The following is a 72,089-nucleotide window of genomic DNA, read 5'->3' on the forward strand; positions in this document are numbered from 1 at the left end:
CAGTATTGGTATTCTTTTAAGATTTACCCTAAATTAAATAAAATATTAGATTTCTTATTATAACTTTAACTCTCAGCAGTTAAATGATGAGGAGACACCGGTTTAGATAAAGTGTTTTGTGTCTATATCCATGCTTCTAAGTCATCATTACTGCGTCCAATAACACTGAGAATGGGGAGTTGAAAATATTGTTTTTTTAACTTAGATTTCTTGATTTGCAACTTCAATTTGAATGCATCTGAGATTTCACAAGTAAGGTCTGAAGAACAGTTGGTTCTAATAAATGCTAATATGTGATCTGTGAAAAGATTCTTTAGTAAAAAATTTAGATAACACTGTATATTATATGTATATGTAGAATTATATATAACATATCTATGTATATGTAATTATAGGTAATAAAAGCTGTATACAATATATAATAATGTTACCTTGGGCAGTATGGCCATTTTCACAATATTGATTCTTCCAACCCATGAGCATGGAATGTTCTTCCATTTGTTTGTATCCTCTTTTATTTCATTGAGCAGTGGTTTGTAGTTCTCCTTGAAGAGGTCCTTCACATCCTTTGTAAGTTGGATTCCTAGGTATTTTATTCTCTCTGAAGCAATTGTGAATGGGAGTTCACTCACGATTTGGCTCTCTGTTTGTCTGTTATTGGTGTATAAGAATGCTTGTGATTTTTGTACATTGATTTTGTATCCTGAGACTTTGCTGAACTTGCTAATCAGCTTAAAGAGATTTTGGGCTCAGACAACGGGGTTTTCTAGATATACAATCATGTCATCTGCCAACAGGGACAATTTGACTTCCTCTTTTCCTAATTGAATACCCTTTATTTCCTTCTCCTGCCTGATTGCCCTGGCCAGAACTTCCAGCACTATGTTGAATAGGAGTGGTGAGAGAGGGCATCCCTGTGTTGTGCCAGTTTTCAAAGGGAATGCTTCCAGTTTTTGCCCATTCAGTATGATATTGGCTGTGGGTTTGTCATAGATAGCTCTTATTATTTTGAGATACGTCCCATCAATGGTAATTTACAGATTCAATGCCATCCCCATCAAGCTACAAATGACTTTCTTCACAGAATTGGAAAAAACTACTTTAAAGTTCATATGGAACCAAAAAAGAGCCCTTATAGCCAAGTCAATCCTAAGCCAAAAGAACAAAGCTGGAGGCATCACACTACCTGACTTCAAACTATACTACAAGGCTACAGTAACCAAAACAGCATGGTACTGGTACCACAACAGAGACATAGATCAATGGAACAGAACAGAGCCCTCAGAAATAATGCCGCATATCTACAACTATCTGATCTTTGACAAACCTGACAAAAACAAGAAATGGGGATAGGATTCCCTATTTAATAAATGGTGCTGGGAAAACTGGCTAGCCATATGTAGAAAGCTGAAACTGGATCCCTTCCTTACACCTTATACAAAAATTAATTCAAGATGGATTAAAGACTTACATGTTAGACCTAAAACCATAAAAACCCTAGAAGAAAACCTAGGCAATACCATTCAGGACATAGGCTTGGGCAAGGACTTCATGTCTAAAACACCAAAAGCAATGGCAACAAAAGCCAAAATTGACAAATGGGATCTGATTAAACTAAAGAGCTTCTGCACAGCAAAAGAAACTACCATCAAAGTGAACAGGTAACCTACAGAATGGGAGAAAATTTTTGCAACCTACTCATCTGACAAAGGGCTAATATCCAGAATCTACAATGAACTCAAACAAATTTACAAGAAAAAAACAAACAACCCCATCAAAAAGTGGGCAGAGGACATGAACAGACACTTCTCAAAAGAAGACATTTATGCAGCCAAAAAACACACGGAAAAATGCTCATCATCACTGGCCATCAGAGAAATGCAACTCAAAACCACAATGAGATACCATCTCACACCAGTTAGAATGGCCATCATTAAAAAGTCAGGAAACAACAGGTGCTGGAGAGGATGTGGAGAAATAGGAACACTTTTACACTGTTGGTGGGACTGTAAACTAGTTCAACCATTGTGGAAGTCAGTGTGGCGATTCCTCAGGGATCTAGAACTAGAAATACCATTTGACCCAGCCATCCCATTACTGGGTATAGACCCAAAGGACTATAAATCATGCTGCTATAAAGACACATGCACACGTATGTTTGTTGCGGCACTATTCACAATAGCAAAGACTTGGAACCAACCCAAATGTCCAACAACAATAGACTGGATTAAGAAAATGTGGCACATATACACCATGGAATACTATGCAGCCATAAAAAATGATGAGTTCATGTCCTTTGTAGGGACATGGATGAAACTGGAAAACATCTTTCTCAGTAAACTATCGCAAGGACAAAAAACCAAACACCGCATGTTCTCACTCATAGGTGGGAATTGAACAATGAGAACACATGGACACAGGAAAGGGAACATCACACTCCAGGGACTGTTGTAGGGTGGGGGTAGTGGGGAGGGACAGCATTAGGAGATATACCTAATGCTAAATGACGAGTTAATGGGTGCAGCAAACCAACATGGCACACGGATACATATGTAACAAACCTGCACATTGTGCACATGTACCCTAAAACCTAAAGTATAATAATAAAAACAAATACATAATAATGTTAAAGGCTCAGAAATATGATATTCATTTAATTTTGATTATCCCAGTTTATATCAAACTCAGTTAACCTGGGAACATTATTTCTACATAAGAATTTTAAGCATTTCATATGTTACAAGAATTCCCAAGAACACAGTTAAAAATTACTATAATAATCTATACTTGATAAAACCACCCTGATAAATCCAAAATGTCCTATGTCTGAAAAATATTTTGAAAATTCAAAATACACTTCAGAGTATAATCCATAATGACTATGTAACAGGCAGTTTGAACAACTTTGCATTTACTATACGTATATACCATTTTGAGTGAAGACTAAATACTAACTTTCACCTGACCTTATGAGTCAGACTGAATAGAACATGATTTTATGACATAAGCATCCTTGAGAGCATGTCCTGACTTTTGTATTTCTAGAAATGAAAGTGAAGACGACATGCAATAAAGTGTTGTTAGGATGTGCCAAAGTAAAGCTTTTATGACTTCAAGCTCTTAAAAGTAAAATGTGCACTTTTAAAAGTTGCATATTTCTCAAGGACTAAACTAAACATTTTCTTAAGTTAATGCATTTATCTCTTCTTTGGTTTCAGTTACCCTCTCAAACATTTTAGGAAAGCTATTCACATACTGTGGTTTATTGTCCATAAGAACACCATTTAAGTCATGGGAAATAAACAGTCTCCAATGAACAGACTGACTCTTCAGAAAGTTCAATTTAAGTTTGTTATTTCAGACTCTGAATTGTAGTTTCCTTTAGAAGAATGTTGGCACTAGCTAGGCTACACAATACATCAAATAGTTAACCAGGACACCTCATCACCTTTTATAAAATGGTTTTCTGTGTTATAAGTTAAGCAACCATGAGACTAAAAATCGCTTTCTTACTTTCTAGCGTGAATTGCTGTGCAAGCATGAAGTTAAATATTTTGAGCAGGCATTTTACTTACTGTGGGGCAAAGTCATATCTCTTGAATTAATCTGAAATAAATTCCTATTTATCCAACTCCAAACTATGTGCAGATAACTAGACAATAAAAATGTACTGGTCTGAGTATGAAGATTGTACCAATATGCTTTTAATTAGTTTTCCAAATGTATTTAAGTAGGATGAACATTATCTTTACTAGCATTCTTTAATGTTTTGTAGTCTGTATAACCTCCAATAATTCATCAAAGTCTGTGGATCATTTTACCAGAAAAATAAATATTATATTTTAGGAGGCTCATAGGTACTGAAAGACATCTAGTGTTATTGTGGTTTTTACTAAAATTAGGGACCATTATCTTAAAACATCAAGAATTATACATTATTCTCTGCATTGTTATAAGTTTCTGCCTGAATATCACTTTCTAATACATGTATATAACTACAATTACTAGCACCCATATAATTTTTTATAATTTGAAAAACATTTAATACATGACAGAGAGGGAGGAAAAATTTTCTAAAATATCTAATAAAATCTTATAGAGATTACAGACTAGTGGTTATAAGATACAAAAGATATCCAGGAGGTTATAAGAAGGAACTTCCTTGGAAAATTGTGTGTGTTTCAATGCCAAGTAGATTTATCCTCTAACTTTCTATTATTCCTTCCTTTCAAACTCCATCCATACAATATGGGTAGTTTAATTTCAGGTGGGACTGAAAGCAGACGAAGATTAAATTATGGAGTGTGGCAGGAAATATCGTCTCGTAGCCTGCAAAAGTCTTCATTGGAAATAGACCCCTTTGAGTCAGAATTAAATACTGACTATGCTGGTTTCCCATTTGACACTTTGATCTAATGAGGAAAATAAAACACCCCAGTTTATTCAAATCAGATTGATCTTTGTTTTCTTTTAAATTATAAACTCAAAGTCTTCAAATACTATATTAAAAAAAGTGTCAAGACCCTGACAACAATGAAGTTAAATTTTATTAAATAAGTATTTTAGACTTTGAGAAATATTCATAATCCCTGGCAGAGATTTGATTAGTGAATTGGGAATCTTCTTCTACCCAAATGAATTGATAAGGTATTATTCTGTCAGTTGATGAAGGAATACAGAGAACAGAAAAGTTGATTCACTCTCCTTTGCACACAAGTTCTATTTCCATAGAATTCCTTCCATTCTAACCTTCAGCTATATGGTTATCTGCCTAAGTATTGTTTACTATTTTTTTGTGTGTAAGAGGAAACAAAAATCAAAACATATAGCTTTTTTCTAATTATTTTTACAGATGCAAACGATAATCTCTTAATTTAGGAAGATCAATTTTGATTTTTAGTTTTTTAATTTTTAATTTTTATGGGTACATAGGAAGATTAATTTTAAAATATCTGTTTATAGTCAGTTTACTAGGTTAACTAATAGTGTCAGATTTTAAAAAATGATTTAATTATGAAATTTTTCATGATGAAAAATGTTCAGTATTCTGCTTTGAATTAATTTGGAATCCATATCACACACATAGATGAATTTATTTATAGACCACCTGACACTACTAAATTGTTCTCTTTTGCAGGTCTTTGCCTATTTATTTATAAGGTATGTAAAAATAAATGCAACTTTAGCACATAAATATTCATAGATTCTACGTATCTGAATATTTATATAGCACCTGCCAACGACTTTGACAGACATGAAAGCTTAGAATGCATTTTACAAGGTTGAGAACGGGGTGAGGGAGGATGTTTATTTGGCATTAGGCTTCAGGTTACTTCTAGTACTAATGTGCTGTGAGTTTATACAGCAGACACAGCAAAAGACAATATTAGTTAGAAATGAAAAAATTTTGGTCAATTTAGAAGCTATAATATTTACCCTTGTATTAGGCTAAAATCTTTATATGATGAAATTTTGGGGTCTTATTCTAATCCTGACAATTTTGCAAATATAAATTATTTTCCTGAGGAAAATTCTGGTTGGGGTCATAAACATCCTGGTATCCCCCATCTATGTATAGAGATGAGATTCTCCTTTCAGTAAGAAAGTAGTTATGAGACTTAGTTTTCACAATAAAATTCCAATGTAGCCACCTTTTTTATTTGTTTCTAAAACTCAGAACTGCCTTAATGAGCAGGCTTGTACTAAAGTTCAGCAGAGCTTTAATTAGGGAAATAGAAGCAAGCAGTTAACAACTGTTGATTATCAACCAATAATGAAATCTTCCTGCTTTATCCACAACTCACATGAAAAATGTCACATAGAGAATAATCTAGAAAAGATAACATGGGAAACATCATTTATCTAATACTTTACTAACCTAAGAGTTTAGATCAAGACATCCTTAGTTAAATTAGATTATTAGAGGGCTATGTGGTTTGAGCATATGATACTTCCCTTTGCATTTGCATAAAGTGGTTATGGTGCTATGGCTTCAACATATATCAAGACTCGCTATATGTCCTTTCCCTTTCCAATCCTTAAATATCAGTGTTCTGCAGACTTCTGCTCAGAGTTATTTTCTGGAATATGGGGGTAGAAATATGTGCTGTATTTCCAGACTGGCTTAATTTGACTGAGTTCTGACATTTATAAGCAATGTTAGCTTGTGAAATTGACCAACGTTCTTTGAAAAATAGACTTCATAATATTACCCATCTCATTGGGTTATTGTAAGTATCAAAGGGATTCAATATGAAGCATTTAAGCCTGTGGCTCAAACGGTAAACTCCAGAACTCCAGAAGAAATGTTAGAATCACATTGTGAGCTCTCCTCGTCTCATTCTGAAACTTCTCCCTGAGTAATCACGATCACTTTTGTGGCTGAAATTAGCATCTATTGGTTGATGATCAACAATTGTAAACCACTTACTTCTATTTTCCTAATTAGAGATCGTTACCTAAGTGCTGTTTAAAAAAGAACTCTATGCAACTTTAAGTGAGTGCATCTTAAAATAATTTGAATCTTGGTTCCCTCCAGTATAGTTACTACGTTCTACTCTGTGATATTTTGTTTCCCGTTATGTATTAGGTACAGACACTAACTCTGATCTAGCAACAACTAAAATTCTACCTTTTTTGATCACCATCTTTAAGAACATAGCCTAGGGTGCATTTTCGTTTTCTTTTTACACTCATCTACCATGCCCTCGAGTTCTCATTTTCTCCTTCATAGCTCTCTACTTTGTCTTTTAAGATCTAAGCCTCTCTGAGAAGGAAAAGTCTCACTTTCTCTAGCTAATGAGCTTTTATATTTAATCCTGAAGCAGTTTTTTTTCCTAAAGAAGATTTAGCTCCTTTTTGATTTTCTGAGTAAATGTAATCCCCCAAAGACAGAGTATTCAAGGCATAGAGCTTTTTAATGTCCCTTGCCTTTGGATTTGCAAGGATTTTAGAAATTACATTGTGTTATTTTATTTTTAAATAATATATGCCTTTATTTCTTCTTTTAAAATTAGCCACCTTTCTGTAAATGAAACTCTGATATAAAACTCATATTCATGACCTCTAAAATCAACAAACTCAGAGCCAACATTTTACCACATGGTTAAGGTTACATTAGTCTACTCAAATGAAGCATAAAATATTAACAGGAATGAAATTGTACTGCTAATCTAGCAAAACTTGTTTATATTTTGAGCTGTTTTAATGTTAGAATATTCTTATTTTTCAATAGTTCATGTGGAACTCAGCTGTTTTTGCAGTTTAAAGATGTAGCTTGCAGAACTACCTGAGCCTCATGGTAAAAACAGGAAATATTGTTTCCAAAACACTTTCCATTTCTTGGTGTGGTTTCACTAGGTGGAAAAGTTTCCCTTATGTTTTCTTTTTTCCCTGTTTCTGTCTCATCTGAAATTTGAATAAAAAGCATAAGGTTTAAGGTCTTCTGTTATAACCCACGCAGTGAGGCTCCTGTGACCATATTTACCAAGGTTTCCATGGCAGCCATTTGCCTGTTCCCCCAAGCCTGTTATTTGCTGATTTCTCTGTAGCCAGCAATTGCTAAAGCTAACATAAGGCAAAATGACATGCCAAAATTAAAATCCCACATGAGTAATATTTACTAAAACTTAAGGCCTACAATCACTGCCCCAGTGACATTAGTTTAAACATAACCACCTAGGTATGGAACCATTAACTCTCTTGCCACATCTTCTGTATCCCCAAGATCTCTGATCATACTAGATTTTTTCTTAGTGCCGAGGGCACAGCCAATTGCTGTTCTCATAATCTTGTCTGGCCAACCTCTACTCATCCTTAGGATCCAGCTCATCACTTCCTTCTGAATATTTTCCTTGACCTTCCTCACTAAATTAGTTGCCTGGACTTATGTGTATTGTATTTCTTCCAGCATGACACAGCATATTTTTGTTGTTTCTTTTCTAATTATATTAAAATTATACAAAATTTTGGAAGGAAAACAAAGGAGTTCCATCTGATGAAGTAAAAAGTCCAGACTAAAAATAGAGATTAGCTAAATACAAATTTCTGCTACATGAAAGCACTGTCCTGCTCATCTTACGTTCTGGTTGCATAGCAGAATTCTTGGGTAACATTTTAAATATGTTGCCCAAGACGTATTTCCCACAATAATTATTTCCAGATTTGATTTGAGGAATATATTGAATTCCCTTCAGGAATTAGTAGCGTATTGATTCTATGTTTTAATTGTGTTAGCCAGAAATTTTAGGATCAGGTTGTATTCTCAATTATTCTGGATTTTTGCTTTAATGTCATGGTGGTAGTTTACAAAAAAAATGGTTGTGAGTTCTTCACTGACTGTGTCAATGCTACTTAGCAATAGTTTTGTACAGGTCCTCCATTCAAAGGAAGACTCTATTTCCCCTTTTCTTAAATCTGAGATAGCCTTGTGACTTGCTTAGACCAATGGAATACAATGGAAATGGCTATGTATCAGTTGAAGTCTATGTTTCAAGAGACCTCACAGGCATTTGCTGATGTCTTTGAAACTTTTTTTTTTTTTTAAACAGGGTTTCATTCTATCCCCAAGGCTGAAGTTTAGTGGCACAATCACAGTTCACCACAGCCTCAACCTCTTAGGCTCAAGCAATCTTGCTACCACAGCCTCCCAAGTAACTTGGCATGACTCTGCCAATGTGCCAAGTGAACATTCTTGGGTTAGCCTTGAGGGGACAATGTATACACGATCCAGTCATTTTTGTCACCCAAGTCAATAGCCTGAAACCTGCTGGATATGTGAGGGAGGCTATCTTAGGTCATCTAGCCAAACCAACCTGCCACGTGACTGTAGATGTATGAGTGTCTAGTCAAGATCTACTGAGTGTGGCTCAGACTTGCAGAATTATGTGGCTGGCCCGAACTTCTGTAACTAATAAATGTTTGTTGTTTTAAGCCACTAAATTTTGAGGTGGTGTATTGAGCAGAAATTGCTTCTTAATAAGATCTTCCCAAATGATCTTAGATTTAAAAGCAACTCCTCCTCAAAAAACTTTTTCCTCAGTACCATCTTTCTTCTTCAGAGATTTATATGTACATGTTTGGCAATATTTATACATGACATATCTATGCTAAATTTCTTTATTATTGTTTTTGCCCACTCCTAAATTAGAATGGAACTTCGATACAGACAAGTATTTTTTTTTCTATTGTATCTCCAACACTTAAAAAAATAACTTTGCATAGACTGGGAATGCAATAAATGTTTCATCAATTAATCTTAGCAATTTAATTTATTCTTAAATATGAAATATGTACCTCTTTTTTGTAACTAAATTCCTCCTCATCTTCCCCATGATTTGATTAAAAGTTTCGCAGTTCTCAGCTTTATTGTTACCAAATATTAGTTATATTAAAACAGATAAAAGAAATTAATGCATGATCACTGACATGGATCACTATAAAACTGCATGAAACTCTGTTCTAATAAAAAAAGTATAACTGATCCTAGTGAAAGTCAGGCATAACACCTGGCATGGAATAAAATACAAAACTTAATTAGAAAAATAAAATCTCTGACTTCTCTCAACTTTTTCTTTACAGAAACCAATAAACATTATCACAGTCTTACACAGAGTAGGTAGTTGATTACTTGGTTTCAAAAATGTCTACCTCTTAATTTATGATTTAATAATCTAAAAAAGGGAAGAATGGATTGTTGTTTCTAGCAAAGCAAAAATAGTTACTTCAACCCTGTATCTTCTTTAAGTAAGGAAGCATGCAGGGCATATGTGTTCGCTGACAGACATAAAACCAGCCATCTGGTGAATGAATTCTGGAAATCAGTTGGTGGTGTGTTCCAGGTTGTTCACTTTCACATTGTATTAGCTATGCCGTTAAGAGTCAAGAATTGGAAATTATTTTCTAAAATAAATTGGCTCTATAGCAACCTAAAAACACGCAAATTTATACTAAAAAACCATTTTAATAAATGAGAAAAGTTTAATCCACACAACAATGTTGAAAAGATGAAAGATACTGTAAAAAATCTAATTGTGTTACTTTATTGCTCTATATAGATTAATATTCTAATATTAAAAGAGCATTTTCAAAAGGAAAATGTTATTACATCTTATTTTCTAAAAAGTTAAACAGATAACATTGTGTTTAACAACCTTAGATGAGTTGTAAAAAATTGAGAACATCTCAGAGTTCATGATTGTAAAACAAGGCATAATTCTTCAAGTCATAGTAATTATGCTAGTTATCACCCCATTACTGATATAATGTGAAGCTAATAAGCCAAGTAATTAGGATGTTCTAGGTCAGAATTTTCACCTCAGTAGCTGAAGGGTAAATGAAGACAAAGCAGTGTAATATTAAACATACAGGCAAAAGCTCAGTAATTCCTTATAATGAAAAACTAAAAGATTATTAAAGAAATAGTGTATTTATATTTGCTCCTTGAAGAAAAAATATGAGAAACTAGTTTAGTTTTTAAGCTTAGTGAAGGGTAAGACATATTCAACTGTGCTGCTAATTGATATTATTAAATATATAACACACTGAAATGTAACACATGTTGTACATATGTATAAATCATGCATAGATTGGTTATGCTCCTCTCAATTGATTCCTGTAATCTCTTACTTGCAAGTGAAGTATTTTTTTGTTTTTTTTTGCTGTCATAGGGAAAAGAGATAAAACTTAAACTTGCATCAGACAGCTGGTGCCATCAGAAGGAAAAAGATAAAAGAAATCAAATGGAACCAGATGTTCAGAGGAGTTTTCCTATTGTCCCGTAATGGGGGCTAACTACAAGCTGAGGACTAAAGGAGCTAACTACTCCTCAGTTCTATGTTTAGGGAGATACTACAGATGGGAAACAAGTGCTGCTCCGTAAAGTTTCTTAAGAGAAACAGAGCAGGCACTGAATTCACTAATGCCTACTCCACTCGGATCCCAAAATGGGACTGTGTCTTTGTGGGAGTTCAGTGTTCTGGAGAGAGGATATTCTTTCCCCTTGAGAGTGGAGATGTCCTTGCCCTATTAGGGAGTGTTCTTGAAATAAACACGTGGAAAAGAGGGCAAGAAATTAAGAACGGGCAGAAAGAAAAGTTGAGCTGTGGTGCAATACAGTTAAAACAAAGAGCTCAGTCAACTACATGGGGAGCAATGGAGCTTGGATAGCCAGGTTGAAGGGCTAAGTTGAAGGGCCAGTTTTTTACATCCTCACACTGTGAAATTATTGGATGTAGGCTGCACCTGGAAGAAGGCACAACTTTGGACTAGACACTTGTCTACTTGTCTCTAACCAGGAAATCCCCATGAAGGCTGACAACTAGGGGCCATTTGCCAGCAACATCCCCAACAGCTGGGAAAATTAAGCCCTTCCTTACTGAGGGTGATCTGGGTAGCCAAAAAACAGCATCCATTTTGCTAAACTTGTTCAAATTTGACAAGGAATATGGCTGGGAACTTCCAAACAGAGAAGGAACAGAATGACACCATTGGTCCCCAGCCCTTCTGAAGGCCCAGAGTGACACAAATAATGGGTTCTAGAGTCCAAAATTTGACGAAAGAGCACAGATGATATTGAGGACTTCCATCTTATTCAAACAGCATCAGTATGGGTGTTGGAGCTGTACAAAGTTGTTGTGTGCGTGCTAATAGGTATGAGTCAGCTGAAAGAGGTTATCAGATACCACAGGGAAAATCAAACCTAGAGGGTTTATACAGGAATAAGCCATTTTCTGCCTACATCTAGCCCATAGAAATGGGCCATAGTCAACCAAGATGAAGATTGCAAAATTATTTAATTAAATAAGTAGATACAACCTTTTTTAATGTTTTCTCCCTGTCCTATAGCCACAGAAGATTAAGAATGAAGGAGGGGAGTATGTGCAAAGAACCATCATACTTAATTCCCACCTCTTCAAACCACTAGAGCTACAGACAATCCTGGAATACCCCAAAAGAGAGGAGGTATATGCAAACCAGAAGTATTTATGATTTATGGTCTTTGGGACCACAGTTGATCTTTGAGGATTGAAGCCAACGGATAAAAAGCCTCTACCTTTTGCCCTCTAGGGTAGAAAATTCTAAGATGCATTATAATACTTTTCATAATGCCTTAAGAAAATCGGCATCCATTGCCCTCAGTTTGTGTAACTTAATACTACTTTCTTGTATTATCAATTTCTTCATTGTTTTCCTCCCCCTTAATCCTGTGTCCTGCTGTTATATTTCTAAGACTTTGTATCAGGCTTTGCTTTCCAGGGATCCCAAGCTAATATACACAAAAACTGTAATTTTTTTTGTATTTATGTTTAATAGGAATCTTTTTAATCCTAGTTTTGCAGAAACAAGACATTCTATTAGGAATGCAAATTATAGCAGTGACACATTTGATAGAAAATAGTGTTCTTCTTCATCGCTTTCTTGTATTGAAGAAATTAGGATATTTACTCTGAGGGGTCTTTGTACTAGGAATATAGTTTTGTTCTTCCCTGAGTCTGATCTAGGATATCTGGTAGTCCCAATGTTTTCTCTCTGTATCATAGATCTTTGTAAGCTTTATATAGTGGTTTTAGAAATTTGATAGGCTTATAAATATCTTTTTCACCTAAACTCCCTAGCACGAGAAAACTATAAAAATAATGTATTGTAACCTTGGGTTGGACTTGCATTTAAATAATCACTGAGACTAATCTATCTTCTTGTTTTTGTTTGTTTTTCTGAGAAACTAGAGTTGTAGGACTATCAAAGTCACTCTGAAATATTCATGTTATAACATATATAATATTAGACATTCCAATAACACACACTTTCCCTTGCACTGTGTAGTTTCTGTATTTTTTTCTCTCAGTAAAATGAATATACCTTGAACATTTATATAAATCATCAGTAGAGAAATGTTTGTACCTGTCAAACTGAACAAATATTCTACACCCCATTCATTGCCATGAATCTACCAACTGACTGCTTATTTATTCATTGTGTTTGCATGTTTGATTTATAAAGGAACAAAACTACATGATTGGGTACTCTAAGTAGTATACCGAATTTTTATCATGAATAAGTGAGAAGCATTGTTACATTTGAGGAAACTTTTTATTATGACTAGGTGCTGAGAATCTTAACTAAATTCTTAAAAATCTGACTCATCATAAACACCTGATGTTTATTTGAAAGAAGTCAAGATACATACTGGAAGCATGTATAACCACTGTGGTTACTCAAAGCTCTTCTATATTATGAATGCTATAGTGTAATGTATATGTTATCATAATATGTTAGGAAATCGTATGAAGCCTATTATTTGTCATAGTCTAAAAATAACTTTCTGCTTTTTTTGTACAAGAAATTTTCTTTATCAGAAATAATAATTACATTTGATTAGTAATTACTATATAATACTCCTTTTTTAAACACTATACCTTAAAAACAAGAGTAAAATTTCGATATCCTGTTCCAAACATTTGCAACCTTAATTAAATTAGTAGATATAACCTTTCTCTTATGCTTTCTCCCTGTCCCATGACCACAGAAGATTAATAAAGAAGGATGGGATTATGTACAAAGAAATACTACCACCACTGTAGTATGGACTACTTCTCCCTTCTTTGCCTTGTGTTTGATTGTACATCAGAACTAGTAAAGCAGACCCAATTAAGTGCTCTCCATTTTAATTTCTCAGCCCAACCTGGAGGGAAAAAATTCAGAAATGGCTAACCCTTAATCTCCAAGTCAAGTGTTTCAGTCATGTGTGGAGAAAAGCTCATTTTGCCAAATTGTAGTTTAAAATGGAGAACCTGCTACCCATATCTCAGAAATCAATTTCATTAGCCCAGTCTGTCAGGAGCATAAGCCAAGGCAATTGACACACCAGTTCAAATTCCAAGCAGTCCACTCCAAAAGCTGTTTGATTCAGGGGACTGTAATTAAAAAATGAAGCCGTATCCCAGAGAAAAGGCATGTGCAGTGTGAAGCACAACCAGATAGGTAAGTAAAGTACAGACTAGTAGTATTTCTGAATTGACCATTTGGTTGTCTTGCACGTCTATTCAGTCCATGGGGAAAGAGGTATGATGAGTCATCAGTGTAGGGCAAAGAAATAAGCAAATAACAAATACTTGAAATAAAGCCCGGATGGTCTCTAACCTCAGTCATAGTTGTTTCTTTCCTTCCCTATTGCTCGTTTATAGTTCCAACAACATTTTATTGAACATCTGTTCCATGCCACTTACTATTTTATTTGTTAATTATTACAGTAAATCAATGAAGTAAAAAAACCCCTAATTTTTAAGAAAGAACAAACTGGGGCTTGAAGATGCTGCAAGGTCTACAGCTGGTAAGTATCACAGTTGGGATTCAATCCTTTGTCTTTTTTGTTTCAGGATTGCATGCTGCTGCTCTGCCGTGCTTCACACCAATCAATAACAAGTGTTTCCAGCTGTATCTATGAAATGTCTCTCCAGAATCACTGACAATTTGGTTCACATTATATGGCAATTAGATAATTTTCTGATGACTTTTAACTTACCTCCTCTCTTTTGACTTCTCCCTATACCATTTCAATGTCCAAAGTGTTGCCAAAACCACTTTGAAAATGCAAATGTTTCTGTCTCTCCCTTATATTATGCCTTCAAATCATGACTTCTTAAAATGATATAAGGAATTTTTACAGTTGGGTTACAAAGTAAGTTGGAGCCTCCTTTATAATTGTTCCTGTACATTTGCCATCCCTCCAGACTTGAAGAATAAATTGAAGAAGTTTGTACAGAATATTGACTTTCCTGTTGATGTGCCATCATTTAGTACTGGAGAAACAACTCAGTGTATACCTATCTGCAAATTTTTCTAATGATAATTTGTGCCTGTAGTCCTATACCGATGTGAAGTGTGAGAATATATATACCAGGGGAAACTTAAAGGAGAATGGCACCGTATAATTGGTAGATTTTCATCCCATAGTTTATTTTCGTATTTGCCTGCAAGGTCTTTTTTCATACACTAAATCAAGCACTGCCTGCTTTGAAATCATCATGGACACCCCTTCAAAGCACAGTTAAGTACACCTTCTCTGGTTTCACATGACAATCTGATTGCGCTGGATTACAGTCAAAACTTTTATATCTGTCTGTGCAATTTCTGATGTCCTTAAGGGCAGGGACAATGTTTTTTCCAATTTTGTACTGCCAGTGCCTAGCACAATCCCTGACTTTTTGTAGATAGAACTTTTTTCCACCAATTGTATAATTTAATGAATTACACATATAGACTCTAGCGACTAAAGGAATATTATTAATTGATACTCTTAATGTTTGCGGTCTAATACTATTTTTCTTGAAATAAATTAAAATATATTTATATAATAAAATTAAAACTACAAAATAAAACAAATGTTTATAACTTGAATTTAACATGTCATGGATTTTTGCAGTAGTAGTAATGCATATTGAAAAAACACATATCTTGCTATAACAAAATATAAAAATGAAAAAAAACCAAAAACTGCTTAGTATATTCACATACCATATTAAATTGTACTCCATGAATAATACATACTAATGTTTATGAATTTAGTAAGTTTGCAATACATAGAATTATTTATTTATGTCATTTTATGCTGAAAAAAGGCATAGTATTTACATTGTTTTACATTATAGGTGACAGGTGATGTAAATTATGTTCTGAAATTATATTTTTGCAGAAGTTTTGGATCAACATCATTAAGTTTTATTAACTTATTTTTGTGGTCTATAAAAATTGGCAAGTGGATCATGAGGTCAGGAATTCAAAACCAGCCTGGGCAAGATGGTGAAACCCTGTCTCTACTAAAAATACAAAAAAAAAAATTAGCTGAGCATGGTGGTGGGCACCTGTAATCCCAGCTACTTGGGAGGCTGAGGCAGAGAATTGCTTGAACCTGGGAGGCAGAGGTTGCAATGAGCCAAGATCATGCTACTGCACTCCAGCCTGGGTGACAGAGAGAGAGAGACTCCATCCCCTCCCCCCACCCTCACCCCCCCACAAAAAATAGAGGTCTTTTAATTTTTCATCTATGCGTTACTGTCCAAAACAATGAACCAACAGAATTATCCCTAAGTAAATTACCCATAATTTCTCCACTTTTAAGTTGTATTTTTTTCTGAAGATAATGGAAATTAGAAGCTAAAGCATGCAAACTATTAATGTTAGCGTAGGACAGTTTAAGGTGAACATGGAAGGCCTGTTAAGGTGTGCTCACTTCTTAAGGTTAAGAAATAAAGAGAAAACTTCTTACTACATTAGAATATAGGAAGACACATCTATTCTGTATCTTATGTGAAGAATAGAGTTAAGATGCTGCTATAATAAAACATAACATTTTTACTTAATATTTATAAACAATCACATAGAAAATATAATTCTCCAGGAAACATAAAGTTTATTTGATAAACTCTTCAATTAAAAAAGTGGTTGGGTCATTTTAATGGATGGTCCCATTGAACCATGATATCTGAATCATCCATCATTATTATAGGTATATGAGTATTAATGGACCAGATAACCCCAGTGTGGTATTCAGGACATCTTTATCGTAAGTATTGTTGAAAATACTTTAACATTTTTTTTAAAAAACCTATTCAAAGTATCTTCTGTTTCTCTATGAAGAATATCCTTTAATTTTTTTTCTGTGAAAATAGCCTTTATTTCAGAAAGGCACAATGCAAATTAATGAAGCCCTAGGCTCACACATATCAAGAGTGTTTTATTTTGTTGAAGTTACTCCTTGGCTTTCATTGCTAGTAATAAAATTCCTCTGTAAGAGAGTCACACCTGTTTGTGGTGAGCAGTCTTGGAATATAATGATGAATGCTGGAGAAATGTGAGCAATGAGACAACAGTGTCTGTTAAAATGTGCTTTTTCATGGTTTATTTTTATCCATTGTGTTGAGCATTCATTTGACTCTCTAAAACTCATGTCCTTTAGTACTTTTAGAATTCTTTTGATTTTTAAAATAAGGTAATTTCTCCACTATCTTTCAAAGCTTTACCTTTCAAAGAGCAAGAGTTTTAATTTGGGAAATTCTATTTATTATTTTTCTTTCATAGTATACATACCTTGTTTTGTTTCAAATATTTTTGCCCAACCTAGTGTCATGAAGATTTTCTACAATATTTTATTCTACAAGTTTTGTCACTTTATCTGTTAGGTTTTAATCTATAATCTATTTTGAGTTAATTTTTATACTTAAATATCAAATTATTTTTGGACTCCCTATTTCATTCCGTTAATCTATATATCTTTTTTTTTTTTTTTTTTGAGACGGAGTCTTGCTCTGTCGCCCAGGCTGGAGTGCAGTGGCGCAATCTCGGCTCACTGCAAGCTCCGCCTCCCGGGTTCCCGCCATTCTCCTGCCTCAGCCTCCGGAGTAGCTGGGACTACAGGCGCCCGCCACCGCGCCGGCTAATTTTTTTTTTTTTTTTTTTTTTTTTGTATTTTTAGTAGAGACGGGGTTTCACCGTGGTCTCCATCTCCTGACCTCGTGATCCGCCCGCCTCAGCTTCCCAAAGTGCTGGGATTACAGGCGTAAGCCACGAGCCCGGCCCCGTTAATCTACATATCTATCTATATGCCAAAAAACGTACAGAGCTGATTACTGTTGCTTTTCAGTAACTTTTAAAATCAGATACTGTAAGTCCTCTAACTTTGCACCTTTTTAAAAACATTTAGCTATTGTTGTCTTTGCCTTTCCACCTAAGTTTTTAAATCATGTGGTCAATTTCTTCAAAAAAAAAGGCTTGTTACCATTTTTATTAGGATTTCATTGGATCTATAGACCAATTTATTAAGAATTGTCAGACTAACAGTAAAATTTTAAAATTAGGTGTTGTAAATCCTCCAACTTTGTACTTTTTCAAAAGTGTTTAGCTATTGTTGTCTTTGCCATCCGTACGGATTTTTAATTGATATTGGCAATTTCTTCAGAAAATGCTTGTTACAACTTTAATTGTGATTTCTTTGTACTGACAGGACAAATTTTGAGAATTGTTAGACTAACAATGTTGACTCTTCAAATGTATGAACAAGGTACATTCACTAGCTAATTAAGTCTTCCTTTATTTCCTTTGCAATGATTTGTATCTTTCAGTGTACACAAAAAAACAAAATACCCAAATGTTTAGTTTTGCTGTTAAGGTATGCTCTTTGATAAAGAGTATTATATGAAAAACACTAATCTAACATGGTCATCTCTGATAAAAAATTTCTTATGAATAACAATGTATGATTTAAATTGTGATAAAAATAATGGGTTCCATAGGAATCATAGCATATTGTGTTCAAGTTATATAAAATTACACCACAGAATTTATATTTTCAGAAGAGTTTTGAATGATCATTGTGGTGATACATGCTTTTTTTTTTCTTCTCCTATGCCATGTTTTGTAGTCATTTTATTCAAAATATATACATTTTCACTTTTGAAGAGTGTTTATCTTGACTTCGTTAAATAACCAGTGTATATTTCATTTTAGGTAAGATTTGTTTGAGTTGTAATTAAGCCTCTAATTCTAGTTGAATTTTTCCCATCAATTCTTCTCATTTATTCACTACAAAGAAATTGCTATAGTACTTAAAGTATCTAGTTATACAGTTTTGCTCCCTTATAAATAAAATGAGAACATAATGAATACATTAGTAATAAGCAGGTGGATTCACAACAATGTAAGAGGTATAAAATATTTGTACAGCTTGACAGGTAGAAACATTTCTTTACTAATGGTTTATGTAAATTCATTACATACTTTTGATGGGGTTCTATATTATTTTCTTATTTTATGATTTTTTATTGTTAATATGTAGAAATTCAGTTGTCTTTTCTGCATTGACCTTGCATCTTGCAATCCTAAACATTATCTTCTTTGTTAGCTAGTAGCTTTTTTATATATTTCTTAGAGTTTATTACATATGCAATCATGTCATCTGTTAATAAAGAAGATTTTACTTCTTACTTTTTAAACAGTATGATTTTTTTTCCCCTACTGCACTGGCTAAAACATCCAGTATAATTTTAAAAAACAAGAGATAAGAGTAAATATCCCTTTTTTCCTTTTTATTGGTAAAAAGCATTGGGCCTTGCCCGTGGATATTATATTAGCTATAAGTTTTTTAATAGATACCCCAAATCAAATGGAGAAAATCTATTCTCACTTTTCTGAGAGTGGTTTCCCATGAATGAGTGCTGAATTTTGTCAAATATTTTTTGTCCACCTATTAAAGTGAACACGATTTATCTCTTTTGTAATTTTAAAATGGTAAATTAAAATTACTGATTTTCTGACAAACCTTACATTCTCAGGGTAAATTCCACTGGGTGCATGCTTTTTGATTTGGTTTCCTAATTTTTAAAAAATAATTGTGTGTCTACATTCATGAAGGTCATCAATCTGTCATTCTTTCTTTTAATATCTTGTCTGATTTTGGTATTCAGGCATTACTGAACTCATAAAATGAATTATGAACTGTCCTTTTCTTTATTTTCTGAAAAATTTTGTGTGAATTGTGATAATTTTGGTTTGCCTCAATGTTTGATAGTGTTCAGATGTGAAGACAAGCTATGCACTTCCAGTTGAATAAATTTTGGTATTGTCTATCTTTCAAGAATTTTTTTTATTCCATCTAAGTTGCCACACATATTAGAATAAAGTTGCTTATAATATTATTTTATTACTCTTTAATGAATATTGGAACTTATAAAAAGCCACATCTCTCATCCCTGGGATTGGTCGTGTGTATTTTGTGTCTCTTTTGAACATTATGGAGTTTTATCAAATGTATTAGTCATTTCAAAGAACTAGCCGATGGTTTTATTGGGCCTTTTGTTGTGTGTGCTTTTTTGTTATTGATTTCTATTCCTATCTTTATTATATCTCTTCTACTTGATTTGTTTTTAATTTTTCTTTTTTCTAATGTCAACATGGGAACAATAATTGCTCATTTTAATTATCTACTCTTTTTTTATTTAAGCAATAAATTATACATTTCCCTGTAAACTCTCCATTAGAAGCATCCAACATATTTTGGAATAATTGCCAAATCTCTTTATGCTCCTACATTTATTTTATCTAGTCTGATTTTCTTTGCATATTAATAGATGGTCCTCTTTAGAGTTCAAACGCTATACTGAGCTACCACAACATATATTACAACTATAATTTTATTCACAGATAGAATAATATTCTGTCTGAAGCACAGTTGTACTGGGAGATATAGCCACAGATAATGGTTTCTATTTGCTCATGGATTCTCACAATTCCACAAGTTCATTGATATAATTTAAAGAGAACATTAATGAATAAAATGAATTATTTGGTGGAGGATATGTTTCATACTCATAAATGTCTCTGTGATAAAGAAATCCCTGTGTTTTAAGCGAGCAGGAAAGTTAATCTTGACCTAAAGATGGATACACAGAAGTGACTACTTGAAAAGTGTTGAAACCTCTATTTTTTCAAGCTTTTAATTATACATATGGACCTCTTTTTTTGGAAAATTTGCTGACTAGCTTGCTTATGACTGCTTTATGTTAAAGCTTCTCAAAAACACTGAGGGAAAATGTCATAAATAAAACCATTTAATTCTTAAGACATGGAAATTGCTTATTAAAATCATATTGTCTCTGAAACACATTCATCTTGTGATATTTAGAAAATATAGCAAAATCATGTCTTATTTCATGATGATATGCACCTTAAAATTACTATTTCTAATTTTCTGTTTTTTGTTTACTTACTTTTGTCTGTGTTTTGAAAATCTGCAGCTAAATCAAAGCACAAACCTCGAAACATGGTAAACAAAAAGAGGTAATGTAGAAATTTTTCCAGATGTCTTTTGTATTTAATATAGTTGGAAAAAAAGTAAAAATGGGTAAGTAATTAGACAAAAACATCCAACAGGCATTTTTCTACCATAGCTTTTCTGGAAAAAATAATTCACTTTAAAAGATAAAAGAAATAGTATATAGAAACAATAATTTAAAAACCATCAAACATTTAAAATACCTCTACTTTTAATTAATGAGTTTCAAAATCAGAAACACTTAAAAGCTTGATAATGCTCAGGACTTGTGAGAGTTTGGAGACTGAAATCCTCAGAATGCTATAGATCTTGATGAAATGTTTTCTAGTATAATTTGATAATTTTACTGCTAGTGATTTACTCTGTGTGTAGAATTCTATTTGTACTTGTAAACATATGCACAATGTCTACATCTTTGTTTCTGGTAGTAAAAAAATGTCAAAATAATTAGCAGAGGAGTGGACATTAGTGATAGCTCCTTCCTACAATGAAAAACAATGCAGTTTTCAAAAAATAGAGCCATATATATGTATATATATATGTGTATATATATAGCTGATATTGAAAAATCTCTAAGATTTATTTTTAATTAAATGGGGGGGCAAATAAACCTACAGTGGTAACATTTGTATAATAAAAAATTGTGTGTATGTGTGTGTGTAGCAAGAGAGTGCATGTGCATTAATTAGGTTGTGACAGAGCTCTTTTCCAACCCTTAAAATACTCATTTCTTTTTAATTTCTCAAAAGTTTTCATGCTGAGAAGAATGAAATCTGACAGAGTAACTGAGGGAATAACAGGGAGTATACTTCTCATTTAAATCATTAAAAAGCATTAATATCAGAGAATAGAAAAAAATTAACAACCTTGAAGATAAATTTTAAGAATAGTCAACTGGGAAATAGAAATAAATTTTTAGCCCTGAAATCATTTATTAAGATGTCAGAAACACTAAAAAAATTAGACCTTCCACTATAAAAGCTGAAAAAAAAACCCAACCTGTCTCTCTCCTAAAATAGATGAAAGGTAATAACAGCATTAAGAGCTGATAATAATTAAATAAAAACAAAGAAAGGAACCACAAAATCTAGCATTTGAAAAAGATGAATAAATATGATAATCTTTTCATGGCCAATATGAGAGAGAGAAAGAGAGCAAGCAAGCATATACAACTGATAATATTATAAACAATAACAAAGAAGCCACAGATGAAAATTAAAACAGAAATATAAGAAAACATAAAAATAATTAAATATCACTCAATGAATATATCAGCTTTAAGTCAAAACTTTGTATCTTGAAATTGCATCAGCAGCACTAGTCTTATTTACTTCCTTTGTTGTATATAGTTCTATTGTCCATAAAATTTTAAACATCAGGATTACATAGACAGTGATTGGGTCATATTGGTTCTAGCCAGTGTATCTGAATAATAACTTACTCATTAGTAAATTTTTGTTAAGTGTTAGGTGATAGAATATATGAATGCATTAATGGAATTATGCTAAGCCTGAAAGTTAATAAAACAAAAATCATATGTATCTATCCAGTAGGCATAAGAACATCAGATCAAACTTTGATGTAAATATTTGGCCCGGAAATATGGATGGTGGAATTAATATACACTGAAAGAGTCTTGTGGATGATTGCTTTTTGCTAATAGTTCATGCTGTTTGTCTTATATGTGCAATATCAAAATGATTTGAGTGAGCATTTAGAGATTATCTGCTTATTCAAATTATATTTTGCAAAACTGGCCATCATATCCATAACACTGATGATGTGTCTAGTGCTTCTTACCCAGCACAAAACTAACAAGGGTAACACTGGTGATATGGAACACTACAGTTATTTATATAGTTCTATTCATATCTGATTATGATGTGAATAAAATCATAAATGACAAATGTTTAAACGGAAAGCATTCCAATTATCATACCACTCTTTCCTACAGTTATAGCCCCACCTTAAAAAAGGACTAGGGAATATATGTCCTGTAGTAACTTCATGAAAAATAATTTCTAAATCTCTGAAGTTTGTGAAATGAATGTGCATCCATTGAAACTGACTGCAGGAGAAACACTGCAAAAATGCATCTCTGGATAAGAAACAACATGATAATAGGAAGAAAAATGAAAATGTAAGATAAAGAAGTAACACATCTCTGTCTACCAATATTCTGTATGGAAAAAAACTGATAAGGCAAGAAAAGGGAGGCAAATAAACCTACAATGCAAAAATGAGATAGTTACTATCTCATTTACGTGAATGATGTGAATCACGTATCAGTCACGTATCAGAGAATGAGCTAATTTTTACTATACTATAATAAAGCAGGATCGAGTTTAATGCTATATAATATAGAAATATAGTAATATATGATAATGTACAATAGTGTGTCATTAGAACACTTACATTTTCCTTATTGACATTTAATATTATTATATTAAAGGCATAAAATATAATGTCTTAGTATATACACTCTCTGATGATTATCTCTGAGTCATCCAAATGTAATCATTTTCTCTTGCAAAATCTATTTCTTACACGATGACCAAATTCAACATAACAAAGTATTCTACTGAATAATTAGCCACCAGTTTGAAAAATGCTATGGCTCTTCTCTTTTTTTCTATTTTCTTTTATGTAGTTGTGCCTATTTTCTTAAGATAGGAATATCTATTCCTTTAAATGCAGGGACTTTTTAATGGCATAAAAAACAAATAAAGACGCATTGATTTTTCCCAAATGTTATGCAAAAGAAACATGAACAATCATTCAGTATGTATCCTTTTCAATTCAAAGACAGTATTGAGAACCAAAATGGTGCACATAATTTATTTTACCACAGAAGTTAACATCCCAATCCTCTGTGAAAAGAAAGAGAGAAAGAAAGGAAGGCAGGAAGGTAAGAAGGCAGGAAGGCAAGAAGGTAGGAAGGAAAAAAGAAAAAGAAAAAGAAAAAAGAAAGACAGAAAAAAAGAGTGGAGAAAGAGGAGAAGACAAAGAAAGCAGGCTTGGAATACATTAAACTGAATGCATAGACCAGAATGAAAGATAAGACTCCAATAACACTGAAAAGACACAGAGAATTGAATCTGTTATAAATGATTTATGCTGTAGGATCATGAGGTTAAAAAGGCAAAAGCTTTAATGTTCACCCATGTGAGAATGTCAAGTCACTGGTCCAGATAAAGAGTTTGACAATAATAAGATTTTAAAAGTGGATATTTTCTGTTTGCATTGTCTGCCATAATAAATAGAGGTCATAAAGCTTTGATCTAAACATATTCAGTGGGGATTAATACTGCAAGCAGATCATTCATCTGAACTTTGAGAATGTACTTATGGGCCAATTTAGTAAATGAATAATGGCATAAAGACTATTTGTGAGTCTCAGAGAAATGTATACCTCTTCCAAGATTTGTGATTTTTTAAAAATTTCACTCTAATTCTTTTTCCAGTACATAATGTTTTATTTCAAATTTTGATAAAATCATGTCTTCTTTAGGGTCGAATTTTATAATCACTTATATTAACTACAATGACAAATAGTTCCACCACAACCAGTAATAATAATTGCAAGATAATAGTTGTCCTTCAGAACCTCTAATTCCTGTATCCTCAGAATGTTGCTGAGAAAAGTGAAATATAAATTATAAATAAATTTGCTTTTAAGATAGATAACTTTGAATTTTAGTGAATTGCTTATTTAAAATTGGTTTATATTCTAGGAATCCACCTGTATAGAGATTGTTTGACTATAATATATGATAAATAATCCAACTCATTGAAACATGTCAATTCAAAGGACAAGTTGAGTTTGTTTCACCGGCTGTGAGTAAACCATTCTTCATAATTATTTGAGTCTATCTGTAACATATAATGAAAATATTTCACATCCATTGAATATAAAAACAAAATTAAAATTTCCCTTTGAGTTCCAATATTTTCTTCAACAGAAATGTAGGGAAATAATATTAAAAATTGTGTATTTATAACTGACTTGTTCTCAACAACTTTTAATTACTCCACTGCACGTTGATGACTTTAATACTTTCATTGCATTTCAATATGGAATTGTTCATCATATTGATATATAATACTGTTTAAAGAAATTACACAGAAAATGTTAAATGCTCCAGAAGCACCTTTTTGGCAATGGTTCAAATTTGAGCCTATTACTTTATTTCCATTAGACAGTGGTAGGCAGGAGAGATATCATTCCCCGAATGCATATATGTATGTATGTTTTTGCATGTGTATATATGAAATTCTAGGGAATTTTGACTTTGCATGATACAAGAAGAAAGTAATATCCACACTAACAATGCCCCAAAATATATTGATTTGAACACAAATGCAATACTCAAAATTCTTTCCAAAATACATAAAATTTTCTTTTTTGAAAACATCATACAATCTGGGTACAGTGGCTCACACCTGTAATCCCAGCCTTTTGGGAGGCCAGGCAGGCGGATCACGAGGTCAAGAGATCAAGACCATCCTAGCCAACATGGTGAAACCCCATCTCTACTAAAAATACAAAAAATTAGCTGAGCATGGTGGCACATGCCTGTAGTCCCAGCCACTTGGGAGGCTGAGGCAAGAGAATTGCTTGAACCAGGGAGTTGGAGTGTACAGTGAGCTGAGATTGTGCCACTGCACACCAGCCTGGCGACAGAGTAAGACTCCATCTCAAAAAAAAAATTAAAATTAAAATTAAAAAACCCATCATGTATCATCAATATTTTACAATTTTAAAGGCAATATAACCTTATTATTGTTTTACTATACTGTTATCTAATTAAATATTATCTTTCAGTGGCTCATATTGGTTGTTTCCATTTCTTTTTACCTGTTATAATTCAACCTTGAATAACTTGAAGGCTCTGGCAATTATCATGAATATGTTTCATAGTAATAAAAACAATTTAAGCTTTCACCAGAAGTGGTAAGAGAGAATTTCATAGTGACCCTGCTGACAATTAAAATCCTTCTATTTCCTAATTTTGACAATAAAGAACTTTTGACAATAAAGAAAATATGTTGTGATTACTTTGACAGTTCCATAATTATTTAATGAGATAAACATTTTCTCACATACATATTAGGAATTTTATTTCATATTTTGAAAACTGCTTGCATCCTTTGCCAATTGTTTTCCAGTTGGTTGTTTTGTTTTTATCTTGGTATACTTTCAAATCAAGTGATAAATTAAAATTTAATAAAATAACTAGATGATTAAAGTTGTTATATATGTCTTAAGTATACATCAAATATTGTCTTTAATTTAAATTCAATTATATAACATTTTATGAATCTAAGCATATCATTACCTCTAATCCTCTAATCTAATTCATTAAAGGTAAACAATTATATGAACATTTTTGTGACCATGAACTGTTCAGAAAGACCTGGCCCATATTTCTATTTGCTTTTTACAATAGATTACTATTAATTTACTTATTTAAACTCTTTATTACTTCAATTTTCCCCTCTGACTCCAATGTTCGGCTGCTTCACATGCCCCCTAGAGATCTGTAAACCATTTCATTTCAGAGAACAGCTTAGTAGTCTGTCATCTATCAACTATATTGCTATTGTTTATTTAATTCCTGCTATCATTTGTTAATATGGCTTTACCAGTCAAAGCTTATTTTAAAAATATTATTCTGTCTTGACCCCTTTTGTGCCCCAAAATCAGTCACTTTAACTTCTTCACTTTAATTTTCTAAGTTTAATGGCCAGGATACATCAGTGATACTCAAACATTAACAAGAAGCATCCCAATCACCTGGAAAGCTTGCTAAAACATGTTTCTGGGCCCAAACTCTAGGGTTTCAGATTGAGTAAGTCCAGGCTGAGTGTGGCTCAAAATGTGCATTTCTATCAAGTCCTTAGATAAGAGTAATACATTGCTAAGAAATTCCCAGGGGCTGGCCCATGGAAGGACGATTCTTTAAAAACCACTGGGTGGAGTGACTTCTTCCAAATCCCAGATCCTTTCCTGGTAAAAATTAAGTTGGTAAGTATAAGTCTGCAAACAGTTGGGCAAGCCATCCAATATTTCTATTTTATCAAAAATTAAAATTGACTTTCAACTTTGAGAACCTACCACTATAAGCTTCCTATCACAACCATCAGGATTGGAACAAGATTCTGGGATCCTTGAACAATAAAGATTCTCCAGTCATCACTCTTGCATGCTTTTAATAGCTGAAACACCAGCACTCATAGTCTGTTTCTGTGCCAAGTTTAGACAACGAACTTTTTGGTAAGATTGGAAACCACAGACTTGGGTTGAAACTCTGTAGTGTACCACTTCAGTATTCCATTTCCTCAAAGGCAAATCATACAATTAGTGAGCTGCCTGGAAGCAAAGCACAGGACAAATGGCCCTCTAGAGTTGATATATATATTCCTCTCTCCTCAAACCCCCATTCTCATCAACTTACTTAGAATTTTTAAAACAAGACAGCAAGCTGTGACATAAACTAACACAAAGGGAAGAAAACAACTCACGCTACTTATTTCAATTGGTCAAGAAAATAAGAAAGTAAAAGGAAAATATATAATTCATATCTTAGGAAGATTTCTTAATACTATTTGCAGTATTTTCTAGTTCTCCAGTTTACCATAATTAACAGCAAGTTGAACTTCCTGACTATATTTTTATATTAAATTATCCTCTGCCTTTTGTCTTCTGTTTCCTACAATGCCTTTTTTTTCTGTCATTTTCCTCTGGTTCCTGAAGGACATCCACTGCTGCTTAGTTCACATAACCAAAAAGCTCTATGTTGTGATTGTAATAATTTACACTCCAAACATCAATCACTGTGTGAGAATTCTAATTGCTCCAAATTATCACAACACTTGGTGAGGTGATCTCTCATTGTGTTTTATTGGATTTTGTTTCTTTTCCTTTGCAATCATGTGTCTAAGCATAGTAGAGAGAGAGACAGGGAGAGAACTGCAAAATGTGGTGAATTTTTCTACTGCTTTGACTGGAGTCCCCACCTTTGTCTTACATTGGCCTGTGTGCTATAATTTATAGAATTCTCACAAAGATATTCTGGTCCGTGTTTTGTTGATACACTCATGTCTACCAGGGAAGAAGAACCTAAAGCTTCCTAGTCCACAGTCTTGCTTACCCCACCTTTCTCTCTTTGTTGTTCTGATTTACATTTTCCCTATTCCAAATGATGTTGAGCAATTTCACATGTGCTTATCATGCAATTTTATACCATCTTTTCTGAAGTGTTAGTCCACTTCTCTGGCTCCTTCTATCTTCTTTGCCAATTTTTTTTTTTTTTGGCTTGTGTGTTTTATCATTGATTTAGAAATTCATTAAGGAAATTATATATTTAATTGTCTATTTAATTATCTCTTCTGGCTCTCTTTTTTTCTCATGTAATGTGGTATTTTGATAAAAAGAAGTTCCTAAATTTTGGGAAGCCCAATTAGTCAAGAATTTTCTATATAGTTAATGTTTTTTAATCTAATATTTTAAAAAATCTCGTCTATGTTATTATCAGGAAAAAATCTTCTTTAATATATTCTAGAAATCATATTATTCTATCTATAATATTTTCATAACCTTTAAGAATTGATTTTTGTATATTGCATAACAATTATGTGATTTATATTTTCTATATCGCTAGTGATGTACCCAAGAAATAGTTAACAAATAGACCTTTCTTTACTGGTCTATGTTACTCCTTTGTTCTAAATTAAGTGGTCTTGTGCATATGGGTCTCTTTCTAGTATCTTGATATTTTTTATTGGCCTTTTTGTTTATCTGTATACCAATATTATATTCCCACAATTATAGATTCTTAAATGTAAGCTTTGAAATCTGTAAAAGTGTGACCCATAATTCAAATCTTGAAGTGTGTGTGTCTTCTTGACCATTTTAATTTTTGTGTAAATTTTTAAATCAGCTTTGTTGATTTCCAGAAAAATATATTGGATCTTAATTAGTATTCAGTTAATTTTTTGTTATTCATCAAACTTGCCATATTTCTATAAATGTTATAAATATTTTCAAGAACAAATTTTAATATTGATAAGATTCTATTGAGTTTTGGTCTTATATTTCAAAAATTTATGCATTTTTTTGTTTAGTTTATTTGCATTTATTTTTCTTTTTATTATCTAGCCTCTTAACACTTGGCACATTAGTTTATAGCTCTTTTCTAATATTTTCATTTTATACTATAACTTTAGCTCCAACCATAGGGTTTGCTACAACCTTATTTATTTTGTTATGTCATGTTTATATTATCCTTTTGCTCAATTTTGTTTTGATCCATGGACTTTTCATTTTTTTACACTTTTAGAATCTAGAGATAATTTCTAGTAATTTTTTTGTCACTGAGTTATAATTTTATTCAATTCATAATCCTGGATATAGTACATTTGGCCAGTATTCAGTGTGTACCTGAAAAACTTGTATCATTATTGAATGCCAATAAAATTCATTTGTAAATGCATCATTGATTTATTTGTGCATGCTTATTCTGTCAGTTACTGGCAGAGTATTTTTAAATTCCCTACTATGATTATGGGTGTGATTATTTCTAATTTACTTCTCTATTGTGTGTGTTCATATTATTAGATGCATACATACTTGAAACTGTTGTATCTTACTGGTAGATGGAACTTTTTATCTTAATACACTTTATTTTTTATCCTGAGTGTTGGGTCTTGTTTGATAAGTCGATTATGTGTTTCAATTTCTATTGATTATTTTTGCTTTTGGTAATGAAACCTCCCTTGCAAAAATTATAACTGAGGAAATTATGACAGTGAAAGAGATCTGACCTAAGTGACTCCATCTTCCTTCTAACCTCCAAACTGTCCTTGTTCATTCCTGAGTGTAGGCCAAACTAACTTTGGGAGGAACTTGGTTTATAGTATAACTTTGAAACAAAGACAGTAACAGCCCTTTCCCAAAACAAAACCCCTTCTTGCCTGGGAATAAACAGCCTTCAGGACTAACAAATTAGCCACAAGATTAAAAATTATAGTTTATGAGTCACTGTTGAAAACCTGAGATCAGTTCTTGAGATATTTTGCAGACCCCGTGTTCCAATGCACCAGTTGACACCACCCAAATTGATAAGCTGGCTCATCCGGTCCTGTGACCCCCATCCAGGAACTGACTTAGTACAAGAGGACAGCTTCAACTCCATCAGCAATCCTCACTTTCCGGAGCCCTACCCACCAAATTATCCTTAAAAACCCCAAGCCCCGAATTTTTGGAGTGGTTGAGTAATAACTCCATCTCCCACGTGGTGTGGCCAGCCTCACATCAGTCACACTCTTTACTGCTATGCAATGGTCTTGGTGAGTTGATTTTATATGTGCAACGAGCAGGAAGAACCTGATGGGTAGTTACCATAACATTCTCTTGTTTCTTCTTATTCTATTTCTTATTAAAGGATAAAAATTCGGTATTTAAAATATAATTAATTTTAACTCTAGGGAGTTCTAATTTTATTTCTGACAAATGGCCAGGAGCACTAATAATAATAGACTATTTTAATATAATAGTAAGGATTAAGATTTTCAGCTAAACTTCAGTCTAATTAAGAGTGATACAATTTTCAGATCATTTTAGAAATATATTTTACACTTTCAGCATCTCAATTCAAAGTGTGAATGGTTTGCAGCTAGGGACGACATAAAAAATATCACAGACTGATGGCTTAAACAACAGAAATTTATTTTGTCACAGTCTGTAGGCTACAAGCCCAAGATCAAGATTCAGGCCAGTTTGGTTTCTGATGAGGTCTCCCTTCCTGACTAGTAAATGGCCGCCTTCTTGCTATGTCCTCACGTGGACTTTTCTCCCTGTCTGCTTGTGGAGAGAGCCAGAGATCTGATTTTCCTTCCTTTTATAAGGACACCAATTCTATCAATTAGGACTCTACTCTTATGGCCTCATTTAACCTTAACTACCTCCTTAGAGGCCCTATCCTTAAGCACAGTCATACTGGGAGCTTTAGACTTCAACACATGAATTTTCAGGAGAGGACACAAAGATTCAGTCCATAGCAGTCTGCCTTCCCCACAATCTCCCCCAAAATTATATCTTTTTCTCATGTAAAATATGCTTACTCCAACACAACAGCCCCTAAAGTTATAACTTATTCCAGCATCAAGTCTAAATTTTGAAGTCCAAAGTCTCATCTAAACAAAATCTAAATTGAGGGAAAATTCATGTCAGCTGTGAACCTGTGAAACCAGAAAAGTTATGTGCTTCCAAATTACAATAGTTGGAGATGCCTAGAATAGATAAATATTTCCATTCCCAAAGGGAGAAATCGAAAAAGAAATGGACAATTTGTCACAAGAAAGCCCGAAACCTAGCAAGGCAAATTCCATTAGATATTAAGCTCAAGAATAATCCTCATTTGTTTAATGCTCTACTATCCAAGTCCACTGGGATGGCAATATTACTCTTGTGGCTTTGTGGGATGCTTTTACTTTTTCAGCTTGGTAGAACATCCCAGCTCCCACGTCCCCATCGTTCTCTATGGTGAGGGGTGACTAGCCTGCTGAAACCTAGAAGGAAGCATCTTTTTTCCCTACTCCTACTCCATCCCTTCAAACTCACACTTCCCATCCCCATTTTCTCTAACCTGTGGTGGGAGTGGCAGCCTTGATCTCTGAATTGCTTTCAGGGCCAGTCTTCCCTTTTCTTAATGGAGAAGATACTTGTAGTCTTCCTTCATTCCATTCTATTTTTTGGTTTCCTTTAGTCTTAGCTGGCAGTATTTCTGCTAGTACCATCCCTCTACTCCTAATTTATCCTGAGAAGGCTGATTAAATCCATGGATGACATCCATACTAACTGACTTATTAAATGGTTGTTCAGCCATGCCCTTGGTGTTCTCTCCAAACATGCTTCTTCATTTTTTGCAATATTGATAGGCTGTGAATTTTCCAAATCTTAAATTCTGGTTCATTTTTCCTTAACAATTTCTTCATCAATCCATCTTTCTTCTCTCACATTTTACTGTAAACGATTAGGAGGACTCAAGCCACACCTTCAATGCTTTGCTTAGGAATCTTCTCTGCTAAATCTCCAGTTTTATCACTCACAAGTTCTACTTCTCATAAAACACTAGAACACAATTTAGCAAAGTTCTTTGCCACTTTCTAAAAAGGATAACCTATTTATCAGTCTTTAGTCTTAGGAATCTTCTCTGCTAAATCTCCAGTTTTATCACTCACAAGTTCTACTTTCCATAAAACACTAGAACACAATTTAGCAAAGTTCTTTGCCACTTTCTAAAAAGGATAACCTATTTATCAGTCTTTAGTAACCTGTTCCTCATTTTTGTAAGACTTCACAAGAATCAGCTTTCACATTCATATTTATACCAACATTCTATTTATAAAGATATAGGTATTCTCTAAGATGATAAGGATTTTATTTATAATTCCCCTCCTTTCTTCCTGAGCCCTCACCAGAATCACCGTTAAGGTCTATATTTCTAACAGCAATCTGTTTTTTAAAAACTAGGCTATTTCTAGCATGCACCTCAAAACTCTTTCAATCCATCACCCAATTCCAGAACTGCTTTCACACTTCTAGGCATTTGTTATGGCAGATTGTTATTGCATCCCACTTTTGATACCTAAATCTGTACTAGTTTGCTAGGACTTCTATAACACAATACCACAGACCTGGTGGCTTAAACAATAGAAATGTATTTTCTCACAATTCTGGAGGCCAGAAGTCTAAGATGTATGTTCCAGATGTTTTGGTTTCTGGGGAAGACTCTCTTTCTGGCTTGTGGACAGTTCCTGCTTTGTACTTGCATGGTCTTTCCTCATTGCATGCATCTTCAGAGAGGAAGAGCTCTGATCTCTCTTCCTCTTAGAAGAACATCAATCCTATTATATTAGGGCCTCACCCTTCTGGCCTTATTTAACCTTAATTACTTGCTTATAGGCCCTGTCTCCAAATATAGTCATATTAACACCAGGACTTTAATATATGAATTTTGGGACAACTCAAAAATTCAGTCCATGATAATCAGGGTTGCTACCCCTTCACATTCTCATATTCCTTTTTGTTATTCTAGCACCAAGGGACTGTCACAGTATGCACATCTTCTGGGCATCCCAGCCTCCAGTGCAAGAATTAGCTAGTATTCCTGATCTAAAACTTGGCATAAATGCCAATATTATCATTAAGCATTTCATTCTTCTTCTGAATCTTGGCACACCCTGTGTAAGCATGCACACACACACAATCTCTGTTTTGAATAAGAAAAGAGTTCTAAAACATTAGAGCTTATCAGAAATAAAGTAGTTTTTGCTGAAATAATGCATCCTCAAATAAAGATAAGATATTAAAGTAATTCCCTGTTGAAATCTTAACCTACATTGGCTTGTGATAGGTCTTTCTCATAGCAAAGCTAAGCATTTTACATGGAATAATTTAGTAGAAACAAGAAAGAAAGGCCAGTGGTAAAGTTAAGAATATGATTTAAAAATGTATTATTAAGAGTAGGAACTAGAAACAAATTAATTGGGTTTTAATTTTAGCTCTGCTGTTTACCAACTGTGAGAAGTTAGGCAAATTTCTTAATCTATTTGTAGCTAATTTTCCTTTTGTAAGTGAGTATAACAATCCCACTTCCTAGAGATGTCATGATATGTTATGAATAGTAAATAAATCAAAATATGTAAAAACATTAGAACAATGCCTGGTACATAAAACATAAATGTATGCAATTATTATTATTATGTTTAGCATGCCATTATTATTAGCATTATAATTATTATTTGATTGAGCAAAATAATCTAAGGGCACCTCTTCAGATGTTAGAAACATTCTACTTTAATCATTAGTAAAATTCACAGTATTACTGCTAACTTTTTCTTAATGTTATTGAAATCATATACCATATTTTGCTCTTTATTGAGTATGTACATTGATACACTCTTTAATATATGTCTATTAATCTCTTCAGAATGTATTGATTTTTTGTAGTTCAGGTTGAAGTGTATTTTGAGATTACTTATAATAACTGAATATCCCATTGTCAGACAAGTTACTCTTTCTTTTGTGGAAATAAACTTAAAATATTTATCTTTATTTATTTTTTACATTAAAGCTTCATTATCTAGGTCTTAGAACAATGCATGTGATCAAATTAAAAGACAAAGTCACAGAAAAGTTTTCTAGCCATGAGTGAAAATAAGGCTATAGAATACCAGGTTACATTAAATAACAGGTAACCTTGTTGAATGATTATATGGACTTTAAAAAATATCACATGGACCCCATAAATATATAAAATACATGTCAATAAAAAATTAAATACATAAATAAAATCAGAGGCAAAAAAGGAAAAAATAGAATGCAAAACACTTGACCACCACTCTCTACCTAAATATATGAACAACTCTCATTCTCTTTAATCTATTATGAATTGAATGTTCTTTCTGTCGAAAAAAGACTTAAAGCAATTTGAAACTTGTGATATATGCATTGATTTCCGAAAAAGAAAACATTTAAAAAGCAAGTTGCCAAAAATATGCTATTAATAGTCATATGGAAAACAGCTAAAATGATTAAGACTAAAATGATGAAAAGGCAGAAAATGCATTTACTAGTACCTGTTCACAATAACATTGAGTTAGATTTTATATCATTGAGTTAACAAGAAATATATATCAAGATATTTTCAAATTCCTTAACATTTTTTACTCCTGAAAGTTAAATTTTAAAATAGTATGTCTTTCTATTGAAAAGAATAGAGAAACAATTTTTGTTACTATCTCTTGATCAAAAGTACATTATTGAGTTAAATAAAAATTGTGAGAACATGTGACATATATTAGCTTTTGTTTGTGTTTGTTGTGGGAATTAAAACTATAAACATAAATTTATTAATATCTCCTGTCTTCTTTAATGTCATTTCATATCCATTGGAAAATATATTTAATGGGTAATAGCTAATAGCCATGAAATAATGAATTTACTGTGAAAATAAAATATTTCAGAATACAAAATATAATAATCATACATTCTATAGTGCATATATTTGTATATATTTTTATGATTTTGATCTTAACACTATTGAGAACAAACTAGATATTTGACAGATTGTGAAATATATTGATAATTTGGGGTATGGAATTTTTTATTTTATTTTTGCATTTTATATTAACTGATTATATTGTTCTTGAAATTGGTCATGTTACCATCTTCATTTTACATATTAGAAAATTATCTCCACGGAGATTAAATAACTTGCTCAATGTCACACCAGGTCCTCTCTTTAATGTCTGCTAATAACCATGTTACTTCAACTCATGGAGATAATATATTCATTTCTATTATAATTCCCAGATCAATATTTCTGTGTTTTTTTTGTTGTTGTTCTTTTTTTGTTTTGTTTTGAGACAAGGTCTCACTTTGTTGCCCAGGCTAGAGTGCAGTGGTGCAATCATGGACTCACAGCCCACTGCAGCCTCGACCTCCTACCTCAAGCAACTCTCTCCCTCTGCCTCCCAAATAGCTAGGACTACAAGGGCTCCCTATGTTGCCCAGGCTGGTCTCGAACTCCTGTGCTCAAGTGAACCTCCCAAATCAGCCTCCCAAACTGCTGGGATTACAGGTGTCAGCCACTATTCCCAGACCAATATTTCTTTAATAACGACTGTCTTATATCTGAATTTATTAGTCATTAAAGTAATTAAGACAAAAATGAAAAAATATTTTATATAGTCTACTTTTTCATGTATTTATTTTTTGAGATATATGTCACATACTATAAAATATTCTTTTTAAAGTGTAAAATTCACTGATTTTTAGTATAATCACAGAGTAGTGCAAACATTACCATAGCTAATTCCAGAAAATTTCCATCACCCCAAATGTAAGCCCTATATACATGAGCAGTCATTCCTCATTCACCTCCCCCACAGACATAAGACACTGGCAAAAACTAATCTCCATCCTCTGTCTATCAATTTGCCTATTCTGGGCATTTCATATAAATGGGATCATAAAATATGTGGCCTTTATTTTTTCACTTAACGTTTTCAAATTCATCCATTGTAACATATCTCAGAACTTCATTCCTTTTAATTGCAAATAATATTCCTTTTTATGAATATATCATTTTACCACTTCATCAGTTAATAAAGATATGAATAGTCTCCAACTTTTGTACAAGTTCTTGTATATACTATTTCACTTCAGTATATCTCTTAGAGTAGAAATGCTGGCCATATGATAACTCTATGTTTAATATTTTGAGAAATATCCAAACCGTTTTCCAAAGTGGCTGCACCACTTTTCATTCTCACCAACAATAAGGAGGTTTCCATATTTTCCACATCCTTGTCATCATGTCTTTTTTATTTTTGCCATCCTGGTGGGTGTTTAGTTATATCTCATTATGGTTTTGATTTTCCTTATGGCTAATGATGCTGAGCATCTTTTCATATATTTATTGGCTATTTGTATATTTTTGGAGAAATATCTGTTCAGATCTTCTGTCTAAACTTTAAAAACAAATTGAGTTGTAAAGATTGTATATATAATGGATACAAATTTCTTATCTGATATATAATCTAAAAATACTGTCTCCCATTCTGTGGGCTGTGTTTTCACTTTCTAGGTGATGTGGTTTGCAGTTAAATCTTTTAATTTTGATGAATTCTATTTTTTTCTTGTGCTTTTGGCATTATGTCTAAAGTCATAAATATGAAACCCTGTGTTGTTCTTTAAGTTTTATAGTATTAACTGATACATCTAGTTCTTTGATCAATTTTGAGTTCATTTTTGTATATGGTGTGAAAATAAAAAATGTATTCTTTTGCATATGGCTATCCAAATGTTCCAGCACCATTTGTTAAAAAGACAACTCTTTTCCCCTTGAATGGCTTTAGCACTCTTGTCAGAAAGCAATTGACTAAAGATGTTTGGGTTAATTTTTGGATTTTCAATTGTATTCTGTTGATCTACATATCTATCAGTGTCTTTTTTTACTGTAGCTCTGTAGTAAATTTTTAAATCCGTAAGTGTGAGCATTCCAAATTTGTTCTTTTTCAATACTGCTTTGGGCTTTCTAAGTCCCTTGCATTTATTTCAATATTAATTTTAGGATTAGCTTATCTATTTCTGCAAAAGATGAAAGTTGAGCTTTTGATAAAAATGGCATTAAACTATAGAAAAATTTCTTCCCTTCCATGTACGTGATATCTTTTCATTTGTTTAGTATTTCCTTGGTTTCTTTCAAGAATGTTTTGTAGTTGTCAGTGTGCAAGTCTTGCATGTCTTTGGTTAAATTTATTCCTATGCATTCTATTTTTTGATAGTACTATAAGTGGAATTCTTTTAATTTCAATTTTAGATCATTCATTGCTGGCTTGTAAAAATACATTCCATTTATGTATGTTCATCTTATATCCTGCCACCTTGCTGAACATATTTATCAGCTCTAATAGGTTTTTTTGGTCTGGTTTTTTCTTTAGGTTTTTCTATTGTTAACTGAAAAAAACAGACCTTTAAAATACTTCAAAGAGGTTTATTCTGAGCCAGTATGAGTAACCAAGGCCTGAAGAAACAAAGTCTCAAGAGGGCCTGAGAAAGTACACCCGAGGCAGTAGAATTAAAGTATAGTTTTATACATTTTAAGAAGGCAAGAATTACATGCAAATTCATAAATCAATATATGGAAGGTGCAATTTGCTTTGACTCAGAAAGGTGGGATATCTTGAGGCGAGTGCTTACAGGTTATAGGTATATTCTGAGATTCTTCAATGTGTAATCAGTTAAAGGTGTAATGATTTGTCTAAAAATTTGGAATCAGCAGAAAGAAATGTTTTAAGTTAAAGTAAGGAGGTCTGTTAACCAATTCACTGTGTCAGAGTGACCTGAAGGGGTGTATGATTCAATTCTTGTCTAACGTGGCCTTTGGTCATATTTATAATTTGGTATTTTATTGTCATAAATAATTTGTTAGTTTGATGATCTGTATTTCAATATTAATGCTCGTCATTTGTGCCTAAACTTCAAAAGAGAGGGAATATAACAATGCGTGTCCAACCTCCCTTCTAGTCATGGCTGGGAATCCATTTTTAAATTTTTTCTGGGGTCCCCTCGGGCAAAATGGGGTCTGTTCAGTCAGTGGGGACTTACAGTTTTATTTTTAGTTTACACTATAGAGTAACATCAGATGGAAATAGATAGTTTACATTTTCATTTCTAATTTCTACTTTTTTTCTTTCTTTTTCTTATCACACAGGACATTTAAAAATGACATTTCTTAGTCTTTCTCATCTAGATAGGTCCAAATAACATGTTGAGCTGATGGATCATGTTGAAAATAATTTTAACATGTAATGTAAGCCATTTTGTAAACTGTTTATATAGGAGTTAAAGATAAATTATTTAGGCAGATAGTGAGGGTAAGGGAGTGCTTAGTAAGGCTTTTATTTTAATAAAAAGCAGCCCCCAAACCATTTCTTTTCTAACCGAATGCAGCCTGAAAAGTCAAGCTTCAAGCATACATAACCAAGCCGGAAGCTTGCATAGATGAATGCTGGCAGCTATACTAAAAGCCAGGTACACCCAACATGGTGATTTCTCCCTCCTTTCTCTTTGCCCATGAAGTGTACAGTAAAGAGCAGACAAGATGGTGCTGGCCAAGTGAAAAGCCCATTTGTATAATAAGATTATACAAATAAGGATTTTACACAAATAAGGATTACATAGCCTTCTTTGTGTGCTATATAAACGTCACACCTAGTCGAATCAATCTGTGGGCCCTATGTAAATCAGACACCACCTCCTCATGCCTGCCTATAACATCTTCTGCAGTCCGCTGCAGGCTGGCTCTTCCTTCAGAAGGCTCTCTCTTGAAAGAGAGAGAGAGAGCTGCTCACGTCTCTCTTTTCTTCTGCCTATTAAACTTTCTAGTCCTTAACACACCACAAGTGTCCGTGTCCTTAATCTTCTTGGCATGAGATGATGAACCCCAGGTATTTACCCCAGATAATAATGTCACTTTATTTGTGGGCTCACTCAGGATCAGAACCAGAATGGAAGGTATAATCGTTGGAGTGGTAAGTATGAGAGGGAATCTCAAATCTGTCCTTTAATTTTGAGACTCTCAGCCTCCATTTTGGAATAAAAGCAAAGTAAATTCCAAATACTGGGCCCCCGTCAGCCATTTAAAAATGATTAGCATGGCTGCCAACCTTACAAGACTTGGGGGACAGGCTTGCTGGGGAGAACAGGGAGAATTCCCCAGTACCCACAGGTTGCTGGGCATATTGGCCATATTTGAACCAGTTTCCTTTCATGGAGGACCTAGCCATCATGTGGGGCTAGAAGCGGTCCTGGAGCAACTGAGGATTTCTGGCTGGGGCTACCCCTTGGTGTTATCCAAAGGCTTCAGGACTGACCCCCCCTTCGACCACCCAATGGGGTGTGGGCAACAGGATCTCCAATGTCCCTATCATAATTTGCTCCTTTCCTGTCCACAACTGCCACGTCTCCTATCCTTTCTCTGTATGGAATGCTGTGGGAGTTTTATACTTCGGGGAAGTAATCTTATTAGGCAAGATCAGGAAATTCCATAGTAACCAGGGATATAGCTCAGGGGAATGGGGTTGTAATTTTCTAGGAACAGATGGCCTGGCCACCACAGTGAGCATCACTCTCCACTGTTGGTCTGGAGAGTGTATGGCATGTCAAGGTTACTCTGCCCTTGGTCTGAAGGGCACATGGCATTTCCAGATCACTGTCTGCCCTTGGTCTGGAGAGCACATGGCATGTCAAGTTCACTCTCTACCCTTGGTCTGGAAATCACATGGCATTTCAAGGTCAATAGCTCCACCTAATGGAATAAAAATCATCTCCATGAGGCACATTGTCAGTCCTTTATTGTGACACTGTAGCTTCTCAATTCTCCCTTTTTGTGCCCCTATATTAGAAATCAGGCTCTATGCTTCTGTGAACGGCAAGACTCTGCCTTCAGTAATTAGGAGTAAAATGTCCTCAAGAACCAAATTTTAGTTCTGATACTGTCCCTCAACAGGAAAACTGCCATTAGGTCCCTATGTTCCTTTAAGGTACCTATTCTGTCTCCAATTAAAACAGTACTTAATTAGTAAGGGGATTTTAAGTCCAGAAGTTAACCAGAAACATTCTCTAAGGGAAAACACCTTAGCACAGGCCATAATAGCAAGATATAGAGTTAAATCTAGTACTCTCCCCCTATTAAAGGAGCCTTGCCCAAAGGCAACTATTAAATAGTCTTTCCCAAGATCTATTTTTCAGGGACGCATATAGAGCACACAAGTCTAGGAAGTCAAAGTAGAATCACAAGTGGAGAACTTGCTGCGTTGTTATGCATGACTCATAGCATCATATAGTTTCTCTGGTTCCATAGCTTGAAGAGTTATGCCCATAACCATGGGCAGCACATTTAACAAGGTGCTGGGACCCAGGAACCAAGGAGAGAAAACAGTAGGGGGAACACTCCCACTGTCTTCCTTTCCCCCCTAGGACATACCAAAAGGAAGGAGACTAAAGGGACTCCTTTTTCTTGCTTCTCTTTCTAAATAGGTAACAGACCATCTTCAGCTTACACCCCTCTGGAGTGCATCCTGAAGCACAGGGACTCCTCTGACGCTGAGACTTTGAAGAAAAAGCAGCTCATTCTCTTTTTCACAAGGACCTGGCCTTCTTATTAGACCTTTTCAAGCACTGCAAAAATCAACCCAGCTCTTCTAGTAGTCTTATCAGGCAGACCTATAGAGAATGATTCCCAAAGTTAGAGAAGCAGCTTCCAGGGGAACAATCTGAGGATCCCCCTTATTCAGCAACCCTCAAGTTCCCTTCTTATTACAGGACCTTAGGCAAATAAAGGGAGACATGGGCCAATTTTCTGACAATGCTGATATGTATATAGAAGCTTTTCAAAATTTAACTTAGGTGTGTGACCTCTCATGAAGGAATGTTATGCCATTCCTAAGCCAAATCCTTACTGCGGCTGAAGAACAGGCAACTCTGTAGGCAGCAGGGAATTTCAGAGATGAGCAATGTGTCTCCTATAGTAGGTCAAAAAGGAAGAGAAAATAAGGAAAGTGAAGAAATAGAAAAATCATCATTTCTAATAGAAATAGAGGCAGAAACTGTTGATAACCCTAAATTGAAACCCTCAAATGCAACTTCTGGATGCCCTGGCCCTTCCTGCCCCTCATCTACATCATCAGCTCCTGTTCTACCACCCAAATCCCAGATTTTTCTATGGTATTTTTACTTCCTTCTTTCACAGTTTAAAATGGCTTCTATCTCTTCTTTTATAATGTTATTCCAAACTGGGAGAAGTTAATTTCCCCAAGACTTAAAATGCTTGGCTTAGAGTTGAGCTTGGGGGAAAGGAACCCAGAAGCCTCACATGCTGGCAAAAGAGTAAAAGTTTTTTTTTTGTTTTTTTTTTTTTACCAGTCGAGCTTTTGGCATCTCTCTCTGTGCAAACTGGTAAAAAGGATAATAAGAATTATTATTTATATTCTCTGTAAAGTTTTAATTAATGAAAAATGATTTGTGAGATTGGTCTTAAGCTATAGCCAATCTGGTGTAATTTGTCTTTCTTTATGGTTCTTTAAAAAAAAATGGGGGGAGGTAACTTAGGTTAGAATGCAGGCCCAGGACCCCATAAGCCTGCTGTTTAAGCCAACTCAACAAAATGTTCAGTGATAAACTTGACTACAGGCCTCCATCTTGTTTCATGTTTTTGGGAACATGACCTGTAACCATGTGGCCATACAGTCTTTTAGTCTGTGCCATTTTACAATGGTGGCTGTCTTCTTGTGCTAAGTTAGTTCATGGGTGGGGGCCACAAAATCAGATAAGCCAGTTTATTGATCTGGATGGGGTCAGCTGATCCATCAAGGGCAGGATTTACAAAATATCTTAAGCACTGATCTTGAGGGCAGTTTAGGGAGGGTCAAAATCTTGTAGCCTCCAGCTGTGTGATTCCTAAGCTATGATTTCTAATCTTGTGCCTAGTTTCCTGGTCTGATCCCTGGGCAAGAGGGATGTATATCTTTAGAAGGGGCCATTATCATCTCTGTTTTGGACTATAAACTGTAAACCAGGCTTCTCTCAGAGTTTGTTCAGCCTGTGGCCAGGGCTGGGCAGGGCAGCTTGGGGACTGGAAGCAAGATGTAGTTGGTTGGATTGGATGTCTTTCACTGTTTCAGTCATGGTTTTGAAATGGCATTTTCAAAAGCTGCTTACAACCCCTTTGAAAAATACCTCCTACACTGGTGGCTAAGTCATGACCAAGTTAAGGCTTGTTGGTTTCACCTGTGAAGTTACTTTTTGTAAAGTTCAAAAGCCAAAAATCTTAACTGCTTGACGTGGCTAAAGTCAAGTAATAAGGGAATAAAAATATTTTTTTAAAGAGTGCTCAGCTTAATTAAAAATGTATATCCAAGTTATAGGTATTTTTAAAAGGCTTTATGTTTTCTTCTTGGATCTTGATTTTCTGGAAAAAGGTTATCTTTTTTTCTTTTCAGTCGACTGAAGTACTTTTGTCCATTTTTTTGTCTTGCCACTCCTAACGCACACAAGAGAATCACTAAGATAACTTCTGGTAGCCTGGAACTCCTTGGGAAAAAAGAGGCGGTGCCACAGACCCCTTTTTGAGAAAAAAATCTCCATTTTCCTCATAAAATCCCAAGAGTTAAAAGTGGATACATGTTTCTCAAAATCAAAGGCCCCATTCTGTTTTGCATTGTGTTCTCTGACAGCGTTGAGTTTTGGGGGTATCAAATGACTTTGCATTGGGAGAGAGCTTTTGTGTGTAATAACCATGTAGGAAATATACTTCGAAGGATGGCTAATAGTAGTTACAGAGGGATACTTAACCCTTCGCACATTAGAATCAGAGAAGCATTCTATTGGCCACCTGAAAGATATGAAAACATCCTCACCCCCCATTAAGAGATGAGGAGACTCCCATGGGGGATGGGCTGGTTATAAAATGGTCTGATTGGCTTTGGTTTTCTTTGAAATCAAATGTATGGTAGAAGCACTCCACTGACTTCTCCTACACTATCTTCCTTCTTTGAGGGATCCAAGATCCAGTATACAATGGCACCGTTAATTTTGGGGATCTGTCTTTGTCTTCAGCTGTGCCTGCTTATTAGGCCCTAAAAATGCATGCTTTCCTGGCCCTGTTCCTCCAAGGACTCCACCCTGAAGCCAGTAATCCAATTAAGAAACTGACAAATAAAAAATCTTGCAAGTGCTGAATCTTTTGCCTGTATGTGTATATATGTGTGTTGTGTGTAATGTCTAAAAAAGAGCTCTAATTCTTGGCACAAAGAAAAATAAGCTCTTCCTCTGATTCAAGATATGTTTGACTTCTAAGTGCAAATATTACTCAATAATGATAATAATAATTGTACATAACAGTCACTGAGAACTTCTTTTAGAATAGCTCTACCAGAAATTAATAAATATCACAAAATATGCTTCTGTAATTATTTTAAAGGTGACTTGTGACCATTTACCCATTTCTTTTAATAAATGCCTTAACTTTAAAAAAAAAGAGAGAGAAAAATAAGCTCTTAAATAAAATATTTTTAAAGAAAAAATAAAAGCTGTAATGCCTTTTAGTTCACATTACTTTAATCTTTAAGACATAAAAATAGTCTTAAGGATTACTGGTAAAATACAAGGGTCATCAAAATGTAAACAGGTGATATCATTTAAGTAAGATACTAGGTTTGCTTAGGTTGTCAAGGTTGTAAAGTGCCTGTTTCACAACTTGGTAAGGCCTCAGGACTTACAAAATTCACTGCTATGCTGAAAAAACGTTAGACTTTGTGCCTAGTACATAATCAAAATAATGTACCAGGTTTCACACTAAAGTTAAAAACTGCTAAATGTTACCATCATAACATGTAATTTAAACTACCAAAAATAAACTTACATGCAAAGTGTGTAAAATCAGTGGAATGTATTTTCTAGTAAAAGATTATGAGAAGGCATGGAAATGTAAAATTGTGCCTAGTCATAAATTATTGTCTTAAATTAGATAAGAAAGCTGAAGGTTTAAGCAAGTTATATAAAGATTGTAAAAATTAATCTGGCAAAAATCCCATGTGTAAACATTAACTAAATTCAAAAGAGTATTATATGGTCTTTTCATGAATAGAGCTTTGAAATAAAAGCACAACAAGATTGTCTTAAAATGCAAACCTGCTCTTCAACAAAACAGTTATAAAAGGTTTGTAAAGATTTCACCTCATGGTCAAATTGGTTAAAATTAAATGGAATTGTCTATAAGGTTTTATTAAAAACTTGGGGTTAACATTAATAAACTAATGCAAGGGTAAAATTTCTCTTTGAGCAGAATTTTCATGTACTAGTAAAGACTAATGAAGAGTTTTTGACTTTTGGGTCATCGTTTTGGCAAAATAAATAATTTATGGTAATCTGGAATTCTATTTCATAACATCAAGTATTTTAAACTGCGATTTAACAAGCTCCTCAAAATCGAACTTCAAGTTTCAAAATTGTCTTTCCTAATGCCTGGCTTTCTGGAGGGTTCAGATGGCCCTTGAAACATCCACAGGATTATTTGACATGTTTAGTCATATGGGGTTGTCAAAATGATGTTCAATCTTCTTTAAGTTATATTTTGGTAAATAATACTAACATGTTCCAAAATTGTATGGTATTTCTAAAATTCTAATGCCTGGGTATATGCTATCAATCATAATTAAGGTTGTTAGTGAAGTTATTGTAAACCACGAAGATAACAAAACTTCTTTGTCAGTCATGTTTTTAATTGTAACTACCCTGGAAATTTTGTTATTCACAGACAATTGTTGTCTTGCTTTGTTCTTTCTCAAAAAATGGTTTATAATGAAGGTATAGAACTTTAACAGTTGTTCTCAAATGTGGGGATCTTATAGTTTAGATGATTGTCACTTTGTAATAGAAAAAAATGTACAAGACTCATGAAGAGCTAAAGTGTTCATAAATATCAAGAAAAACAAGAGTTTTGACTAAAATCAGAAAGCTAAACAACCTTCTTGACTTGCTTGAAATATTGCTGATCCTTGTTTTGTTTTTCAGAGTCAAGGAAACTACTTTGAACTATTTAGGTCTTTAATAATGGAGCAGGGTATACTCCTGTGAACGAAATTTGGAGCATCTTTGTTTCTCTATGCCAGGTTCCTCTAGAATTTGGAAACTGTGAGTATTCTTAACATGTGGCAATATAGTTATTTGCATCAGTGTAATAAGAATCTATTTTTCTTTTGCAGAAGGACGTAACTGGAAAAAAAACTTGTTGTTTTACCAAGATCTTGACTCAAAGAATGTTTCCCTTTAAAGAATAAAGCTTGACTTGCAGAGCCAATAAAAGCCCCTTGGGGAAGACTGGCCTCATACCTTATCTACACAGCCCCCATACAGGGTTCCTGACCTGTGTTCAGTAAAGAATGTCACATTCTAACAGGTCCAGGAGCTCCAAGTTTATTTTGGGAACTTAAGAGAAAAGGATCAAACAACTCACAGGTATTTGAGGATAAAAACCCATGGCTTGGCTCAGCTTTAAAAATTCTTATATAAAATTCCATGTGAAACAGAGTTCCATCAAAGCCAATCCAAAAGGCCTATGTAGAAATAATTATTCTTGCTGCACTTTATGCAAATAATCAGGCCAAGTGTAAAACTAAAGTTTATTCTACAAACAACAGAGTCCTATCATAACATGTTTTTACCAAAAATGAGGACTGGAAAAATAAATACGCTCCAAAGCTTATTATACATTTGGCATTAAATTTTAGTCTCATTTGTTGTTTTTAAATTTTTTTGCCTGCATTTTAGACTGACCTTGCTGATTCCTGTGAATAAAGTAATGATCTCCTGCAGCTCAGAAGAAACAAACTGGGATGGGTAAAGTAAAAATCTGAATCAATATGCTAGTTCTGGGCAATTATCCTGCAAATGCTGTGAGGTAATGAAAGTGAGTATGGTGCCCATAGCTTGGAGGTTTCATTGTTTGGGAAAGTAAAACCAAGGAACTTCATAGACCTCCAGATGAAAATTCTATATCTTGGCAGGTAAAATTTTAGATGAAAATAATCTATTATGTCACTTTTGCAGGAATTGCTATACTCTATGATTTGCAGTAAAGCTATGCATGTTAGCCCCTTCTAACTGAAATATTGGGCAGAGTTTCCATTGCTGTAGTATTTTGCTTAATTATTATTCTTTTAGCAGGGATAATAATTACCAATAAAAAGGAAGCGTGAAAATTTTACTATCACTGAGTCTGCTAAGACTTCTTATTGGGTTTGATAATATGTTGCTTCTCAGCTATGCAAGGAAGGTTATAAAGAAAAGAAATCATATGTAAGAAAGGATCTTGTATGGTAAATTCTTGTCCTAAAAAAATTAAATGGTTGTTTAAAAATAGTGATGTATAGGACAAGTCAGAAAGTTTAAGCATGTCATAGATGGTCTGTGAAAGTCATGAAAGGATTAATAATTACAGGAAAAATTTAGCTAAGATTAACACTAAAGTTAGTCTAGCCATCCAATCCAATGTCACTTATTCTAAAAACAATGTTTCTTTTATATACACATTTCAACAGAATCTGGTGGAGGCAAACCAGTATTACAACCCATCAGAATGGCTGACAGCAATCAAACTCCAAATGGTACTACAGACAGAACCACACATAGACATGCCTTTCTTCTGAGGACCCTTAGATCTACCCCAGGAGGACGCATAGCTGCTGTTCCATATATGACTCCCCTTTTCAGCAGGAAGTGGCCAGAAAGAGTCATAGTCCAACATCTCCTAACAGCAGTTAGGATTATCACTCCTGAGGGAGAAGTTATATAGAATTTAAAAAGAAATTATTTAGGCAGATAGTGAGGGTAAGGAAGTCCTCAATAAGGCCTTTATTTTCATAAAAAGCAGGTCCCAAACCATTTCTTTTCTAACAGAAAGCAGCCTGAAAAGTCAAGCCGCAAGCATAGGTAAGGAAGCTGGAAACTTGCATAGATGAATGCTGACAGCTATACTAAAAGCTCCAGGTACACCCAACATGGTGATTTCCCCTACTTTCTCTTTGCTAGCCACACGTACAGTAAGGAGCAGACAAGATGGTGCTGGCCAAGTGGAAAGCCTCTTTGCATAATAAGATTAGGATGGGGCAACCAGCCTTACCTGCATACTATGTAAACATCACACCTCGTCAAACCAATCTGTGGGCCTTATGTAAATCAGACACCACCTCCTAAAGCCTGGCTATAAAATACGTCATGGTCCACCACAGGCCAACTATTTCCTTTCAGATGGCTCTCTCTTGCCAGAGAGAGAGAGCTGCTCACCTCTCTCCTTTCTTCTGCCTATTAATCTTTTTGGTCCTTAACCCACCCACATGTGTCCATGTCCTTAATCATCACAGCATGAGACAACAAACCCTGGGTATTTACCCCAGACAACAATGCCACTTCACTGTCACACAAAAAAATCTCCCATATGCAATATTTCTCTTTATTCTTTTTTATGGAGACATTGTTGGTCTTCAACAAAGATAGTTGAGTTATAATGGAAGGTGCCAGTATCTCTGAGTCACTTCTTGTAGCAATCCTTCCTACAAGAAACATTGGATTTTCATTAATACGTACTAAACTGTTTGTGTCATTAAACTGTGGTTTTGGCATTATTTGTTGATACAGATAGCGAGAGTGGCAGGAGGCAGACAAATGCCTAGGCAGATAGGGGTGGGTCCCTGGTGAAACCCCACCTCCAAGTCGAAGAAATTTAAACATGAAAGCCAAGCTACAAGTTAAATCCTTGGCAGACTGCGAAAATGTCTTCTCATTTGGTGGGCTTTCCTCTGCTTAATCCCCACCCTTCACCAACTTTATATATACCTACCCTTTCCTAAATGGTTTTCTACACTGTTGTTCCCACCTTTGAGTGGTGTCTTCATTTTAAACTTTTTTGCATACTCACAAACCAATCAGCATGTACTCCCCATTCTGAGTCCATAAAAGACCTGGACCCAGTCACATGGGGGACTTTTCAGCCTTCTGGTAGGGGGACCGTCCCCACATCCCCTCTCTGCTAAAAGCTGTCTCATCACTCAGTAAAGATCTTCTCTGCCCTCCTCACCCTTCAAAGTCCAATGTATCCTCATTCTTCTTGGGTGCAGTACAGGAGCTCAGAAACCACTGAATGTGGGTACAGTCTATAACACAGAAGAGCTGGGGCACACCAGCATGGCCTGGGGCCTGGGCAAGGCATCGCTGGCCAGAGGTCCCCAGCTTGCAAAATGATGGAGAAGAAAAATCCTACATCAGTAGCATTTTTACTAAAATCAAGCTTTATTTTAACAATTTTCTAAGTCAAGCTTGTCAATCCATGGCATGTGGGCTGTATGCACCTCAGGATGGCTTTGAGTGCAGCCCAACACAAAATCATAAACTTTCTTAAAACATTATGAGTTTTGTTGTTGTTGTTCTTGTTGTTGTTGTTAGCTCATCAGCTATTGTTAGTGTTAGTGTACTTTATGTGTGACCCAAGACAATTCTTATTTTTCTAGTGTGGCTTAGGGAAGCCAAGATTGGACAACCCTGGTCTAAGTGCACTGAAGCAAATAAAAAATTCAGCCTCTCCCTAAGTTGTCTAATCCCTATGTGTATGTTTTTATGCTTGCTGGTACCCTACAGATTGCTGAGGCAGTATTTAACTTTTTTCTTTTTCTTTTGTGTTGTTCAAAGTGTGTAATTTCAACTGTTCTGATTTCAACAAGTTCACTGATTCTTTCTTCTCCTAGCCCAAATCTGCTAATGAACCTCTCTAATAAATATTTTATTTATTAGATGTGTCAACTACAGTATTTATATTTGGATATTTTTAATGACTTCTATATTTTTATATGTTCTATTTGGTGGGGCATCATACTTCTACTTTCCTTTTATTTTTCAGACATACTTTATTTCTTTGATGCATTTATAACTGTTGATTTAAAATAATTTTCTTGTAAGCATGGCCATGGTGACATGTGCCTGTGTTCACACCTACTCATGAGGTTGCAGCAGGAGGATTGCTTGATCCCAGGAGTTCAACATTAGCCTGGGCAACATAGCAAGACCCTGTCTCTAAAACAAAACAAAATAAAATACTTGTCTTGGAAGTCTAATGTCTATACTTCTTTAGGGAAAGTTTCTATTGACATTCCCCCCCACCGCCCTCCTGCCATATTGACCATACATTCTTTTTTTCTTTATATGTCTCATAATTTTTTTTGAGAATTAAAAATTTTACAACAGTGTGATAACTGTGGAAACCAGATTCTCCCCACTCTCTAGGTTTCTTCTCATTACTATTATTGTTTTTTCTTTTGCTGCTGCTACATGTTTGTTTGTTGAATTCCCTGAACTACTTTTTTAATGTCTGTATGCTTTGTCATGTGTAATCACTAAAGTCTCTACTTGATTTCGCTAATGTGATCATCTAATAATTAAAGAGAGATTTTTCAAAAATGCATTGGATAAATAAGTCTCCCAGATTTGAGATGGGTTTTAGGTGTGTATTATGACATGCTTTCAATATGTAGACAGGCAGTTTACTTCTCTGCTTAGCCTTCACTTAATGTTTGTGCAGAGTCTAAAAATCAATCAGAGATGCGAGATAAGGGCCTTCTCAGGTACACACATGCCTCACAGATGTTGCAGGTTAAATTCAAGACCACTGTAATAAAGAGAGTATCTTAATAAAGTGAAGTACACAAAATGTTTGGTTTCCTGGTGCATATAAAAGTTATATTTACACTATACTGTAGTCTATTAAGTGTGCAATAACATTACATCTAAAAAATACATACTTTAAATAAGAACATTGCTTCAAAATGCTGATGATAATCTAAACCTTCAGTGAGTCATAATGTTTCTGCTAGTGGAGGGTGTTGCCTTAGTGTTGATGGCTGCTGACTGATCAAAGTGGTGGCTGCTAAAGGTTGGGGTAGCTGGCACAATTTCTTAAAATAAGACAATGAAGTTTGCCTCTTAGATGGACTCATGAAATATTTTATGAAAAATTTTCATAAATTTATGAATATTTTATGCAAAGCTGCTTTACATCATTTTGCCACAGTAGAATTTCTTTCAAAATTGGAGTCAATCCTCTCAAACATTGCCACTGCTTTATCAACTAAGTTTATGTAATATTGTAGATCTTTTGTTGTCATTTCGGCAGTTTACAGCATCTTCACCAGAAGTAGTTTCCTATCTCCAGAAATCACTTTCTTTGCTCATCTATATGAAGCAACTCCCCATCCATTTAAGTTTTATCATGAGATTGCAATAATTCAGCCACATCTTCAAGCTGAACTTCTATTTGCCTTGCTATTTCTACTTCACCTGGATTTACTTTTTCTCCTGAAGTCTTGAACTACTCAAAGTCATCCATGAAGGTTAAAACCAACTTCTTACAAGGGTCTTTTAATATTGATATTTTAACCTCCTCCTATGAATTATGAATGCTCTTTATTGTTTTATTTTATTTTTCTATTTTTTTTGAGACAGTGTTTCACTCAGTTTCCTAGGCTGGAGTGCAGTGGTGCAATCTCAGCTCACTACAAACTCTACCTCCTGGGTTCAAGTGATTCTGGTTCAATGTTTCTTTTGAACCTCCTGGGTTCAAGTGATTCTGGTTCAATGTTTCTTTTGAACCTCCTGGGTTCAAGTGATTCTGGTTCAATGTTTCTTTTATATACACATCTCAACAGAATCTTGTGGAGGCAAACCAGTATTACAACTCATCAGAATGGCTGACAGCAATCAGACTCCAAATGGTACTGCAGACAGAACCATGCATGGACATGCCTTTTTTCTGAAGACCCTTAGATCTACCCCAGGAGGATGCCTAGTTGCTATTCCACATCATATGACTCCCCTTTTCAGCAGGAAGTGGCCAGAAAGAGTCATAGTCCAACATCCCCTAACAGCAGTTAGGATTATCACTCCTGAGGGAGAAGTTATATAGAATTTAAAAAGAAATTATTTGGGCAGATAGTGAGGGTAAGGAGTGTTTCAGCCTCCTGACAACTGGGACTACAGGTGTATACCACCATACCTGGTTAAGTTTTTGTATTTTTAGTAGAGATGGGGTTCACCAGGTTAGCCAGGCCTGTCTTGAACTTCTGGCCTCGAGTGATCCACCCATCTCAGCCTCCCAAAGTGCTGTGATTATAGGCATGAGCCACCATGCCAAGCCGAATTACGAATGTTCTTAATGGAATCTAGAATGATCATTCCTTTCCAGAAGGCTTTCAATTTAATTTACTCAGATTAATCAGAGGAATCATTACCTATGGCATCTACAGCCTTATAAATTGTATTTCTTAAATAATAAGACTTGAAAGTTGAAATTACTCCTTGGTCTATGGATTGCAGAGTGTATGTTATATTAGGTGTTTATGTTTTTATGCAACATATTTCTATACATTAACCTTTTTATATATCATCATTGCTCTTCAGAGACCAGGAGCATTGCCAATGAGCCATGATATTTTAAAAGAAGCCTATTTTTCTGAGCAGTAGGTCTCAACAATGAAATCAAAATATTCAGTAAACCATGCTGTAAAAATATGTGCTGTAATCCAGGCTTTGTTGTTTCATTCATAGAGCACAGGAAGAGTCAAGTTAGCATAATTCTTAAGGGCCTTAGGATTTTCAGAAGGATAAATGAGCACTGGCTTCAACTTAAAGTCACCAGCTATGTTAGCCACTAATAAGAGGGTCAGTCTCTCCACATTGCCTTCTCCATCTGGAAAGTTTTAGATGCCATCTTCTAACAGAAGGCTGTTTCATCTACATTAAACATCTGCTGTTTATTGTAGCCAGCTTCACCAATCACCTTAGCTAGATCTTCTGGATAACTTGCTGCAGCTTTTACATCAGCAGTTAGTGTCTTCACTTTGCAATTCTGTTACAGAGACAGCTTATTTCCTTAACCCTTATGAACCAACTTCTGATAGCTTCAAACTTTTCTCCTGAAGCTTCCTCACCTTTCATAGTCTTCATAGCATTGGAGAGAGAGTTAGGGCCTTGCTCTGGATTAGGCTTTGGCTTCAGTGAACATTGTGGCTGGTTTAATCTTCAATGGAGATTAGTAAAGCTTTCTCCATATCAGCAATAAGTCTGTTTTATTTTTTTATCATTGGTGTATTCACTGAAGTAGCACCTTTACTTTCCTTTGAGAACTTTTCCTTGACATTCACAAGTTGACTCTTTGGTCCCAGAGGGCTAGCCTTTGACCTGCCTTAGCTTTTGATATGCCTGCTTCACTAAGCTTAATCATTTCTGGCTTTTGATTTAAAGTGAGGAACATGTGACTCTTTCTTTCACTTGAGCAATTAGAGGTCACTGTAGGGTTATTAACTGGGCTAATTTTAGTATAGTTATGTCTCAGGGAGTAGGCAGACCTAAGAAGAGGAAGGTGAGAGAATGGTGGAGGAATCAGAACACACATTTGTTAATTAAGTTAGTCATCTTCTATGGGCATGATTAGTGGCGCCCTTAAACAATTAAAATAGAAATGTCAAAGATCCCTAAACACAAATTCCCACAACAGATATAATAATAATGATGAAAATTTTGAAATATTATAATTTCCAAAATGTAACACAGAGACACAATGTAAGTGCATGCTGTTGAAATAATGGTATCCATAGATTTGGTCAATAAACGGTTGCCACAAATCTCTAATTTAAAAAATACAGTATCTGTGAAGTGCAACAATGTGAGGCACAGTAAAATGAGGTATGTGTATACTTCCTGGACATGTGTACAGTACACGCATGTGCGTAGTCTTCTTGGTTCCCAGAAATACGTTGGCTTTTTGATGTCTTCTATAGATATCTATACTCTAGCTTTTCCATTTAACTGTTTTGTTCACCTTGTTTGTGCCCCACCTGTCACTGCTGCCTCAGCCATCTGCCATGTTGAACAACTGCATTGAGTATTTTTACCAAAGGCCCCTGGAAAAGTTCATTCATAATGGGTGGTCTGAAAGGCTTTGGGAGAAGCTCCAACACCATTCGGCCCCCTTTGCTGACTGCTAGACTGCTGATATTCACTAGGTAAATTTACTGTGTGAACGTTGATTTTCCATGCTTCTGTAAAGCTAGTGAGGGGGGATGGTAAAAGTGCAAGTTAAAGTTCAGTGAAGTTCATTGCTCTTACAAATATTCAAATATTCTGCTGTTTTTTAAATAAGTGCTCCCCCTGATTGTTGCAAGCTTTTGATTAATTTCCACACTTCTGAGAAAGTTTTTTTTTTTTTTTGAAATTTTTCCATTTTCTTCATTGCTTTTATGGAAGAGAGGATTTTGAGAGATTATTACTCCAACATTTATCCTGATATGACTTGTATTTCTTGATATTTTAATAAACTCATTGATGCTGATACATCAACAAAAATATTGAATCTAATTTTTTTCAACTATTATTTTAAGTTTCAGGGTACATGCGCAGGATGTTCAGGTTTGTTACATGAGTAAATTTGTGTTATGGTGGTTTGCTGCACAGATCAACTCATCATCTACGTATTAAGCCCAGCATCCATTAGCTATTCTTCCTGATGCTCTGCCTACACCTCTCCTCCTGACAGGCCCCAATATGTTTTGTTCCCCTTCATGTGTCCATGTGTTTGTGTCGCTCAGCTCCCACTTATAAGTGAGAACATGTGGTGTTTAGTTTTCTGTTCCTGCGTTAGTTTGCTGAGGATAACGGCTTTCAGCTCCATCCATGGAATCTATTTTTAAAACAGGAACACTTATATGAATTTTTAATCTTTCAAATACAACGATATTGTTGAGTTTATTGAGTCAGATGAAAAACAAATATGTAATAGATCTATCCATAAGATTTTGCCTTCTAAAATAAATGAAATCTCTGCCATTTGTTAAACAATGACTATGAACCATGAATATTTATTCTATTCATCTTCATTTATGAATTCATTATGTTCTCACAAAAGCCAAACAAATAATTGCCATTATTTACCTAGTTTTGTAGATGAGAAAACTGAGACAAAGTTGGTAACTACCACAACAGAGCTTAGAGAGCAAGCAGTTGAGCCAGGATTTCAACCCATGTCATCTGTCTCTGAAGACTATGCTCTTATTCAATACCTACTTATAATGTAGTCGCTTCATTGATATGCTATGTTATGAAGACATTTTAGAATTTTCTTATACAATATTAAAACTGAAATTGCTAAGCACACTGGCTTTTAAAAGGGGTTTGAAAATGTTTCTTCATTTTCCTATGAAGTGCCTAGCAATCATTTGAATTTTGTACCTCTTTGAAGATTGTATCCCTCCCTTTCTATTGCTTTTAAATATATTTTAAGATGTTGTCTTTATTATTAATGTCCTGAAATTTTATTAATATAGCACTAGGTGTGAAACCTTTACTCATTCCTGCTCACCATTTGACAGGTCATTTCCTCAGGTCTGGGGAATTTTCTGTTAGTAGTTATTTTAAAATTATCTCTCTATTCTCTTCCATAAAGTGACTCCTGTTATATAGAAGTTAGAACTTCTTAATCTATCTTTATTATTTAATTTTTTCATATCATCTGATTCTTACATTCACTTATCATTGTAATGAGTTTGTTGAAAAATCATCATAATGATTTATTCAAGAAGACTGTGTAACAGCTTTCATCCTCTGCTCATCTGTATTGTATGTGTAATTATCTGTTTGTTCATTCTTTTGCTTCAAAGAATGATCTACATTCCCAAGCTCTTAATTTAGTTGATATCCATAAACCAATGGAAGTCAACCATGCTCTTGCCTTAATTATGTGATATCCTGTTTTCTAATTTTGAATTTAAACATTATATTTAATTTTAAAAATTATCATGGTTACTCCATTCTATTTAATCAGGTTTCAGTGTTTACAATAATTGAGTTCATTGGCTTTTTTTATGATGTTACTTTCCCCATTTATTTGATTTTATGCAATCAGTTCATATTGCAGTTTCTTCTTAGACATTACTATTTCTGTTTGGGAATCCAGCTTCTGAGAAGAGGCAGAAGTCATCGTATTGTAATTTTTTGCTGCACTATTTATAGCAAAAGCAGGAAATGAGCAGAATCTGCCTTTTTGTGTGGTATAATGGGTAGTTTTCTGAGGGTAGTGCTGTTTTTCTCTCAGATTTTTCTTTGTCTGTAATGACATTGACATTTGTGTTTTAAAAGTAGAGGTCATTTATTGTTGGGAGACAATTCTCTATGAATCTCTCACTTTCTACACATCTAAGCATTAACAACTCATTTGCTCCATGACTATCTTTTCAGGAATGTTTGTATAAGCAGACATCCCTGTAAAAATGGATAAATAACTCCCCCTGGAGAAAATTAATTTACATTCCTAGGTAGTACTCTGACATACTCTGCACCTGATACATCCCAGGGCAATAAAGATAGCAAAACCACTTGTCCCTGCTTGGGGAGATTTGCTTACAACTCAGGGTCTCAGAGAATCATAATGTCTTTCTCCAGAGAGGGAAATTCCCATGTTTGCCAGAAACCCTGGTAAGAGACCAGTTTCTCTGTTTCTGATTTCCTCTTCTTTAAATATTTCTACTGTATGTGCAGTCAACACCTGACACTCATTGAGCCACCTTCTGGGAATTGGGGATAAGGAAATGAGCACCAATATGTTACTATTTCTGTAATTATTACCAATATTTATTTGAACCCAATGTCTTACCAGCTGAACAATGAGAGTGTGGCAAGTCAAAGTAATAGTTTCCATCTTGCTGATGCTTAGGAGCTGCTTAACCCCTTTATTTTGTAGTATCTCCTCTACAATCCTACAGTAATCAAAACAGCATGGTACTGATACATGAAAAGATATATAGACCAATGGAACAGAATAGAGAACCCAGAAATAAGGCTGCACTTCTACAACTATCTGATCTTCAACAAACCTGACAAAAACAAGCAATGGGGAAAGGATTCCCTATTGAATAAATGGTGCTGGGATAACTGGCTAGTCATATGCAGAAGAATGAAACTGGACCTCTTCCTTACACTATCCACAAAAGTCAATTCAAGATAAACTAAAGATTTAAATGTAAAACTCAAAGCTATAAATACCTTAGAAAAAAGCCTAGGCAATACCATTCAGGACATAGGCACAGGCAAAAATTTCATAACGAAGATGCCGGAAGACAAATGGAATGTAATCAACCTAAACAGCTTCTGCACAGCAAAAGAAACTATCAACAGAGTAAGCAGACAACATACCGAATGAGAAAAAGAAATGCAAACTATGCCTTCGACAATGGTCTCATATCCAGCATCTTTAAGAAACTTAAACAAATTTACAAGAAACAAATAACTCTATGAGCCACCGTGCCCGGCCTCTCATCCTATACTTTTCTAATTGTTTTACAATTTAACATTTTGCATACCATTCTGTGATCGTTTTTGAGTCAATTTTTGTGTAGAGTGTGAGACAAGTAGTTTTGTACCTTTCGATGTTCATTTATTCCAGCGCAGTTTTTCGCAAAGGCTGTATTTCCTCCACTGACTGCTTTTGAATCTCTTTCAAAAATTAGTTAGGCATATTAACGTTAGTCTGTTTCCGGGCTATTCTGTTCCATTGATCTACTTGTCCCTTTCTCTTCCTATGTCACACAATCTTGATTCCTGTAACTATAAAATAATTTACGAAATTGTATACTGTCTTGTTCTGGTTTTTATATTAGGGTAATACTAGACTAATAAGATAAACTGGAAAGAGTTCTTGCCTCTTCTGTTTTCCAGAAGAGATTGTGTGGAATTGGTGCTAATTCTTCTTTAAGTGTTTAGCAAAATTATCCAGTATAATTATATGTAATAAAAATAGAAATAGATTTTGATTTTGGGGCTTTGTTAAATTATAAATTCATTTAACTTAATATTTAAAGAAATATTGAAATTACATATTTTTATTGGATGAATTGTGATGGATTATTTAAAGAATTACTCCAGTCATGTAAGTTGTCAAATTTATGGGCATAGAGTTGTTCACAATATTTTTTAATATATTTTTTTGACGCCTCCCAGGTCTATAGTGATAGCTTATGTCTTATTCTCAATGTTAGTAGTTTTTGTCTTACTTTTTTTTTGTCATTCCTGCTATAGAGTTTTGTAAATTTCATCAATCTCTTTAAGGAATCAAAGGAACTTTGTTTCATCCTTTTTCTCTCCTCTTTTTCTGCTTTCAATTTCATTGATTTCTCTTTTGAAAGAAATGTAATAGAATACATAAATTTGCAATTCTTTATTATGATTGTGAATATGATTATTTTAAGATGGGTTCTTGCTATGTTCCCCAGGGTGGAGTGGAGTGGCTTTCACAGGCACAATTATAGTGCACTACAACCTTGAACTCCTGGATTCAAATGATCCTCCTGTCTCAGTCTCTGGAGTAGCTAGGATTACAAGCACATGCCACCACACCTGGCTGATTTTTGCTATTATATTTATTTCCATTCTTCTGGGTGTTTTGTGTTTATTTTGCCTTTCTTTTTTGGAAGAGACACAAGATGATAGCTCTGACTATTTATTTGAATTTTTTATCTTTTCTAGTGAGTGAGCATTTAGTAATTATATATTTCCTTCTCAAAATTTTTAGTTGGGTCTCAGACATCTTGCTATGTGTATTTTTATTATCATTTAGTTCAATGTAATTTTTAAAAATTATCTTAGGACTTCTTTGTTGGCTTATGGATTACTTAGAAGTTTATTTTTAATTTTCAAGTTGTTATAGCTTGGGTGTTTGTCCCCTCAAACCTGCTGACGAAATCTGATTTGCAATGTTGAAGATGGTACCTAATGGAAGGTATTTGGGTCATGGGGGTAGGCTTCTCATGAATGGCTTGGTGTCATGGTAATGACAGAGCTGTAGCTCTGTTAGTTTCTGTGAGAGCTGATTCTGAAAAAGAGCCTGGAACCTCCCTCCGTTTCACTTGCTTCCACTTTCGCCATTTGATCTCTACACATCCTGGCTCCTCTTTGCCTCCACCAAGAGTGGAAGCAGCCTAAAGCCCTCACCCAAAGCAGATGCTGGCACCACATTTCATGGACAGCCAGCAGAATCACAAGACAAATAAATCTTGTTTCTTTATAAGTTACTCAGCCTCAGGTATTCCTTTGTAAAAACACTAAACAACTAAGACACAAGTGTTTATAGATTATCCTATTATTTTTCTGTTATTGGTTTGTACTTTGGTTCTACTGTGGTAAAAATACACATTCTGTATGAGCCTTGACTTATGGCTCAGAATATGGGCTATCTTGGGATATATTCCAGGAGTACTTGAAAAGATTGTGGATTCTGCTGTTGTTGGTCCAATTGTCTTATAATTGTCAAATAGATATTTTGGCTGGTAATAATATAGATTTCTTCTGTATTCTTGCTAATTTTCTGTGTAGGTGTTCTATCAATTTTGGGGACAGAGGTGTTAAAATCTCCAAATATATTTTTGGGTTTGTCTATTTTTTCAGTTCTGTCGATGTTTGCTTCTCATAACTTGCAGCTCTGTTATTTGGTGTATATACACTTAGGATTGCCACGTCTTCCTGGAGTATTGGCCTTTTCATCAGTGTATAATGTCGCTCTCATTTCCATATATACAAACACACACATGTGCATTACATATATTTGTTCTGAAGTCTACTTTATCTGATATTAACAGAGCTAGTCTTACTTTCCTTTGATTAATACTTGTATTATATGTCTTTTTTCATTCTTTTATTTTCAAGTTGTATATGCTATATTTGAAGTGAGTTTGTGAACATATACAACTCATTCATAACACGTAGTTCAAAATTTAAAAAATAATTCCATCTATCTTTTGATTGGTGTATGTAGACCATTTTTTATGTTTAATGCAATTATTTCTGTGTTGGGGCTTAAGTCTGCCATTTTATTGCTCATTTTTTGTTTCTTCTGGTTTTTTTTTTTTGTTTCTATTTTCTTTTTTCGACCTTTATGTAGGTTACTTGAATAATTTTTAGAATTCAATTTTGACGTATCTATATATGGCTTTTGGGTGTCTTTTGTATAATTGTTTCAGTATTTACACTATTACATTATATATACCAATTTTATGTATAAGACACTACTCTATTGATATTTATTTACAAAATAAAGTGAAGCACAGAAAAAAAAAGTGGTCAAAGGACATGAACAAACACTTCAAAAGAAGACATACATGTGGCCAACAATCATATGAAAAAAAAGCTCAAAATCAGTGATCATTAGAGAAATGCCAATCAAAACCACAGTGAGATGCCATCTCACACCTGTAAGAATGGCTATTATTAAAAAGTAAAAAAAAAAAAAAAATGGATGCTGGCAAGGTTGCAGAGGAAAAGGATTGCTTATACAGTGTTGGTGGGAGTATAAATTAGTTCAGCCATTGTGGAAGACAGCATGGTGATTCCTCAAAGACCTAAAAACAGAAATACAATTCAACCCAGCAATCTCATTACTGGGTATATCCCCAAAGGGATATAAATCTTTCTATTATAAAGACACCTGCATGTGTTCATAGCAGTACTATTCACAATGACAAAGACATAAAATCAACCTAATTGCCCATCAATGATAGACTGGATTAAAAAATGTGGTACATATACACCATGGAATACTATGCAGCTAAAAAAGTACCAAGATCATGTCCTTTGCAGGGACATAGATGGAGCTAGTAGCCATTATTCTTAGCAAACTAATGCAGGAACAGAAAAACAAATACCACTTGTTCTCACTTACAAGAGGGAGCTAAATGATGAGAACCCATGAACACATAGAGAGGAATGACACATACTGGGGCCTATCTGAGGGTGGAGGTTGGGAGGAGGGAAAGAATCAGGAAAAATAACTAATAGGTTATTTTAATAGGCTTAATACCTGGGTGATGAAATAATCTACACAACAAACCCCCATGACACAAGTTGACCTGTGTAACAAACCTGCACATACAGCCCTGAAATGAAAGTTAAAAAAAAAAAAAAGATTGTTGATCTACAGTTGAGATGCATTTGCAAATAGCAGAAGCCCATTTGCAGTTAACTGGAGTATGTCCAAATACATATCTTCTTTCTGCCATACAAAAAACAAACATTATATTTGTTGTCTAATTGAGAAACATGTAAAAATCACTGAGTGTGAATAAGAACATCATATGACTTAATAAGCACGGAAAATAAGTAATTCTACAACTACAGAAAATGCTGGTTTTGAGGTCTTTTAGGCTTTACAAGATATGATAATTTCTTTCATAATTCTGAGGTCTGTATTTTTACACTCTTTTTTAAAGTATATATATTTTTTCACTGGCTTGTTGGAGGGCAGGGCTCCCCTGAGTCTGTTTCTTATTTCTCCCAGAGAGTAAATTAAACACGTTATATAATGTAATCACATAAAGCAACTCATAACTCAGAGTCCAAGAAATAAACATCAAAATCAAAATGCAGTTCACATACATACACACACGTATATATATGTACATATGTATATATAGACACATGTGTGTATATAATACATACATATTATATATATGTGTGTGTGTGTTCATGCATGTAATATATAATACAAAAGCCCAGTTTTGTTTGAACGAGTTTTTTTAATAGTGTTTGTGTTTCTGTTTATATGTTGCTTTAAGTAATGAAAATGTAAAACTTGTTAGGACATATGTTCTTATTTTATCATATTTTTTTTTTATTATTGGCCTTTTGTATATTACCACATGCTTCTCTATTACTTTACACCCCAGTCCATGAAGAATCAGACTGCCTGTGAAGCAATGTCTTGATAAAAAAGAAATCATCCAGCCAAGGCATATCCCTTAGCATCTGGCTTGGGAAAATAGAAGACATAGTCTAAGCATTTCTGCACATCTGTATCAAAGATAGTGGAGTTAGTATCATTTGTTTGTTTCCTTTTTACAGTTTAAAAAATAAAAGCTGATGCATTTGAAGCTTACAATGATGATAGCAGATATTCCAAAGGTTTTCATATGCAAAATATTTTAATTGCTGAAGAGCTAGAATAAATTTTGGCTCACTTGCATTAACATTTCTCTTCTTGGGACTTTTGCTTCATTTTTCACAAAGTTTGCATTATTAGTACTTTGACAACTTTTGCATAAGATTTCTTTCTCTTGATCCCCTGAACAGTAGATAGACAAAGAAAAACAAGCTCATGCTGAAATTGAATTTCATAATTAGTCTTCAGGCTATAAGAATGTTCTTAGAAGTTTTACATAATAACTGATAAATCAGCAAATCAAGTCTATTCCATTTTGAAGTGTCAGGCTTTTAAATTCTTAGGAAATTGTCTTGTGATATGAAACCTGAAGAGATATGAAGATATAATTAATACAGCATTTCCCCCATTGTAGCATCAATTACTAGCAACTTCAATGCTGGTGATCTCTAGTATTTGTGTTTCTCTTCTTTTCCAGGGAGTAAAAACTACATAACTTTCACAGCCTCATTTATAATTTTAGATGAGGCCACGAGACATATTTCTAGCTAATATAAGGTAAGCTGAAATATGTATGCAACACAAAGGAATAGCCCATTAAAAAAATCCTGTGTGATTTTAGTTCTATCTTTCCACAATTCCCAGTCAGACAGAGAGGCACCAATAGGGGAATTCTGGGGCTGCAGGGCATGACAAAGCCACAACGTGGAAGGTGCCACAACTCCCGCATTTCCTTGCATATTATAGAGTGAAAAATAAATATATATATTAAACCCACTTAGATTTTGGGTTTGATAGCAACTATCCTAGTGATAGCAATTATGCAGACTCCATTTCTTTGATTACCCTGGCTATTCTTGGCTCTTTAAATGTCCATAAAAATTTGTAATCAGTTGGTAAATTACCACACACACATACACATGTGTGCATATACACACAGGAAACACCTTATAGAATTAAGATTTCAAGTGTATTGAATCTATTTACAGGTTAATTAGAGAATAATTTACATCACATTATTCATACCTCCAACTTAAGACCATCATATATCCCTTAATTAACTTGAACTTACTTTTTTACCAATAATGCATTGTAGTTTTCTATGTAGGTGTGTTGTATATATTTTCAATAAATATATTCTACATATTTAATTATTTTGATATTTCCAAATGATATTTTTTTGAAATTTCATTTTCTCATTTTTTATTGTTAATGTATTAAAAATCAATATTATTTTCATTTTTAATTTGTTGAGTTATAACAACACATATAGCAAAGCGCAGTAATCTTAAAGGTACAGCTTGTTGAAATATTGTATATATATGTGGGAATGTAATCAGCACAGGGATCAAAATAAAGAACATTTCCAGAAGCCAGGAAGTTCTCATATGCACTTTTCCAATAAATAACCATTTCTGCATGAGGTAATCCTTATTCTAACTTCTACCATCTTATATCATCTTATACTATCTACATAGTTTATATATATATATATATATAAACGAGAACGTGCAGTCTGTACTCCTTGTTTCTTGCTTTTTGTGTTCAATATAAAGTTTGAGATTCATCTATATTATTGCCTGTAAAAATAGTTCATTCATATTCCTGGTTGTGTTATACACAGTTGCATGAATATATCTCAACTTAGTTATTCATTCTCTTGTTAATGAACATTTACCGAAGTTGTTTCCAGTTTTTGTCTATCAGGAAAAATATTTTTAAAGTAGTAAGCGTTCATTTGCCTTTGGAATATACCTAATAATAAAGTTTCTGTTTCATCAGAGATTCTTTTTTTTTTTTTTTTTTTTTTTTTGAGACGGAGTCTCGCTCTGTCGCCCAGGCTGGAGTGCAGTGGCGCGATCTCGGCTCACTGCAAGCTCCGCCTCCTGGGATCACGCCATTCTCCTGCCTCAGCCTCTCCGAGTAGCTGGGACTACAGGCACCCGCCACCACGCCCGGCTAATTTTTTTGTATTTTTAGTAGAGACGGGGTTTCACCGTGGTCTCGATCTCCTGACTTCGTGATCCGTCCGCCTCGGCCTCCCAAAGTGCTGGGATTACAAGCGTGAGCCACCGCGCCCGGCCTCATCAGAGATTCTTGTGTTCAGCTTTGGCGGGCGTCACAAAATAGGTTTTAATAGCGTTTATGCCAGTGTTCACTCCTTGTAGCAATCTGTGAGAGGCTTAGTGGCTCCACACCCTTGCCTACATTTCATATTGGAAGGTTCTTTTTTAATGCTTTTTTTTTCACTTAGCCATTCCGGTTGGTGTGATATGGATTTATTGTGAATTTAACTTCTATTTTCCTTTTGATTAATGATGCTGAGTACATGTGTATGTGCCTAATAGTATTTGGATATCCTCTTTCATGAAGTCTCAAGCTCTGGTAAAATTTGTACTAATTTTTAAGGTTCTTTGTGTATATTAGAGGCTGGATTTACCTTTCACTCCCTTATTAATGAATTCTGATGAGTAGATATTTTAGTAAAGTCTCTTTTGTCAAATTTTCTTTCATAATTGTATATGCCTCATTTTAAATAAACATTTTTCTACCTCATAGTCATGAAGACAATCTCATGTTTTCTTCCTGGAAATATATTGTTTTACCCCTCATATGTATGTCTATTATTCATCTTGAGTTAGTTTTCGTATATGGTGTTTCATGGGGAATAAAGTCTATTTTTTCCATATGGATATATGAGTTGATATGAATCATTTTTCAAAAGGCCATCCCTTACCCACTAAATTACATTGGTGTCCTTATCTTAAACCAAGTGACCACATATGTGTGTGTGTCTATCTGAAAGGAATCTCCTTTCTTTCTATTGGTCTAATTGTACATTTCTTTGTTGTAATCATACTATCTTAATTATTGTAACTTAATAGAAACTCAGAGTTCTCATTATGCATGCCTTCAACTTCATTTTTTTAAATAGTGTTGGCTATGCTGGGTTTGAGTTTTGATAATTTTTTAGAATCATCTTACAATTTTATGCAAATAAAATCTTCAGAATTTTGATTGGTATTGCCTTAAATCCATAAGTCAACATGAAAAGCTCTGTCTTTTTTTTTTTATTATTATACTTTAGGGTTTTAGGGTACATGTGCACAATGTGCAGGTTTGTTACATATGTATCCATGTGCCATGTTGATTTCCTGCACCCATTAACTCATCATTTAGGAGATACACCTAATGAAAAGCTCTGTCTTAACATTTAGACTTTCAGTCCGTAAGTGTGATCTACTTCTCTGTTTCAGTAGATGTTCCGAATTTATTTTTCTTTTGAGGTCTTTGGAGATTGATATTTTTTCATGTTTCATAATATTGTTGTTTCCTAAATGGTATATTTCTAGCTAGTTTATAAAAGCACATAGCTTGTTTCACATTGAACTCACATCTAGTGACCTTGCAAAATTCACTCATTAACTCTAGTAGTTTATTAATTATTCCTTGTTTTCTACTTCCACATTTATTTTATCTGAGAATAATGACAGTAATGTTCCTTTCTTTTCAATCACTATATTTCTGTTTGAGGGGACTTTTATACCAGATAGGATATCCAACACAATGTTAAAAAGAAGTGGCCAATAATTATAGTCTCATTTCACACTACTCTAGTCTCCTTAGGAAGACAGCATGCGATATTTCACCATTAAATATTGCTTGCTGTAGGCTATTTTGTAAATATTCTTTGTCAGAATAAAAAATAATGTAACACACTTCTAACTTTGCTGAGGTTTTTTTTAGAAAATCATAAATGGGTCTCAATTTTATCAAACTTTTTACAACAATTGATATCATAAGCCTTATTCGGATGTAATATTAACAAATAATGACTGAATTGTGAATATTAAATGAACTTGCATAATTAGAATAAAGCTCATTTTGTCATTATAAATTATTCTTTTTACATATCACTGGTTTGTTAATATTTTATTTAGGGTTTTTCATCTATGATAATGAGGAGCCTTTAATTTTACTTTTTGTAACTTTCAGTTTATGTTATTGAGATTAGGCTGTGCTTATAAAGTAGTTTAAAGTGTTTCTTCTTTTTCCATTAACTGAAGTTTTTATGTAAGTTTAATATTGTCTCACGTATTTTGAAGAATTCAGTTGGGAAAACAACTGGGTTCAAAGTTTTCTCTTCTGTGTAATTTTTAACTGCTGGTTAAATTTCTTTAATAGGTACAGAGCTATTGAGACCTTTTACTCATTATTTGATTAGCTTTTACTGATTTTCCATAAGTCAAGTTAATCTAAATTTTAAAGTTTAGTGATGTTATATTGCTCATAATATACTTTTTGCTTTATTTTTTCAATATTTATAGTTTCAGTAGTCACAGCCCTCTTTAATTCACAACATCATTGGTAATTTGTTGTCTCTCAATTTCCTTCTCTATTCTTTTACTGATTAATCAATTCATTGATTATTGTTTGTATTGCTTTTAAATTATCAAATTTATTAATATTTTCAAAATGGTAATTTTTCAAATTGCCAATTTTATTTTTTATGTCTTTTTAAAATTTATTGATTCTGCCATTTTATTAGTTTATTTCTAGTGTTTTCTCTGATTGCGCTATGCTGTTCTTTAAGTTCTGGAAATAAATGCTTATATAATTGGTTACAGCCCCTCTTCTACTTACTGCATCCCAGAAATTTTGATATGCCATATTTTTCTTGGATACAGTGTAAATATTTTATATTTCCATTACACTTTTATTTTTAATAAATTGGTTATTTAGAAATATAGTTCTTAATTTTCATATATGGGGCATTTTCTTGTTATCTTTCATAAGTTGATCTCTAGCTACATTCCATTGTGCTAGAAAAATTATTCATATACATTATTTGAAATTTGTTGATTTTGCTTAGCAACACAAGCTTTTTCAGTTATTGTTCTATATATACTCTATAAAAAGTTGTCTTTTCTAGTTGCTAGACATAGTGTTTTATACAGCAGTTAGAGAAATTTTTCTCATTGTGCAGCTCACATATTCTGTAAATTTACTAACATTTTGTTTGATTGTTTGGTCAGTTCCTGAGAGAAATTAGTTTAAAAATCAAAAAACCCCATCTAAAAGTGGGCAAAGGATATGAACACTTTTCAAAAGAAGACATTTATGCACCCAACAGACACATGAAAAAATGCTCATCATCACTGGCCATCAGAGAAATGCAAATCAAAACCACAATGAGACACCATCTCACACCAGTTAGAATGGCAGTCATTAAAAAGTAAGGAAACAGCAGGTGCTGGAGAGGATGTGGAGAAATAGGAATGCTTTTACACTATTGGTGGGACTGTAAACTAGTTCAACCATTGTGGAAAGCAGTGTGGCAATTCCTCAAGGATCTAGAGCTAGAAATACCATTTGACCCAGCCATCCCATTACTGGGATTGTAAATCCCAAAGGACTATAAATCATGCTACAATAAAGACACGTGCACACGTATGTTTATTGTGGCACTATTTACAATAGCAAAGACTTGGAACCAACCCAAATGTCCATCAATGATAGACTGGATTCAGAAAATGTGGCACATATACACCACAGAATACTATGCAGCCATAAAAAAGGATGAGTTCATGTCCTTTGTAGGGACATGGATGAAGCTGAAAACCATCATTCTGCGCAAACTATCCCAAGGACAGAAAACCAAACACTGCATGTTCTCACTCATAGGTGGGAATTGAACAGTGAGAACACTTGGACACAGGATGGGGAACATCACACACCGGGCCTGTCATGGGATGGGGGGAGGGAGGAGGGATAACATTAAGAGACATACCTAATATAAATGAAGAGTTAATGGGTGCCTGGCACATATTTACATATGTAACAAACCCGCAAGTTGTGCACATGTACCCTAGAACTTATAGTATAATAATAATAAAAAACTCCATATATAATTATAAATTTGTTGATATGTCCATGAATTGTCAGCTTGTTTATTAAATATTTTGAGTTCATTTAATTAGGTACATAAACATTTAGGCTTCCTTTACTATCCTATTAAATTGACTATTTTACGAAGACTAAACAGCTTTCCTTATAACTAGCAATGCTATAGCTTAAAGAGTATTTTGTCTGATATAATACAATGGCTTCACTTAGTTGATATTTTCATGTTATATCTATTTTTATCTTTTTAATGTCAACTTTTCTGTGTCTATAGCTTTTATATGTTTATTTTCTAATTAGCAGTCTTGCTCTTATTAGTAGCACTCCTGGTCTTTGGATGTGTGTGGTGGGGGGAGGAGATCATTTATATTAATTAAATGTAATTTCTAATAATTCAATATTTTTCTGCTTGTTTTATCTCTGCCCAGTTTTTTTTTTTTTGTCTTGCCTTCCTTAAATTTCTCTATGGTTTGTCCTTAGTAAGTTTTCATACCCATTATTTTGTTATGTATTAATTTTCTTTCCTTTAATGCTTACCCTAAATTTTGCCACATGAATCCTAAAATTAATACAATGTATTTTAATTTGTTACCATTCTAAATAATGCAAAACTTTGTGACATTTTAACCCATTTAATCTCTCTAGGCTTCATGCTATTATTACCTTATAATTTACTTATCTCTATATATTATTCCCAGAAAAGTAATTATTATGGTTTTGAATAATTAGTATTCATTTATATTTATGTTCACGTGTACTCTTTCTGGAGTCTTAAATTCTTCATTACTTGGCTTTCATCTGAGATCATTTTCTCTCTCCTTAGGTAATTTATTTTATTTTTTAAGTACCAGTGGGCAACAAAAATCGTCTCTATTTTTTGCTTATCTAAAGATATCTATATTTCACCTTAATTTTTTGAAGGTAATTCTTTCTTGGTATAGAATTCTAAGTTAGCGGGGGTTTTTGCTTTATTTTATTTTGTTTTATGAAGCACTTTAGATGCTGTTTATTTTCCAAATTTATTTATTTAAAATCATATATAAAATTGTATGTATTTATCATATACATGGCGTTTTAAAGTATGTATACATTGTGGAATGGTTAAACCTAGTTAATTAAAAATGTATTACCTCACATTTTTATTTGGTAAGACACCAAAATACATAAGGAACTCAAACAACTTAACAGCAAGAAACCAGATAACTCAATTTAAAAAGTGGACAAAAGACCTGAATAGACATTTCTCAAAAGAAGATAAATAATAACTATCAAATGTGTGACAAATCAACAGGGAAATGCAGATCAAAATCACAATGAGATATCACCTCACTATGGTTAGAATGGTAAATATATATATATATTCATATATATATCTTTTATATATATTTATATATATCTTTCATAAGTTGTTTTATTATCCTCTGGTTTTTGAAGATCACATATCATATGTACTTGCTCATTTAAAGGTCATATATCTCCCACCATCCTTAGCCTTCTGGCTGCTTTTAAGATGTTCTGTGTGAAGTTTTCAGTAGATTTCCTATCATGTACTAGGCTTGATTCATTTTGTATTCTTTATTATTGGAGTCCATAGATATTCAAATTTTGGTCTAATTTCCTTTCTCAGCTATGGAAAATTACTATTTTTTCAACAATTTCTTGTGCTCCATTTTTATTCTATTCAATTGAGACTTCAATGACATACAAGTGATTTTTTTATTATTTAATTTTTGTTTGGTCTTGTTTCACTGTGCCAAATATAGCTTTTATGCTCTTTAATGTATATCTGTTCTCTGTGAATCCATTTGGACATTTTATAATTGACTAATCTTCCCTCTTTCTACATCTAATCAGTTATTATAGCAACCTATAAAATTCTTTATTCCCATCCCTTTCTTATTTAATAGATTCTAGCTTTATGGTAAATTTGTTCAGTTTTTTTCTATTTTATTGTATTTATCATATTTTAGTTTTAATTATTATTATTTTTGAGAGACAGTCCCACTCTGTCACCCAGGATGGAGCACAGTGGTGCCATCTTGGCTCACTGTAACCTCCGACTCCCAGGCTCAGGTGATTCTCCCACTCCTGGGCTCAAGTGATTTGCCCACTTTTGCCTTCCAAAGTGCTGGAATTACAGGGGTGTACCACCATACCCAGCCTGTCATATTTATTTTTAAATTGTCTACTATAAAAGTCCAATATGTGGATCTCTTGTGGCTCTCTATTGTCTATATTTTCTCTTAAAAAATGTCTTTAGCATTGTTTTTTGGAATGCATAATTTTTAAAAATTTGGACATTGTTTATGAAAAATTACAGTAACCACTGCTGATGTCCTCTGCACCAAAAAAAAAAAAAAAAAAGATTTAATTTGCTTTTGCCAAACGGAATTACATGGCATATAGAGTTGAAAAGAATATAAGTATATCTCAGGATTTAAATATTCATAGCTCATTTTATTTACTTTGGAAAAATCTAGCATGTTTTCTAGCATGTGAGTTTTCTTCCAGTTCTCATGGTCAGATTATATTATGGTGAAATATCAGAAACACAGATGCCATAACTGTTGTACTCACAATAATATCTTAGTAGAACCAATGAGCATAGAAAATTGATAATCAATTACTTAGTAAAAGTTAGATAATACTTTTAATAGCTCAAATGTTTTAACTTGTGAAAAATCATATTTTTGTCTGAAAGTAGTGATAAAGCCAAGTAACATATATATATATATGAATATCTGCAAGCTACAGAGATATTATTGCATGCAACATGAATTTACACAAATGAGAAATAACTGAAACTGTTATCATAATTTTTTTTTTTTTTTTTTCGAGACAGAGGGTCACTCTGTCACCCAGGCTGGAGTGCAGTGGCGCGATCTCGGCTCACTGCAAGCTCCGCCTCCTGGGTTTACTTAGGCCATTCTCCTGCCTCAGCGCTCCCAAGTAGCTGAGACTACAGGCACCCACCACCACACCCGGCTAATTTTTTTATATTTTTAGTAGAGATGGGGTTTCACCATGTTAGCCAGGATGGTCTCGATCTCCTGACCTCGTGATCCACCCACCTTGGCCTCCCAAAGTGCTGGGATTACAGGCATGAGCCACCGTGCCCGGCCGATTATCATAATTTTTTTAAGTAGTCAGATAATGTTCATACAATACTGAAGCTATTTATGTCCTTAAAATTTTCTCTATATATTCGTATTTTCTTTATCTTTTATGTTTATAAACACATTTTTTGAAAAATTATAACATGCAAACATGGCTAGCAGGTGAGAAGCAGAAAACCAAAACTGAGTTTAAAAAAATAGAGAGATACTTAAAATAAAGAAAGAAGGGGGGCAATAAAAGTCATACAGATTTAGTAACTGGCCTCAAGCCTATTTTAGGAAAATAAGTTTAAGTTAATATGTTCGAGATTTCTTAAGCAGACTGAAATCTAGTCTGGTTGTAACAGTTTTCTTGATGTTCTTGAGAAAATGAGTTATTTATACTAAATACGTGTTTCTTTGTAGGTGTTAAATAATACATAGGTTTTAAAGAGTATTAAATGTTATACAAATGAGTTTTAAGTTTTACTGCAACAGTTTAAATCTGTTCATATAATAAATATAAATTTCTTTATTAGGTGAAATTTTTATGCTTATTTAGTGCCAACACAGCTGCCACTATACAAAATTTCTCTACTTTCTCAGTGAAAAAATGACTTTGTATCATACTTAAATAAACAAAGTCTCCAAAATACTTGGAAAGGTAAATTTGAAGGAAAGACTACAGAGAAAAAAGTCCACTTTCTATATTTTGGCTATATAACTCAACTAACAATATTTTTAGACATAAAATTCCCTTGTAATTTTTTTACTAGTTTTGTTTTCACGTATTTTGAATGGTTTATTTGCTGATTTGGGACAATTAAATAAACCAGACTTTCTATTAACCCACAAAGTGAAATGCTTACATTTTATAATCCTGGGTTATTGCAAAAATATTATTAAATGATTGTCTAATTTTGAAATGTATAACCCAATTGAATAATTCATTTATAAGTTGAATTAATTATTCAATTTATTTACAATATTAATCATCAAGCATTTATTAAACACCTACTTTTTCCATATGTTCAGAAAATATTCTGTAAAGTTTTAATCTTATTATGTTAGAGCTATTATTTTAAGTATAGTAATCAGAGTGGAGAAAACCCAATAATACTAAAAGTAATGTATGTGTTTGAAATTCATGAAAATGACAAAATGATTTATTAAAGGAGACACAACCTGAATACTGGCATTAAACTATTTCCACTTCATTACATATTACCTTAAATATTAATGTATTATAAGATACTTAATTGAACTTTTTTCCTCTTTATACTCCATCTTCAATCTTTTTTTCCATAGAATTAAGCTAATCATTTGTGTTTCTTCCCTGAAGGAAGTTTGTGTTACAAGGCTTCAATCCATGGGACCTATGTTTCTGATTTACATGTTTCTATATCCTAAATTTACTAACACAAATTAACAAAGCTTTTATTTATTACCCACAGGAATTAATGAAGAAAAGCCAGAGATTTGAAAGAATTTCCCTTCATTGGGACTGGGTTACAGGTTTGCTATTCCTCTCTCACTGAAGGCAGTGGCAAGGCCATGGACAACTGGACCCAGGGCCCCTGGCTCCTGCATTCCCAGACTGCATGAAAATGTGTCTTTCTTATTAATGGCAGAGAAGAGAGCAGCAGGGCTTCCAAGGAACATGCACTTGGAGAATAGGGTAAGAATAGTATCCATAATGGAGGGGATATTTGTTTCCTTTTCTTCGTTATTCAGACATGTATTAAGCCATACTGATTTTTGTGAAAACTGAAAATAAGCATTCAACTGTGCACAACTATAAATTACCACACTTTTAGTCATTTCTTTTAGAAGTAGTTTACAAAAGCTAACATATTTATACTTTTCATATTGAACTCTGGCTTACAAAATTACTTTCTAAATTGCTAAAAATTCAAAAGTGATTGATAAGGAATTCCTGCTCAAGGCTTCAGATTGATTATCTGAACCTATGATGTTGTTTCCATAATATTCTGCCTTAGCTACACCCAGATATAGTCATTAACTGCATGCCATTGTCCCAAAGAAGTCCAATTCAGGCCTTTCTCATTACACTTACTCCCTACTACTCTTAAATTTTACTTACTCATCACCTTGCTTAGGGTTGACAAAAACTGCATTATTCATGTTGTTAAAATAATCATGTTGTTAAAATAA

Source organism: Symphalangus syndactylus, chromosome 8 (assembly GCF_028878055.3).
Source record: "Symphalangus syndactylus isolate Jambi chromosome 8, NHGRI_mSymSyn1-v2.1_pri, whole genome shotgun sequence".
Lineage (NCBI taxonomy): Eukaryota > Metazoa > Chordata > Mammalia > Primates > Hylobatidae > Symphalangus > Symphalangus syndactylus.